A 72,089-nucleotide genomic window follows, 5' to 3' on the forward strand; every position below is an offset into this window, starting at 1 on the left:
CGGTAGAGAATTCCACAGGTTAACAACTCTCTGAGTGAAGAAGCCTCTCCTCATCTCGGTCCTAAGTGGCTTACCCCTTATCCTTAGACTGATAGTGCGCAGAGTGTGACTATCAGACCCCGATTCTGACCAGGAGCCGAGATTTATTTTTCTTGTCAGGGGGACAGTTTCAAGTCAGAGCCCGAGAGCCCATCCATCGGTGATCCCAGGACACGGAGCAATTTGATCCCCAAACCAAGAGTTTCCATCTATTATGCTGCTGCTCGCGTAGCTTCAAGGGCTACCTCACCAGTCCCTGGACAGCGGTGGCAAGTGGACCTCTTTAAGACCAGTTTAAAAGCTCACTACTGACGGGACCAATGCCCGACCACGTCTGGCAATGTTGAGCAGTGTTGCTCTAACCTAAAATGATAAAAATGGTTCAGCCTCGCACTCCAAACGCTAAACTCCAAACTGCTCCTTTGACTGAGGTCCTGTGGGAAGGAGGAAGGAAGGAGGACAGTAGGAGTATGTTTGAGTTTGTGTGTATGCATTGGCAGATGCGGCAGAGCCTGGTCTCTTGTCGTCTTGGATAACCCTTGCCACTGGATCAAGACCTTGCTCCGTCAAGCCCGTGTGGTGGCTGGTGTGCAACGGCCACCCCACGTTAAAAGCAATTCATCTACAGGCATCTTCCACCATTTGAAGTGAGTTCATCAGTCACCTGAGTACTCGCTTTTAGTGTGGAAGCAAGTCAACCTCCACCCTGAGGGACTGCCTATGATGATGCTGCTTGGAGTGGGTTTAAGGAGGAGGGAAGGGGGCAGGAGAGGGAGGGGGACGGGAGAGGATTGGGTACCAGGACTTATGGACCTAAATAAAAAGCAAAAATTTGCAAGGCTATGGCAAAAGATCAGGAGAGTGCGACCAATTGGATCGTTCGTTCAGAGAGTCAGCACAGGCATGATGGGCCAAATGGCCTCCTTCTGTGCTGTACAGTTCTATGATGTGTACACCAGTGATATACATTTGCTCACGGCCTGTTTATACATTACCCAATTATTTGGTAACATACGTTGGTCAGAAACAAAGTCACTAACTGTGACTTGAAAAGTATACGTTTTCATGTTGTTCTGGGCTTTGGGAAGCAGTTCTTCAATAAGTGCAATGTAAAATTAATTAAATAATGTCTTCACTCATTCCCCCAAAACGCATATTTACCTGCAATATTTACTCTGGTCTTCCAATCGGTTTGAAGGTTGTAGGTTTGAATCCCCCTACAGGACATGAGCACAAACATCTCGGCTGACACTCCAGTACAGTGCTGAGGGAGTGCTGCACTGTCGGAGGTGCCGTCTTTCGGATGAGACGTTAAACCGAGTCCCCATCTGCCCTCTCAGGTGGACGTGAAAGATCCCACGGCACTATTTCAAAGAAGAGCAGGGGGAGTTATCCCCGGTGTCCCGGCCAATATTTATCCCTCAATCAATGTAACTAAAGTAGATTATCTGGTCATTATCACATTACTGTTTGTGGGAGCTTGCTGTGCGCAAATTGGCTGCCGCGTTTCCTGCATTACAATAGTGACTGCACTCCAAAAATGTACTTCATTGGCTGTAAAGCGCTTTGAGACGTCCGGTGGTTGTGAAAGGCGCTATATAAATGCAAACCTTTCTTTTCTTTTTTTAATGGTGTGGATTGCCCGGGGGCTGTGGAACGCAGGAGTTCAATGGGACAGGTGATCTTTTCCCCTCCACGCCTTCTAATGGTCTACTGGGATTGTGGTGGTGTGGCCGGGAAGACTTCTGGATGAAAATCCTGCTATAATGCAATGTGGGATAATGTCCGCTGGTGGCCGTGAAAAGCGCTATATAAATATAAGTCTTTCGTTCCTTCTTTACCATATTTACCAACTGTCCCTAGTAATTAGCCGCAGTCCGATGTATAGCTAGCTGCATGTGCTTTTGTCCTTGACACACTCTTGTCTTGACCCTACCCAATCCTCTGTTGCCTTACCCAATCCCCTTCTCATACCCAGACTCCTGTGTACTATTCTTGCAACTCCTGTCTACCCGTGTAACGTACGCACCTGTGAGTCCTTGGAGATGGAGCACGCGGTGTCCACCGGTACGCTCGCGGCCTTCCGCGAGAGGTGGGCACCGGAGGGACTGGAGTGCATCATCACCCCCGGCAACCAAATTTTAATGTGATTTTTTAAAAGTTTAATTTGTTTAAGTTGTCGGTTTTAGTGCCGCTCCCCCCACCCTACACTTTTAGCCAGGGGCACTTGTATAATTTGTGCTTTAGTGCCCTCAAAAAAAAAGGGCCACTTGAAAAGTTTTTGGAGTGTGCCCCTCTCCCTCCCTTTAATAAGGGGACACTTGATTGTTGGTGTTTACAAAAATAATTGTAGAGCTGTTGCATTGTGAGTGGCTTAGCCAGTCACGTGATGTTCACAAGGCTCAATAAACCCCTAGCCAGTTGGGTCTCGGTCATCCACGATGAGGTATGCAGTTGTGAGTCAGTAGATGAACTGGTAATGTGTAGTGTGATTGTTAAACCTTTGCGAATAAACCAACTAGTTCTAAATAGCAATGTGTTGCTACGAATTCTTAAGCAAAGAACCCTTGAAGCAAATACGCTATAACCAGTAAATATTAAGATTTATTCATTTACTTTGCAGGATCCCAACCTGTGACAGCAATGTATGGAGATTATGGCAATCATCGAATTACGGATTACGATGAAAACTATTCCCAGGCCAAGTACGTCTCTGACACGAATGAGTAACTCCTCTAACGATTGCAACTTATAACAGTAACAGTGAAATATCTCAGATAAATCAGGGCAACTCAGCTGAAGTCAGCCGATTGAAATTGTCGAAACTGGAGGTATAGCTCAGAAAATACATGATGTCGCCCAGCTGCCTTATTGTTGCTCCCCTCCCCTCCACCCCTTAGCCCATAACCTATGGTCCAACCCAGTGATTGCAAGGGGAATGTAGTATAAAAGCAGAGAAGTCCTGCTACAACTGTACAGGGTATTGGTGAGGCCACACCTAGAGTACGGCGTACAGTTTTGGTCTCTAAATTTAATGAAGGATATACTTGCTTTGGAGGCTGTTCAGAGAAGGTTCACTCGGTTGATTCCGGAGGTGAGGGGGTTGACTTATGAAGATAGGTTGAACAGGTTGGGCCTCTACAGTTGGAAGAATGAGAGGTGATCTTATTGAAACTTATAAGATAATGAGAGGCCTCGACAAGGTGGATGCAGAGAGGATATTTCCACTCATAGGGGAAACTAAAACTAGGGGACATCATCTTAGAATAAGGGGCTGCCATTTAAACTTGAGATGAGGAGAAATTTCTTTGCTCAGAGGGTTGTAAATCTATGGAATTCTCTGCCTCAGAGAGCTGTGGAGGCTGGGTCATTGAATATATTTAAGGTGGAGATCGACAGATTTTTGAGTGATAAGGGAGTAAAGGGTTATGGGGAGCGGGCAGGGAAGTGGAGCTGAGTCCACGATCAGATCAGCCGTGATCTTATTGAATGGCGGAGCAGGCTCGAGGAGCCAAATGGCCTACTCCTGCTCCTATTTCTTATGTTCTTATGTTCTTATGACCCTTCACTATGCTCTATGACCTTTTAATAATGCCAATTCATGCAATTTTGACACTGGCATTCATTCATCAATGTTAATCATTGTTTTTACAAGTAAGCATTGGTTTGATAAACTTCATTTCTTTACTGAGTTTGAAATCATATAACAATAACCTGCATTTATATAGCACCTCTAACACAGCAAAACATCCCAAGGTGCTTCACAGGAATATCATTAAAAGCAAAATTGGACACCAAGCCACATAATGAGTTTTTGGGGCAGATGACCAAAGGTTTAGTCGGAGAGGTAGGTTTTAAGGAGTGACGTTAGAGGCAGAGAGGGTTTGTGGAGGGAATTCCAGTGCTTAGGGTCTTGGCAACTAAATGCACGGCCACCAATAGTGGAGCCATTAAAATTACAAGGAAAGAACTTGCAATCATATAGAATGTTTTAAATCCTCAAAGCACTTCGCAAGAAAACAATTGATTTGGATGTATCATCATTGCTATTACTTTGGCAAATGCGGATGCCATTTTTGCACATAGCATGATCCCACAAATAGAACAAAAGAATTAGGAGCAGGAATAGGCCATTCAGCCCCTCGAGCCTGCTCCGCCATTCAATAAGATCATGGCTGATCTACCTCAGCTCCACTTATCTGCACTATCCCCATATCCCTTGATTCCCTTACTATCCATTGATCTCTGTCTTGAATATCATCATCATCATCGTCATCATAAGCAGTCCCTCGGAATCGAGGAAGACTTGCTTCCACTCTTAGAATGAGTCCTTAGGTGGCTGAACAGTCCAATACGAGAACCACAGTCCCTGCCACAGGTGGGACAGACAGTCGTTGAGGGTAAGGGAGGGTGGGACAAGTTTGCCGCACGCTCTTTCCGCTGCCTGCGCTTGTTTTCTGCATGCTCTCGGCAATGAGACTCGAGGTGCTCAGCGCCCTCCCGGATGCGCTTCCTCCACTTAGGGCGGTCTTTGGCCAGGGACTCCCAGGTGTCAGTGGGGATGTTGCACTTTATCAGAGAGGCTTTGAGGGTGTCCTTGTAACGTTTCCTCTGTCCACTCTTGGCTCGTTTGCCACAAAAGAGTTCCGAGTAGAGCGCTTGCTTTGGGAGTCTCGTGTCTGGCATGCAGACAATGTGGCCTGCCCAGCGGAGCTGATCAAGTGTGGTCAGTGCTTCAATGCTGGGGATGTTGGCCTGGTCGAGGAAGCTAATGTTGGTGCGTCTGTCCTCCCAGGGGATTTGTAGGATCTTGCGGAGGCATCGTTGATGGTATTTCTCTTGAATATACTCAAAGACTGTGCCTCCACAGCCCTCTGGGGTAGAGAATTCCAAAGATTTACTACCCTCTGAGTGAAGATGTTTCTCCTCGTCTCAGTCCTGACTGGGCAACCCCTGGTTCTAGACTTCTCAGCCAGAGGAAACACCCTCACTGCATCTACCCTGTCAAACCCTGTAAGAACTGTGTGTGTTTCAATGGTATCGCCTCTCATTCTTCTAAACTCGAGAGAACATAAGCCTTGTCTACTCAGTCTGTCAATGAGATGAATACCCAGTTGTTCTCTTATGGCAGAGCAGGTTGAGGGAAGAATGTTGATTGGGCCACTGGGAGGACTCCCCTTCACACAGTGTCCAATGTGAACAGGCAGATAAGGCTTTGATGTCTCGTCCAAGTGCTGGCTTCTTCGACAATATAACCCTCGCTCGGTACTGCCCTGTCAGCCTTGATGATGTGCTCAAATCCAATGTTTGGGCTTGAACTCACAACCTTCTCATTCAGACTCAAGAGTACTTTCAACTCATCCAAGCCCAGTCCCCGTGAGGAAACGTATGACAACTCCACCAATGACGCTACAGTGCAGGAAAAGTGTAATTTGCAATTATAAGTTAATCATTTTAAATTATGAATATTAATCTTAATTTTTCCGAGCTAACTTCTCGATATAATTTTTTTTCATTCTGACTCCCTATCATATGCATTAAATAGAACTACTGACCCGATAGTAAGCACCCTATTTGTGTGTCAGCTGTGACTCAGTGGCTAGCACATTCGCCCCTGAGGTTCGAAGGCCACGGGTTCAAGTCCTCACTCCAAAGACTTGAGCACAAAATTCTAGGCCGACACTCCCAGTGCAGTGCTGAGGGAGTGCTGCACTGTCGTAGGTGCCGCTTTTAGATGCGTCATTAAAACCGAGGCTCTGTCTGCTCGACATAAAAGATCCCACGGGCACTATTTTGAAGAAGAGCAGGGGAGTTATCCCTGGTGTCCTGGGGCCAATATTTATCCTTCAATCAACATCATTAAAACAGATTATCTGGTCATTGCTGTTTGCGGGAGCTTGCTGTGCGCAAATTGGCCGCCGCGTTTCCCACATTACAACAATGACTACACTTCAAAAGAGTACTTCTTTGGCTGTAAAGCGCTTTGGGACGTCCTGAGGTCATGAAAGGTGCTACAGAAATGCAAGTCTTTCTTTTATTAAGTAAAGCTATCAATCCTATAGTTTTCTTTTCCGGTGGGAAAATGCCTGGCCTCTGCCCGGCAACAGTGGCATGACCAAAATCAGGAGCTCAGCAGGTGTGGATATCACTGCGTCCTCTCACTGTGTGGCACGGCGTGTTACCATGATCCGGAGATTGGCTCTCCGGCAAGACATTGGCTGAGATTTTGGCGGCTGGACAAAGAGCTAGTAAGCAAGACTGCTCTGAATTGACATGCTGCAGCAGTACTGGCATCAAAAGCGTCTCAATTTCCTCCCCTAATAGAGATTTCACAGAGGAAGCACTGTGTTACAGATGGAGAGACTGGCAAATGAACCACGCTGGCGGGTGCTGGCCTTGATATATTCTGAAGTAATTACAGAACAAAATGCCATTTACAAACAGATTTGATTGCTGGGCTGCTGGAGAGATGGCACCATCTCTACCCCAGTGTCAGTCCTGGATACTGAGCATTTAATTTGTAAAATAGCTGACAGATGCAAGAGCAGGCCATGGGGACAAATTTACAAGTTGGCATAGTGGACAGCTGGGAAATTTAGTTGTGAAAATTGATTTGATTGCTGGGATAATGAAGATTTGGCCGAGTTAGCCGACAGGAGATTAAGCAGGATTGAGACTTTTGAAGCGTTTGAAGCCACTGTTGTTACGTGAGAAATGCGGCAGACAATTTGCGCACAGCAAGCTCCCACAAACAGCAATATGATAATGACCAGACCATCTGTTTTAGTGATGCTGATTGAGGGCTAAATTTTTGGAAACAGTGCCGTGGGGTCTTTTACGTCCATCTGAGAGAGCAGACGGGGCCTCAGTTTAACCTCTCATCCGAAAGACGGCACCTCCGACAGTGCAGCACTCCCTCCAGTACTCCATCGCCTGCCTAAGTTTAACTTTCCAATCGGTAGCTCCTTTCACTTCATCCCATTATATTCAATTTCAACATACCGAGTGCTTTCTTTATGTTGAGAAACTGAAGTGAAAGGTTGGGGCCCATAGTACAAAACACTAGTAAAAGCAGAACATAAGAACATAAGAATTAGGAGCAGGAGTAGTCCATTCGGCCCCTTGAACCTGCTCCACCATTCAATGAGATCATGGCTGATCTTTGACCTCAACTCCACTTTCCTGCACTATCCCCATATCCCTTGATCACCTTAATATCCAATAATCTATCGATCTATCAATCAAGACAAAGTAGGTCAAGATCTAGGGGTCAGGTGACACTAAGCTTGGGGCATAAAGGCTGAAGGATGGAAACATTTCCACAGTTTTGAGGTCTTAATAAAGAGTTGGAGTGGCAGGTGATGCAGTAAGTCTTAATTGCAATACAATGAGGAAGCAGGGAAAGAAGCAAAGAAAGAAACACTTGTTCTATAATGCCTTTCACAACCTCAGAATGCCCCAATGCACTTCACAGCCAATGTTGTTTCGTATGACGGGAAAAGCAAATAATGGGATGTCTAATTTGGTTCTCCAGTTGATGTCCTTCCTGAGATGCCGAGTGGTGAAATGAGGTGCCGCCCGCCACAGATCTCAGTGGGCCGGTCAGTGTGACGTGTTTAGTGGTCTGGGACTCAGGGTTCAGTCGCACTTCGGGCCGTCCCTCACCTTCTACTGGTAGAGCAGTGGTCACATTGTCCGTGCCCCGCGCGGGTTGGGTCGAGCGCTCGCTGCCCACTGTCTCCCAGGGAGGTCGAGGCCAGCGACCTCTGCTGTGGGGTCAGTGATGAGGCGATGGTTCTTTATGTTGCCCGAGTCCCGCGATCTGGATATTGGCTGCCGTTTCCCAGAATGGTCGGTGTCACTTTAAGCACTTTCATGGTGGAGTTTTTCAAGTCTTTGTGAATTGGCAGTGTTTAGCTGCACGCCCACACTCTTTGCGTGGCGACTACTGGTCCATGAGGCAGAGCAGTATTCCAGAGTAGACTCGGCCCACTGTTACAGTGCTCCCCTTGACGTTCCAGCACCTTTCTGGACTGGGTTCACCCTGGTTTTTATGGAAGAAACTGAACATGGAGTACAGTATGACTGGAGCTTAGGAGGAAATAGAGAGGACAGTCACGAGAAGTACAGTCGTGTCAATAAAATGGAGAGTGACAAGAAAGGTTGTGATGTCGAAAGAGAGGCCAGAGGCCAGAGGTGAGAGATGGGTCACCAAGTGAAAAGCTTAGGCCGAGAAATTGGGTGCATTTACGCCTCCCGTTCGTGCACCTGGGGCGCTAACGAGGCGCAAATGCATTTGTGATCGGGCACGGCGCTGACAACGACTGCCGCCATATTGTGCGGGAGTTTAGCGGCGGCGCTACAGCGTTGCGCCCCGGTTTCCTGCGCCCGGAGATTGTGACATCATCACCGTGCGCATCGCCCCGTTAGTGCCCCGGACCCGAAATTTAATTCCGCCCCCCGCACCCAACAGTGGCAGGAGGAGCGGATTGGGCGGCCGGCTGCTACCCGGGGCGATGATTAAAGGCGAGGCGGCCGAGGTCAGTTTAAAAAAAAAACTTCCTTTGCTGCTAACACTTCCTTCTGTTTCCTTCGCGGGGTCCAGCCTGCGATCGTTCAGCCCGGCACTGTGCTTGAGCGCTGGGCTGAACGCGCAGGTTCGCCGCTCCCTGGGTGGTCCAGGTAGGTGCTTTTTTAAATTGCAGAGCCTGCAGCGATGGGCCTTCCCTTTAAGGGAGGGAAGGGCCCTTTGAACGCGGCAGCGCTGCACGATCCAGTGGAATTCTGTGGAATTCGCTGCCGCAGAGAGCTGGGTCATTGAATACATTTAAAACAGAGATAGACAGTTTCTTAACCGATAAGGTGAATAAGGGGTTTTGGGCAGGGAAGTGGCCTTGAGTCCATGATCAGATCAGCCATGATCGTATTAAATGGTGGAGCAAGCTCGAGGGGCCGTATGGCCTACTCCTGCTCCTGTTCTTACGAAGTGTGCACTCCAAGAGTGCTAGAGCTAATTAATGGAGAGCGGGGAAAGATTAGCGCCTGGCTAAATGGCACTCCTGGAGTGCGGACTGAATGGAGGTGTTCCGCGAGGCTGTCACCCAAATCTTCGTTTGGGCCTGCCCAATGTAGAGGATATCGCACCGTGAGCAGTGAACACAGTATACTAAACCTGTTCATTGTGTCTGTTTTGCTAATAGTGCTTAGCAGCATTTCACACTTTCTGCTTGGCCCAATTTGGTTGGGTTCGCCCAGCAATGAGAACTGGGTTATGGAAACATAGAAACATAGAAAATAGGTGCAGGAGTAGGCCCTTTGAGCCTGCACCTCCATTCAATATGATCATGGCTGATCATGCATTTCATTACCCCATTCCTGCTTTCTCTCCATACCCCATGATCCTTTTAGTCGTGAGGGCCACATCTAACTCCATTTTGAATATATCTAATGAACTGGCCTCAACAACTTTCTGTGGGAAAGAATTCCACATGCCCACAACTCTCTGAGTGAAGAAGTTTCTCCTCATCTCGGTCCTAAATGGCTTACCCCTTATCCTTAGACTGTATGCTTAGAAGTCCACTTGCCTTCTTCACCGCCTGCTGTACCTGCATGCCAACTTTCAATGACTGATGTACCATGACACCCAGGTCTCACTGCACCTCCCCCTTTACCAATCTGTCACCATTCAATAATAATCAGCCCTCCTGTTTTTACCACCAAAGTGGATAACCTCACATTTATCCACATTATACCGCATCTGCCATGTATTTGCCCACTCACCTAACCTGTCCAAGTCACCCTGCAGCCTCTTAGGATCCTCCTCACAGCTCACACTGCCACTCAGCTTAGTGTCATCTGCAAACTTGGAGATATTACATTCAATTCCTTCACCTGAATCATTAATGTATATTGTAAATAGCTGGCGTCCCAGCACTGAACCTTGCGGTACCCCACTAGTCACTGCCTGCCATTCTGAAAAGGACCCGTTTATCCTGACTCTCTGCTTCCTGCCTGCCAACCAGTTCTCTATCCACGGCAGTACATTACCCCCAATACCATGTGCTTTAATTTTGCACACTAATCTCTTCTGTGGGACCTTGTCAAAAGCCTTTTGAATGTCTAAATACACCACATCCACTGGCTCCTCCTTGTCCACTCTACGAGTTACATGCTCAAAAAATTCGAGAAGATTTGTCAAGCATGATTTCCCTTTCATAAATCCATGCTGACTTGGACCGATCCTGTCACTACTTTCCAAATGCGCTGCTATTACATCGTTAATAATTGATTCCAACATTTTCCCCACCACCGATGTCAAGCTGACTGGTCTATAATTCCCTGTTTTCTCTCCCTCCTTTTTTAAAAAGTGGGGTTACATTAGCTACCCTCCAGTCCATAGGAACTGATCCAGAGTGTGTAGAATGTTGGAAAATGACCACCAATACATCCACTATTTCGAGGGCCACTTCCTTAAGTACTCTGGGATGCAGACTATCAGGCCCTGGGGATTTATCGGCTTTCAATCCCATCAATTTCCCAAACAAAATTTCCTGACTAATAAGGATTTCCTTTAGTTCCTCCTTCTTGCTAGACTGCTGCTGACAGCTTAGCAAACAATCCACCAGTTACTAAAGTTCAATGTATCGGGATAATAAAATGCCATTTACAAAAGGTGGGGCCAGATGAGGGCAGTGAATCATAGCGTTGATGTAATATTCCTGTTGTTTTACTGAACCGGACAAGGTCTCTGTCTTTATATCCTGGATTCATCCACATTAAATAACAAACATTATAAAACCTTAGCTGGAAAACATTGGTTTTGTATGTTTATAAGCATTTTGTATTTTTTTTGTGTCACTAGTGGGTTTCCGCCTGAAAAATCTCCATTACAAAGGTCTCAAAGCATTTCCAGCAGACCAACTGCAAAATCCATTTATCGTAAGTGTTGGACTTTAGTTACTTGTTTGAGAGTTACCAGGATAGTTCCGCACCTTGTGCAAATAAGGTTAAAGAGCAGCCTGTTTATAGAGATCTTTCATTTATTCGTGTTTCCAAATGTTGGTAATTCATCCACGTTCGAACTGTGACATCTTTTTTTGTCCAGCCCCAGGCACCAAGTATTTCCTAATTATCCCTCCCACTTCCGAGAGTGCTGACCCTTTCTGGATATTTCTGTAATACTAATTCACGGGATGTGGGTGTCGCTGACAAGGCCGGCATTTATTGTCCATCCCTAGTTGCCCTTGAAAAGGTGGTGGTGAGCCGCCTTCGTGAACTGCAGTCTGTGTGGTGAAGGTGCTCCTACAGTGCTGTTAGGGAGGGAGTTCCACGAATTTGATCCAGCAACAATGAAGGAATGGCGATATATTTCCAAGTCGGGATGGTGTGTGACTCGAGGGGAACGTGGAGGTGATGCTTGTTCCCAGGAACCTGCTGCCCTTGCCCCTCTAGGTGGTAGAGGTCGCGGGTTTGGGAGGTGTTGCCGAAGGAGCTTTGATTACTTGTTGCAATGTCTCTTGTAGATAGTACACACTGCAGCCACGATACACTGGTGATGGAGGGAGTGGATGTTTAGGCTAGTAAATGGACTGCTGAGCAAGTGGACTGCTTTGTCCTGGTTGGTGTCAAGAATCTTGAATGCTGTGGAAATGTAGAAAACATAGAAAATAGGTGCAGGAGTAGGCGATTCGGCCCTTCGAGCCTGCACCACCATTCAATATGATCATGGCTGATCATGTAACTTCAGTACCCCACTCCTGCCTTCTCTCCATACCCCCTGATCCCTTTAGCCATAAGGGCTACATCTAACTCCCTTTTGAATATATCCAACGAACTGGACTCAACAACTTTCTGTGGTAGAGAATTCCACAGGTTCACAATTCTCTGGGTGAAGAAGTTTCTCCTCATCTCGGTCCTAAATGGCTTACCCCTTATCCTTAGACTGTGTCCCCTGGTTCTGGACTTCCCCAACATCAGGAACATTCTTCCTGCATCTAACTTGTCCAATCCCGTCAGAATTTTATATGTTTCTATGAGATCCCCTCTCATTCTTCTAAATTCCAGTGAATATAAGCCTAGTCGATCCAGTCTTTCTTCATATGTCAGTCCTGCCATCCCATTATTCCATCACATTCCTGACGTATGCCTTGTAGGTGGTAGGGAGGCTTTGCGGAGTCAGAAGGCGAGCCACTGGTAATGCAAAGTAGCATGAGCATGTCTTTGTTGTTGCTGGCTTAAAATCCTGGAACTCAGGCCCCCCCCTCTCCCCCCACAGCACTGAGGGAGAACCTTCACCACACAGACTGCAGTTCAAGAGGGTTAGTCTCTCTCTTGTTGGCGATGGTCATTGCCTGGCACTTGTGTGGCAAGAATGTTACTTGCCACGTATCAGCCCAGGCCTAGATGTTGTCAAGGTATTGCTGTGGCTGCTTCGTTATCTGAGGAATTGCGAATGGAGCTGAATACTGTGTGATCATCACTTTTGACCAGTTTTACTTGGGCTCCTTGGTGCCACACTCGATCAAATGCTGCCAGGCAGAACCCAAATTAGCATCGGTGAGCAGGTTATTGGTGAGAAAGTGCAGCGTGATAGCACTTTGCCAATGATTGGGAGTAGGCTGATGGGGTGTTAATTGGCTGGGTTGAATTTGTACTATTTTTTTTTGTGGACAGGACATACCTGGGCAATTTTCCATATGGTCAGGTAGGTTCTGGAGCAGCGTGGCTAGCTCTGGAGCACAGGTCTTCAGCACTACAGCTGGGATGTTGCTGGGGCTCGAAGCCTTTATTGTGTCTAGTACGCTCAGCTGTTTCTTGATATTACGTGGAGTGAATCGAATTGGCTGAAGACTGGTATCTCTAATGGTGGGGACCTCAGGAGGAGGCCGAGAAGGCTCATCCACTCGGCACTTCTTGCTGAAGATTGTTGCAAACGTTTCGGCCTTAACTTTTTTGCTGGGCTCCGCCATCATTGAGGAGGGGGATGTTAATGGAGCCTCTTTCTCCCATTAGTTGCCAAATTGCCCACCGCCATTTATGACTGGGTGTGGCAGGATTACAGAGCTTTGATCTTGTCCATTGGTTGTGGGATTGCTTAGTTCCATCGACAGCATGCTGCTTCTGCTGTAGAGCATGCCTGTGGCCGAGCTCTGTCGAGCCCGTGTGGCGGCTGATGTGCAACGGTCAGCACACGTTAAAAAAATTCATGCACTGGCATCTTCCACCCCCTCACTTGGAGTTCAGGACTGGAACATCGGGTCCTTCATTGAAACATCTGTGAACTCTTGTGGAAGCAAGTCATCCTCGTTCGAGGGACCGCAGATGATGATGATGAGACTTGTGTTGTAGTCCCACCAGGTTGGCCCCTCATTTTCAGGTACAACTGTTCTTGTACAATCCTCATTGAACCAGGGTTGGCCACCTGGCTTGACGGCAATGGAGGATTGTGGGGTCTGCTGGGCCATGAGGTTACAGGTTGTGGTGGTGTACAATTGCTGATGGCCCACAGCGCCTCATGGATAGTAGAGCGATTAGATGGCCACCCTTGCAGCAGCTTGCCCAAGTGGATCTGCACGTTAAATGTCAGCAGGCTATTCAATTATAAAAGGCATCACAGCCAAGCCCCAGCCGGTTCCCCCAACATTCAAACGTGCCGGGGTCAATGGATGGTGATCATCGCAAGGAACACTGGTTAATGTCTCCTCGCAGTGGGACTGATAATATGGTACTACAGTATTCCAGGTCCAGTACAATATTATAACCCAAGCATCTCTGTAGGACAGCAACTCTTTCCCAACATCCTGCCAATCTATTGCAAATGACAGTCTGTTAATCCTGTGGAGCCAATGTCACAAAGGAGTGCGACATCTCTCCATGGTTGGCAAATCTGTGGTGTGACCAGAAGTCTCCTCAAATGAGCTCGAAACCCTTGAGTGGCTTTTGATCATGGAGTGAGCAGAGAAGGTGGCCAAGCTTGCAGCCCTCCTGCTCCATGGGAGGGTTCTGTCCTCCCTGAGCTCGCCTTAGGACACCTGCATTCCGGTGTGACAGGTGTACCGCCCCAGTCAAGTTCCCACCCACCACTGTCCCCTCGGTATTCTCAACGGAATCAGGAACAGTGCATTGTCACTCTCTGATCTCGGGTAAAGGTAATGTCCCTTCAGGCCAGCATACTACTTCGTTGTTGCTGTCTTTACAATCATAGAATCAAAGACATTTACAGCACGGAAGGAGGTCATTTCGCCCCATCGTGTCCGCGCCGGCCGACAAAGAGCCACCCAGCCTAATCGGTCCGTAGCCCTGTAGCTTACGGCACTTCAAGTGCACATCCAAGTACTTTTTAAATGTGGTGAGGGTTTCTGCCTCTCTCTTTACTTGTCCTGTGTGTTGAAATTTTCTATCCCAAAGGGCTGTGGATGCTGACTCGTTAAGTATACTCAAAAAATGTATAGATTTTCGGACTCGAGGGGAATCAAGGGATCTGGGGATCGGGCGGGATAGTGGAGTTGAGGTCAATGATCAGCCATGATCTTATTGAATGGCGGAGCGGGCTCAAGGGACCGTATGGCCGACTCCTGCTCCTAATGCTTATGTTCTTATGTTCTTAATCGTCTTTGTCTCTCACTATTTAACAGAGCAAAGAAAAGCCTATGCTCAGGAACTTTGCTCCACAGATGATCTCATCCAGTATCATGTCGAGGTTTGTGCCACAGATGTTTTATTGAATTCATTTAATTTTTTCAGGGGAATCAATGGGTTGGGCTCAGCGCAATATTGCGATTTGACAGAATTGTTGTAATATTACATTAAGTGCCAGTTGTGGCTCAGTTGGTCATGAGTGAGTCAAAAGGCTGTGAGTTCATGACAGTATTATGAGATTGTGACCAGCTCACTAATATATTCAGGCGTTGCAGGCACAGTGCGATATTATAGTATCATAGGCACACTGCATCATCATAGGCAGTCCCTCGGTATCGAGGAAGACTTGCTTCCACTCAGAATGAGTCCTTAGGTGACTGAACAGTCCAATACGAGAGCCACAGTCCCTGTCACAGGTGGGACAGATAGTCGTTGAGGGTAAGGGAAGGTGAGACAGGTTTGCCGCACGCTCCTTCCACTGCATGCGCCTGGTTTCTGCACGCTCTCGGCGATGAGACTCGAGGTGCTCAGCGCCCTCCCGGATATACTTCCTCCACTGCAGTATGATGATCATGACAGGCTCACTACAATATTATTGCACTATAAGTGCAATATGATGTGATGGGCGTAATGCTGCGTTACAATATTGTATACCTGGTGCAATGTTACAGTGTGACAGATGGGGAGGGGTCCCTTCCAGACGAATGCTGACGTGAACGGGCCCTACGCAAGAGTCCAGGCCTCCCAACCACCAAGTCCCCTCCTGGAGAATCCACTCCCACCCTGTAATGTATTTGCTTCATGGGTCCTTTGCTTAAGCATCCATGGCAACACATTGCTATTAAGAATAGTTGGTTTATGAGCAAACATTTAACAATCACACTACACATTACCAGTTCATCCACCAGGCTCACAATTGCAAACCTCATTGTGGATGACCTAGACCCAACTGGCTGGGATTTTATTGAGTCTTGTGAGCATCACGGGATTGGCTAAGCCACTCACAATGCTACAGCTCTACAAACCTGTGAGCATACTCACAAATGCATACATTACACATCCCAACAGGTGGCCGAACCGATATCGCCGGCCGGAGTTGAAAGTTCCGCTGAGGGGAAGGGTCTCCGGAAACAGACACAAAAATCATTTAGAAATGAAGGGAGGTGACAATAATATGACAGGAAGCACACACAAAGGGTAGCAGAAATCTGGGATTTCCTTCTCCAAATGACTGAGGTTGCTGGGACAGTTGGAGCTTCCGAGACTGAGCTTGATAGATTAGGGTTAGGGTGTCTGGGGATATGTGCCTCACCGTAACTCACTGCCGGCTTTTAATGCTCAACATTCGCTTGGTTTTCACTACAACTCTTTTCTGAATTCTACGTGCAGCACCTGACCACTTGTGACCTTGACTCGAACAACATGACGTCGGTGGATCATTGTATCACTAAGCTTAAGCTGCTTCATGCCAAGGGGAAAATCTGGGGGCAAGACATGCTGCTACAGCTGATTGACACCTCCTTCAAAATGGTCGACATCGAGACCAAGGTAAGAATCCTGGAATGACTTTAGCTGTGTGTGTGTGTGTGTGTGTGTACATGTGTGTCATCGCAGTCAGCGGTGGGGGGCGCGAGGTGAGGGGTTGAGGAATAGAAGACCTTTCAACTTCCCACCTGGTACTCGAGGCATTACGTTCTCTTGGGGAGCGATGCAGGTAAGATTCTCAGGTGTCAGCACAGGCCGGATACAACACCTTGGATGATATCGCAGGGTACAGGGCAGATTTCAACCAGGGGGGGGGGGGGGGGCAGGGGGAGGAATTGGTGGAGGGGGGTGAGGGGGGGCCAAAGTGGATAGAGAACCGTTCGACCTCTCCCACAGACCATGAGATTTTAACTCCCGGGCCTCTATTGTAACCGGCGGGAATGAAGTCACTGCCGATGGGTGGGAGTCAAAATTGGTGGTTTAGCGAGGGGAGGGAGGTACTGGGCGGTGGGGGAGGGGCGGGGGTGGGTGGCAAGGCCTCCTCCTGGGACCCACGGTAACCATCCCCAGCAAGGTACGCAGAGCTTTTCTGGGGGAGGGGGGGAAGTCCCAAGTGCGGAATTTGGAGTGGGTGGGAAACCCAGAGTTGCTAGCCCAACGGATCCAACGGTTGAGCACTCCTGGCCCACGACAATATTTGTTAAAATGGGTTTATCTTACAGTTCCTCGATAATCTATCTGAACCTCAGCACTCCCAACACAGACCGATTCAACATGGTCTTTACTATAGAATCATAGAATGGTTACAGCACGGAAGGAGGCCATTTGGCCCGTCGATCCCATGCCAGCTCTCTGCAAGAACACCTCAGCTAGTCCTACTCCCTCGCCCTTTCCCCGTAGCCCTAAAAATTGTTTTCTTTCAGGTACTTATCTAATTCCCTTTTGAAAACAGTGATTGAGTCTGCCTTCACTGTTATGTCTTTAATACTCTTATGAATGACTCCACGAGGTCTAGTATTGTACTTGAGCTGTTGTGACCTTAGTCCCATTTATTGTAACTCCAGAGTGAGGCACAAGCATGGCGGGCAGCCTTTTATACTGGGCCCTGCACATCTATGCAGGTGACCCTCAGGTCTCCCACCGCAGTGCCCTCTGGTGGCACACCTTATGTGACAATACAGTGAGTATACATGGTCTACATACATGACATCCACCACCCTTTCAGGCAGTGCATTCCAGATCTTAACCACTCGCTGCGTTACAAAGTTTTCCCTCATGTCGCCTTTGGTTCTTTTGCCAATCACCTTAAATCTGTGCCCTCTGATTCTCGACTATTTATGGTCACATTACATCCTGTGGAAGTATCAAGCTATCTGAGGTTCCATGTAAGGTTTCGAAAGAATACGAGGCCAGGAACTGCTGTTGCCGGTATCAGCAGCTGACTGCCTAACATGTTTGTGTGGCATTCGTCCAACTGCTATCTTAACGGAGGCATTAACCCATTTAAAATGAATTGAACTCCTGCACTCAAATAGCGGGCATGGAAAATGCCATACGAATGTGTTCAAAGTCCCCCTGCTGTTCACACTAACAGTAGGTTCTTGGGTGTAGCACATATTCTGGAACATGGCACAGTAAAGAGAGGGACCCCGGTGGTATTAGTAGGAAAATAGGATGGCACAGGACCAGAAAATACAACAGTTTATCTCACTAGTCCCAAAAGCTAGACCCTTTCTCTCACCCACTCCCTTAAATATCTATTCAGATCTCCCTTGAATTTTTTGCACCTCTGCATAACATAATTAAAACTAAACTGTGCATGTACCTTCCCTCTTCTAGGCTTGAGCTTTTATTCCTGAGCCTATAGTTGGTGGCACTCTCAAACATAGTATGGTTTATTTTGGGATGTTAACAGGGCTACGGTAGCAGAGTGGTTCTGTTATTGGACCAGTAATCCAGAGACCTGCATTAATGATCCAGAGACACAAATTCAAATCCCACCACCGCAGCTGGGTATTTAAATACAATAAATAAATCTGTAATGTCTCCTCGCAGATATCCTTTAGGGAAGGAAATCTGCTGCCCTTACCCGGTCTGGCCAACCTGTGAGTCCAGACCAACAGCAATGTAGTTGACTCCGAACTGCCCTCTGAAATGTCCTAGCCAGCCACAAAGTCAGCACTGTGGGAGCACCTTCACCACACGGACTGCAGCGGTTCAAGAAGGTGGCTCAAAGGCATTTAGGGATGGGCAATAAATGCCGGCCTTGCCAATGAAGCCCACATCCTGTGAATGAATAAATTTTTTTTAAAGCATAGATTTGATTTGATATTATGGTTTAACTTCACCCCCCCTCCCCCTATTATTCAATACAAGCTAAACCCTTAAACTATGTTCTGCGCGGTACAGTTATAACCAACTGACCCAATCAAGTGCATTGCTTCACAGAACGCTTTAAGGACACGTCAATTCTGTGCCCAGGAGACTGTGGAGAGGAGAGCCGCCGAGAGGGGAAAGGGAATGCAAAATAAATCCTTGAGGTTTTTGAAATGGGATCTTGTGGATTGTCTTGGATAAGGAGGCTAGCTGGGGCAGAATAAATCAACACGTTTTTCTCATACTTACAGGGGCTGGATTGACAGATAAAAATTCTTCTTCATAATCAGCAAGCCAACGAGTTGAGGTAGAATCATAGAATCATATACGGACTGAGATGAGGAGAAATTTCTTCACTCAGAGGGTGGTGAATCTTTGCAATTCTCTATCCCAGAGGGCTGTGGATGCTGAATCGTTGGGTGTATTCAAGGCAGACAACGATAGATTTTTGGATACCAAGAGATATGGAGATCGGGCAGGAAAAAGAAGTTGAGGCAGAAGATCAGCCATGATCTTATTGAATGGCGGAGCAAGTTTGAGGGGCCGAATGGCCGACTCCTGCACCTAATTCTTATGTTCTTATACAGCATAGAAGGAGGCATTCGGACCATCATGTGCCGGCTCTTTGGTAGAGCGATCCAATTAATCTCATTCCCCTGCACTTTCCCCTTGACACTGGAATATATTCCCCTTCAAGTATTTATCCAATTCTCTTTTGAATGTTACTATTGAATCTGCTTCCATGCCACCCTCTCAGGCAGTGCGTTGCAGATCACAACTACTCGCTGTGGGGAAAAAAAAAATGTTTCCCCATGTCGTCTCTGGTGGCGGAATGTGAGCGAATGTCGTTTTGACAATCGTGCTTCTGAAAAGAGTGAAAAGGGGAACATTTTTTAAGTAACTGCGTTGAAAGGTCTTGTCAGTCTTCTCAGATCAAGAGGAAGACACTAGCGTGAAGCTGTTTACACTGATGCTCTTGTTATTTCTCCAGGACGATTTGGAGTTATTTCCCATTGATGCTATTCAGGACAGCCAGGCGATATTAAACAGCTGCATCTGCAACTCGCTGCTGGCTCTCACCATCAGGGACAAGAACAAGAGGAAGACCAGCGTCTACATGTTCCAGTGTGAGGAGGTCTCAGTGAGTATGCATTGTAAGAAAGCTGCAGCCGTTGAGGGAGCCAGGTTAGATCATCATCATGATCAGAAGCAGTCCCTCGAAATCGAGGAAGACTTGCTTCCACTCTAGAAATGAGTCCTTAGGTGGCTGAACAGTCCAATACGAGAGCCACAGTCCCTGTCACAGGTGGGACAGATAGTCGTTGAGGGAGAGGGTGGGTGGGACAGGTTTGCCGCATGCTCTTTCCGCTGCCTGCGCTTGTTTTCTGCATGCTCTTGGCGAAGAATCTCGAGGTGCTCAGCGCCCTCCCGGATGCACTTCCTCCACTTAGAGCGATCTTTGGCCAGGGACTCCCAGGTTTTAGTGGGGAGGTTCCACCTTACAAAGAGGCTTTGAGGGTGTCCTTGAAACGTTTCCTCTGCCCACCTTTGGCTCGTTTCCCCGTGTAGGAGTTGCGAGTAGAGCGCTTGCTTTGGGAGTCTCGTGTCTGGCATGCGGACAATGTGGCCTGCCCAGCGGAGCTGATCAAGTGTGGTCAGTGCTTCGATGCTGGGGATGTTGGCCTGGTCAAGGACGCTAACGTTAGATACTCCAGCAACCACTGGCCAAATATGGGCAAGGGCACAGAAAAGGCTCAAATATCAGCCGTGGCCCAGTGGGTTGCACCCTTGCCTCTGAGTCAGAAAGTTGTGGGTTCAAGTCTCACTCCAGGAACTTGGGCATATCATCACCATCATAGGCAGTCCCTCGAAATTCAGGAAGACTTGCTTCCACTCTAAAAGTGAGTTCTCAGGTGACTGTACAGTCCAATACAGGAATTACAGTCTCTGTCGCAGGTGAGGCAGACAGTGATTGAAGGAAAGGGTGGGTGGGGAGTCTGGTTTGCTGCACGCTCCTTCCGCTGCCTGCGCTTGATTTCTGCATGCTCTCGGCAACGAGACTCAAGGTGCTCAGCGCCCTCCCGGATGCTCTTACTCCACTGAGTCATGGTGTCCGAGTGGTTAACGTTTTGGACTCAAAATCCAATGGGGTCTCCCCGCACAGGTTGGGCACATAAATCTAGGCTGACACTCCAATGCAGTGCTGAGGGAGTGCCGCACTGTCAGAGGTGCTGTCTTTCGGATGAGATTTTAAACCGAGGCCCCGTCTGCTCTCTCAAGTGGACGTAAAAGATCCCATGGCACTGTTTCGAAGAAGAGCAGGGGGAAGTGTCCTAGAAAATATTTATCCCTCAATCAACATAACAAAACACAGCTTATCTGGTCATTATCACATTGCTGTTTGTGGGAGCTTACTGTGCGCAAATTGGCTGCCGCGTTTCCCACATTACAAGAGTGACTGCACTCCAAAACTACTTCATTAGCTGTAAAGCGCTTTGAGACATCCAGTGGTCGTGAAAGGCGCTATATAAATGCAAGTCTTTCTTTCTTAATCAGCCAAGTTGTTGGTGGATCCAAGCGCGAATCTTCATGTACCTTGCACCCTCTGTAATCTTGAACTGATCCAAAACTCTGCTGCCTGTATCCTAACTCACACAAAGTCCCGTTCACCCATCGCCCCCTGTGCTCTCTGACTTGCACTGTTACCCTGTACATAGGAGCAGATAAGAAAGATTTTATATAGCACCTTTCACAACCTCAGGATGTCCCAAAGCGCTTCACAGCCAATGAAGTACCTTTTGGAGTGTCGTTACTGTTGTAATGTGGGAAATGCAGCTACCAATTTGCGCACAGCAAGCTCCCACAAACAGCATTGTGATAATGACCAGATAATTTGTTTTAGTGATGTTGATTGAGGGATAAATATTGGCCAGGACACCGGGGATAACTCCTCTACTCTTCTTCGAAATAGTGCCATGGGATTTTTTACGTCCACCTGAGAGAACAGACGGGGCCTTAGTTTAATGTCTCACCCGAAAGACATAAGAACATAAGAAATAGGAGCAGGAATAGGCCATACGGCCCCTCGAGTCTGCTCCGTCATTTAATAGGATCATAACTGATCTGATCACGGACTCAGCTCCACTTCCCTGCCCGCTCCCCAAAACCCCTTATCCCCTTATCATTTAAGAAACTGTCTATCTCTGTCTTAAATTTATTCAATGTCCCAGCTTCCACAGCTCTCTGAGGCAACAAATTCTACAGATTTACAACCCTCTGAGAGAAGAAATTTCTCCTCAACTCTGTTTTAAATGGACGACCCCTTATTCTAAGATCATGCCCCCTAGTTCTAATCTCCCCATCAGTGGAAACATCCTCTCTGCAACCACCTTGTCAAGCCCCCTCATAATCTTAGACGTTTCAATAAGATCACCTCTCATTCTTCTGAATTCCAATGAGTAGAGGCCCAACCTACTCAGCCTTTCCTCATAAGTCAACCTCCTCATCTCCGGAATCAACCTAGTGAACCTTCTCTGAACTGCCTCCAAAGCAAATATATCCTTTCGTAAATATAGAAACCAAAACTGCATGCAGTATTCCAGGAGTGGCCTCATCAATACCTTGTAAGACTTATAGTAAGACTTTCCTGCTTTTATACTCCATCCCCTTTGCAATAAAGGCCAAGATACTTCCGACAGTGCAGCAGAGCTTAGGACCTCGGTAGCTGTTGGCAGAACTGATGTTTTGCAGCAAGGAGTCGCATCCGTCGGTGAGGAAGGGTGAAAATCGGCAGAAAAAGTATGAGGGAGAGAGGAATAAACTCATTACGATGCACGTTAGCAAAGGCAACAACAAGAACTTTTATTTATAGAGCGCCTTTAATGTAGTAAAACGTCCCAAGGCGCTTCACAGCGGTGTTATGACAAAACGTGGAGGCCCCGGCCTGCGTGAGAACACCAGCAGCAGGTCGGGGCCATAAAAGGAGCGATGTGGGGGCCCCGGGAGACTACCTCGGGGAGCAGTGCACGCTGGTGCAGGAGAGTGACGTCAGCAAGGTCCAGGTCGGTGATTGGAGCGTGGGCGGGTACAGCAGGAGTGGCGAGATTTGGGGAGAAGGAGCGGCGAGAGACTGTAGAGGGATGTGATTGGGGCCCAGGAGAGGCGTGAGTTCGGGGCCAGGGGCCCAGGGGCAGCACGGGCCCAGCCCACACTGCGATATGTGCGCGCACTCGGTCCGTGCAGCAGAGCTGGTCTCCGGTCACCTTGGTTAACCCTTGCCACTGGGCCAAGACCTCGCTCTGTCAAGCCCGTGTGGTGGCTGGTGTGCAACGGTCACCAAACGTTAAAAAAATCCACGCACAGGCATCTTCCACCCCCTTCAGGATGTAGTTTGGGTCCTTCATTGAAACACCTGTGAACTCATCCTTTTTTGGCGTGGAAGCAAGTCATCCTCGCTTCGAGGGACTGCCTATGATGATGATGAAGACAAAACAGCTAAATTTGACAGACAGGTAGAGGAGGAAAAATGAGATGATGACACTTGTAACTCACTGCGCCTGTACCCTCTCACTGTTAGCGCTACGTCCCAATCTCCAGTTCGCTCCCCGTACCCTCTTAAAATTTTCATTTTCAAATATTAATCCACTTTAAAAGCTATTACGGCTTCGATTCTGATGCAGGCATCAACCCACTCACTGTGCTAACTGATGCCAAAAGCACTGAATGAGGAAAATGCTATTCAGTCCATTGAGTCTTCTACTCTCGACAGGCAATTTATCAAGAACTCCCCCGCCCGCCCCCAGCAAAATCAGCAGGAGGCGAGCGGCCAGGGAAAGAAAATTGACATTTCTCCTTGATCCCAAGGGCAATTGAGTCAAAGTTTCAGGATATGAATGTAACGTTCACACTCTATATTGCTCATGCCTTCAGTATGGACATCTCTGTGGTTCTCAACAATATGGGTTAGAAATTCAGAGGGGCAACCCCCCTTGCTAAAGGGTTTGCGCCACTCGGCAAATTCAGTATGCCGGTACCGGTGGCGCTGAGGGGTGTCGCCCGGGAGCACCGTGCCGGTGTGTAATGCCCCCCCGGTATCGACACGGATACAACATTTGGTTTGCGCTGCACCTGTAGCGCTCCCTAGTGACCCCGCCAGGGAAAGCGGGCGTGCAGAGCTGTCCCGGGACGCTACAGGAAGGAATGACTGCATGAGGTAAAGGTGATTTTAGTATTTTTGGGGGCGTTTTTTTACGATTTAACTTTATTTGGGGCGAGTAATGTATCGGGAATGTTTTTTGTGCTTTTGATTCCGATGTTTTGTTTTCCCCCAGAGGGAGGCCTCTCTCGGGCCGCTACGAAGCCGGCTCTTTAGCACGGGATATTCGGTTGCTCACCCGACCTAGCGCCCTGAGAGAGGTGTGGAATGCCTCCCTTAGTGCTCCGCCCCACTCACAGGGCGCAAACACTGTATTTTCTTGGGCTGCCATCGCAAACCATTTCCTGACGCTAAATTTAGCACCCACCCGACATTACCGCCTTAAAAACCTTCAACTGAATTTCCAGTCCTATTTGTCCTTGGTCAATTTGGTGTGTTGCAGGACGTCACCCCTTCATTCTGGAACTACCTCCTAGGTTCTGTCGGTGGACATCCTAATACTCCAAAATTGGACACACTGCGACCTCCCCAATGACATCATATTGGGCTTTCCATTTCTTAAAACTGGCATCTGGGCATGCACATCAGATGTTGCAATGACCCAAGTTCTCATCAATAAAAATAATTACATTTATGTAACACCCTTAATGATGTTCCAAAGCACTTTACAGCCAACGTGGATGACACAGCAAGGTCCCACAAACCGCAATGTGATAACGATCAGATAATCTGTTTTTTGTGAGGTTGGTCGATGGATTAAAATTTGGCCAGGACACTGGGTAGAAGAGCTCTGCTCCTCTTCGAAATAGTGCCGTGGGATCTTTTACATCCGCGTGGGAGGACAGACAGGACCTCGAGTTAACATCTCATCCAAAAAGATGGCATCTCCAACAGTGCAGCACTCGCTCAGCACTGCACTGGAGTGTCAGACCGGATTTTGTGTTCAAATCTCTGCAGTGGGACTCAAACCCAAACCCACAGACTTGTGACGCAGAAGACAAGCGTGCTACCCACTAAGCCACGATAAGGTTTCAGCTTGCAAATGAAAAACTCAACCAAGTGAAGCCGTGCATCTGGAATGACGGACTCTCATACTCTAGTCTTCCCGGGCCTGGTGGGCCAGAGATACAAGGCCAGTCTGCCTTCAAAAAACCCAAGTGTTAGGGCATGTTTATGGAGTATATTCATTACTGTATCTCTATGTTCATTTGAATAGGCTGATCTAATACAGACCGATATTGAGAAAATGATCAGAGGAACGAAAGTCGAACTGGGGAAACAGGATATGCTGAGGTATGTAGTTCTTAAAAACATAAGAAGTAAGAGCAGGCCGTATGGCCTCCTCGAGCCTGGTCCACCATGCAATAAATCGTGACTGATCTTCAACCTGAACTCCACTTTCCTGTCCTATTCCCATATCCCTTAATTCCCGTAGAGTCCAAAAATCTATCGATCTCTGTCTTGAATACACTCAACGATTGAGCTTCCACATCTATACAGAGGTAGAGAATTCCAAAGATTCCAAATACTTCACCCTCTGAGTGAAGTAATGCCTCCTCATCTCAGTCCTAAATGGTCGATCCCTTATCCGGAGACCATGCCCCCGAGTTCTGGGCACTCGAGCCAGTGGAAACAACCTCTTAGCAAGTACCCAGTCAAGCCCTCTAAACATTTCACTCATTTAAATCAGATCACCTCTCGTTCTTCTAAACTCCAGAGAATTTAGGCAAATTCTACTCAATCTCTCATCACAGGAACCAGTCTGGTGAACCTTTGTTGCACTCCCTCTATGGCAAGTATATCCTTCCTTAGTTCAGGAGACCAAAACTGTGCACAACACTCCTGGAGGCCGATTTTCATCAAGGCCTCCGCCTGCCCAAAGTGCCGCCGATGGCCGCTGGACGGTACTTTGAGTGGAATATTTGTGGCCAAGGTCCCTCGAAGGTCGGCGGGCGGCAAATGGACGACGTACACCGCCAATCTGGGTGGCAGGTCTCATTCTCGGCGGCAGAGGCGCTTGCCGCCCAAGTGCCGTTGAGGATGGAGTCGGGCCCACGGAGGGTCGAAGACCTGAAAAAACCAATCGCGAATAAAAAAATAAAGAAACTATTGGAAGACCTCCAGGGGACCCCGCACAGGTAAGTGGCTGTGGGAAAAAAATTAAAAATGTCCACTTACCCTTTTTTCAGGTTCTTTGTACTCACCGTCGGGGACAGACCGGCCTCCAGCCAGCGGCCCGCCCCCCCCCCTTCTGCCGCCGAGTCCCGCCGACTCCCGCCCGCAGGAATCTGGGAGCTCGGCGGGCGGGAGCTCAGTTGCCCCACTTGGCCGCCCGCTGACGTCAGCGGTACGCTTCCCGGCAGCTCTCCCCTCCCACCCACTCCAGCCTACTTCCATAGTGGCAGTGGGCGGACCTTCAGGAGGAATGTCGGAGGCAGTGGGCGGTGGGGTGATGAATCTCGGCCCTCAGGTGTGGTCTCACTGAAGCCCTATATAATTGCAGCAAGGCTTCCTTACTCTTATACTCCACAGGAGAGGTCCTTATTGGATTGTGCCGTGAAACTTGTTCCATACTGTAGCCTAGAACACAAAATGTCGGCAGGGATAGGTCTTTTACGGATAATTAATGGATAATTACGAACTGGATTTTAAACGGCCATTTGAAATGACGACTCTTTCAGATTCTTCCACACCGAACTCCTGCGGAAAGTACACCAAAGACATGAGGATTACAACAAATATTAGATTGATAATATATAATAATAACAAAATCGCAATAACGCAGAGTGTTGTTATGATCTGGAATAGGGATAAGAACATAAGAAATAGGAGCAGGAGTCGGCCATACGGCCCCTCGAGCCTGCTCCGCCATTCAATAAGATCAAGGCTGGTCATCGACCTCAACTCCACTTCCCTGCCCGATCTCCGTATCCCTTGATTCAAAAAGTTCAAAAATCTATCGATCTCAGCCTTGAATATATTCAGAGACCCAGCATCCACAGCCCTCTGGGGCAGAGAATTCCGAAGATTCACAGCCCTCTGAGTGAAGAAATTCTTTCACATCTCTGTGTTAAATGGCTGTCCCCTTAATCTGAGAATGTGCCCCCTAGTTCTATACTCTCCATCCAGGGAAACGACCTCTCAGCATCAGCCCTTCAATCCCCTTCAGAACCTTGAAGGCGCTGCCTGAAAAGGCGGTGAAAGCAGATTCAATAGAAACTTTTAAAAAGAGAATTGGACAAATACTTGAAAAAGGAAAGATTTACTGGGCTATGGGGAAAGGACGGGGGATTGCTTCAAAGTTGGAATGCTCTAAAGAGCCAGCACAGGCACGATGGGCTGAATGGCCTCTTTCCGTGCTGTATCATTCTATGATTCTATGTATACATAAATAATAAGCGATGGGATCTATTAATAGATTCAATGAATAAAATAGTACTTAGATTGTGTATCACATTACTGAGTCTGATAATAGCCATTTGGTAAAGTCACACTGTGCTCTCAGCAGATCTGATGACAGACGTTGCTACAGGTATTATCAAATCCACTAACAGGTTTTGGGGCAGATAATGCTGAGGCCTGAAGGTACTCGGACTGCTCACTACAGACCACAGGATTCAGTCGCTGTGCCTGCTGTTAAACACCGGTTGTTTGTCTCTCCTAAACCATTTCAGAAACAACCTGGAGAGCATGCTTCCTCAGCACTCCCGGCCGCCTTACGGCAAGTCCGCCATGACGCCCCCGCCAGAGCGATGGATATCGCCAGACTACGACAAGCCCCCAAACCCTGCAATGTCGGAGCACGGAAGCTGGGCAGAGCAACAGTCCAGGACACCATCTGAATACGGTACAGCTGCAACCCAATCCATTGCCGCTTCCTGCGTTTTGCCTCGTCCCGAGATCTTTAACCTGATATCTGTATTGTTTCATTACAAACCCTTCCAATAGGTACAAAGATCAGCAATGACGATGCGTTGATGGCACAAAGAAATACAGTGAGTAGACACTTACTCCAAAATGATTATTTTTTTTTTGCTGGGGATTTTCCCAACATCTTTTCTTTACACAAATGGCTTGATAACTGTAATGTATTTGCTTCAAGGGTTCTTTTGCTTAAGAATTCATAGCAACACATTGCTATTAAGAACTAGTTGGTTTATTAGCAAAAGGTTTAACAATCACACTAAACATTACCAATTCATCCACCAGGCTCACAACCATCTGCCTCATCGTGGATCCCCCGAACCCAACTGGCTGGGGTTTTATTGAGTCTTGTGAACATCACGTGACTGGCTAAGCCACTCCCACTCAACAGCTCTACAAACCTGTGAGCATCCTCGCAGGCGCATACATTACACTAACCATTCCCATAAGCAGATTTGTTTCCGACAAACTGAATCCTATGTCTTCATTCTGTTCTGCCTATGCTCACTGACCTACATTGGCTCCTGGTCCAACACCTTGATTCTAACATTCTCATCCTCGTGTTTGTCCCTCCATGGCCTCACACCCCATCCCTCTCTCTATAACCTCCTCCAGCTCTTACAACTCTTTGAGATCTCTGCGTTCCTCCTACTTTGGCCTCTTGTGCATCCCCCCACTTCCTTCTCCCCACCATTGGCGGCCCTATGCTCTGGAATTCCCTCCCTAAACCTCCACGTTTCTCTCTCCTCCTTCAAGACATTTCTTCAAACCTTTGTTTTGTGTTGTTGCTCTCCCAAATCCTTTCCCTCCTCTCTCAAAGGTGCTGACTCACATTGACGTACACTTGTGACCACTCTTCTTGTGTGAGTCCAGACAATGAGCTTCACAGCTTATTCGGGGTACCTGATTCTGTCCTCACACACTATCCTCACCAAGTCTTTTTCTATTACGATACAGTGAGCGGGAACTCTGGTTAGTTATTTTCTCCTACCCTGGCCCAGGACTTTAGGAACAGGAGTAGGTCATTCAGCCCCTCGAGCCTGCTCCACCATTCAATTAGATCATGGCTGATCTGTAACTCAACTCCACTTACTCGCCATAGCTCCATATCCCTCGATACCCTTACCTAACAGAAATATATCGATCTCAGTCTTGATGGCTCCAATTGTTCCATCATCCACCGCCTATTGGGAAGAGAATTCCAGATTTCTACTGCCCTTTGTATGTGAAAGGTGATTCCTGATTTCCTTCCTGAGTGGCTTATCACTAATTTTATTGAAGAAAGAAAGACTTGGTGCGGGACTTTAGACTTTTCTGTTTTCGGGGCGGTAATGGTGGGCGGGAAAGTTGGCGGCCGGGAACAGTTTGCGCCTCAGTGGGTAAGCTTGGGCAGCTGGGCCCTGCATCAGGGAACGCAGCGCTAAGGGAGGCGTTGTACACCTCTCGTGGCACAAGGATGGGACACTCCCGAGCTAAAGAGCCGGGCCGGGAGCGCTCCGAGAGAGGCCTGGCGGCGGTGGGGGGAAACCTAAAAAAAAAACCCCCACAAAAACATTCCCAAAACATTGCCCACACCACCGCAACACAAATCACTCAAAGAATTAAAAGAACAAACGCTCGCACTTACCTTCGGAGTACGTTACTTTCCCTCCGCCGTCAGCTGTGCTAGACCGCGCTGATTTCCCAGGGGTCTTTGCGGGCCCACTTCCGGGCAGACGGATCGGGCAAGAGTCAGAACTCCTGCCAGTGTCACAACCAGGGGCGTTGCACACCCGGCGCAGATCTTCCCAGCGGTGTTGCTTAGCGCCGTCGCAAAACCCGACCGAAGGATCGTGGCGACCTCAACGTCGCCTTTCACGTCGAAAAATCCAGCCCTTGCATTTATATAGCGCCTTTCACGACCACCGGATGTCACAAAGCGCTTTGCAGCCCAATGAAGTACTTTTGGAGTGTAGTCACTGTTGTAATATGGGAAACGCGGCAGCCAGTTTGCGCACAGCAAGCTCCCACCCACAGCAATGTGATAATGATCGGATAATCCGTTTTTGTTACGTTGATTGAGGGATAAAAATTGGCTAGCACACAGGGCCCTTCTTCAAAATAGTGCCATGGGATCTTTTACAACCACCTGAGAGAGCAGACGGGGCCTCGGTTTAACGTCTCATCTGAAAGACGGCACCTCCGACAGAGCAGCACTCCCTCTGTACTGCACTGGGAGAGTCAACCTAGATTTTTTGTGCTCTATTATGTCACCTTGTTCTTGATTTCCCCTCCAGAGGAAATTGCTTCTCTCTGTCTGCACATTCCTAATCCTTTTAACATTTAAAACACCTTGATCAGATCGCTCCCTCAATCTTCTATGCTCAAGGGAATGCAAGCCACGTGACACATTGAGCCTAATTATATCCACTCTACAAGTGGCCTGGCTAAAAGCAGTCAACATAGCATGGACCAGAGCATGAACCTGGGACCATCCTGGATTGTATGGTTTAGCCAATGCACTGACAAACCAAGCCGCTGGGAGAACTGCTCTGACAGTTATGGTGCTCGATCAAAGTTCTGATTCACCGTAAGTGAAAGTTGGACACATAATTTGCCAGTTTCAGCTGTGGTTCAGTGGGTAGCACCCTTGCTTCTGTGTCAGAAGGTTGTGGGTTCATAGTCCCACTCCAGCGACTTGAGCTGACACTCCAGTGTAGTGCCAAGGGAGCGCTGCATTGTCAGAGGTGCCGCCTTTCCGTTAAGATGTTAAACCGAGTCCCTGTCTGCCCTCTCAAGTGGATGTAAAAGATCCCATGGCACTATTTTGAAGAAGGGCCTGGTGTGCTAGCCAATATTTATCCCTCAATCAACACCACTACAACAGATTATCTGGTCGTTATCGTTATGTATGCAACACTATGTAACCAGCATTCTACCACCATCAGAGGGCGCATCTGTCGGAGTCCCAAGGCATCCCAGCATCCCTTGGCAGCACTGTATATAAGCAGGCCTCCCATGCTGTATGAGCACTCTGGAGTTAGAATAAAGAGACTAAGGTCACACTTACTCATGTCTACAGAACTCAGTTACATTGCTTTATTCGAGACATAACAGTTATCACATGGCTGTTTGTGGGAGCTTGCTGTGCGCAAATTGGCTACCAGGTTTCCTACATTACAGCAGTGACTACACTCCAAAAGTACTTCATTGGTTGTAAAGCTCTTTAGGATGCCTGGTGGTTGTGAAAGACGCTATAGAAATGCAAGTCTTTCTTCATTTTACACTAGAGGCAATAGAACTGTCTTCACCTGACCATAACTCCTGGCACTGAAGTCATTGCTGGTGTAACTGAAAGAAGCTCAAGTGGCAAAAACAACTCCAGTCAAAGCCCTTCTACGTTGTAACTGTGATATATTCACAGAGCACAAGCACATGGCAGGCAGCTCTCTCGGAAGCTTGCGGAACATGCCTGGTTCTGTTTAATTATTAACTCTGTAGTTGCAGTACACAATATGTCCACATCCACAGTGTGGAGCTACAAACATTACAAGCTTACAGACATTACAGTAACCTATGTTGTCTTCCTCATTCTTTCTCCACAACCCATCGAGCTTTGAAGAATTCTTAACAAATGCATCTAAGGGGTTCGGATGAAATCTCGAATGGTACATGGGGATGCAAGTGGTTATGTTACTGGATTAGTAATCCAGTGGCCTGGATTTATAATCCATAGACATGAGTTCAAATCCCATCACGGCAGCTTAAATTAATTTGGAATTAAAAAGCTACCATCAATAATGGTGACCATGAAACTATTGCTTTGTGGAAAAACCCCGACCGGTTCACTAATGTCCTTTAGGGTCGGAAATCTCATCATCATTAGGCGGTCCCTCGAATGAGGATGACTTGCTTCCACAAGAGTTCACAGATGTTTCAATGAAGGACCCGATGTTCCAGTCCTGAACTCCAATTAAAGGGTGGAAGATGCCTGTGCGTGGATTTTTTTAACGTGTGGTGACCGTTGCACACCAGCCATCACACGGGCTTGACAGAGCTAGGCTTTTATCCAGTGGCAAGGGTTGAACCAGGGATGATTGGAGACTTGCCCTGCTGCACGGACCCAGTGCGCACACATATCGCAGTGTGGGCTGGGCCCGTGCTGCCCCTGGGCCCGCGGCTCTTCTGGGCCCCGTACCCCCATTCGCCGCACCTTCGCCCACGACGTACCAGATCCCGGCGCTCCAGCTCTATTTATAGCCCCGACCTGTGTGAGAAATCTGGTCGGAAATCTGGCCAATATGTGACTCCAGACCCAAAGCAATGTGGTTGACTCTGAACTGCCCTCTGAGATGGCCCAGCGAGACACTGAGTTGTACCAAACTGCCAATACAAGGACTGCACTGGTTCAAGAAGGCAACGAGGGATGGGCAATAAATGCCGACCTTGCCAGCGGCACCCACATCCCATGAACGAATACATTTTTAAAAAGCTTCACTGAATTTTGGGTTCAAAGGGTGGTTGGAGGACGGACCTCTGTTGATTCATTGGCTGTAGGACCAGGGGAGGTGGGGGGCTGGGTAAAACAGCCTCACACTGCTGTTGATAAAAGCTGTTTGGGTTGATATTGTGCTGTGTAATGTTAGTGCATTGCAACATAGGAATGTACAGGGCTGGGAAATATTGCAGTCCCTATGTTAATGTGGTTATATGGAAATTTCATTTGTCTGCTACTTTGACTCGTCTATTTTAAACTGGTTAATGTCTTTGAATGTCAGCCGTGGCTCAGTAGCAGTCTCACTTCCTAGCCAGACAATCGTGGATTCAAGCCTCACTCCAGAGACTTGAGCACATAATCCAGGCTGACACTTCAGTGCACTGTCTTTCGGATGAGACGTTAGATCAATGTTGCCCTTTCAGGTGGATGTAAAAGGGTAGGAGTGTCCTGGCCAATATTTATCCCTCAAACAACATCACAAAAATAGATTACCCGATCATTATCACATTGGTGTTTGTGGGAGCTTGCTGTGTGCAGATTGGCTACCGTGGTTCCTCCATTACAACAGTGACTACACTCCAAAAGTACTTGTGGGAATCGGGCGGGAAGGTGAGTTGAGGTCGAAGATCAGCCATGATTCTATTGAATGGTGGATCAGGCTTGAAGAGCCATATGGCCTACTCCTGCTCCTAATTCTTATGTTCTTATGTTCATTGGCTGTAAAGCACTTTGGGATGTTCTGAGGGGGAGAAATTCGGGTCATTCGCGCCTCCCATTAACGCCCCCGGCGACGCTAATGGGGCGCAAACGACTTTGCGTACGGGCGCGACGCCGCTAATGACTCCTGCTAATTTCGGCGGGAGTTTAGTGACGGCGGTAACACGTAGCGCCCCGCTCTTCTGCGCCCAGGACCCTAAATTGGGTATCGCCTCCTGAAACTGCACTGGGCGATGACAGCAACAGCTTCGGGCGGGTGGCCGCTAGCGGGGTGAAATCTTTCCCGATTTTTGCTCACGTTGAGTGACTGCTGACAAGCTTTCTGTCTGATCTGTGGTCTCTTTCCTTCCTGACAGGAAATCCTCAATCACGTCTTAGACGACCTTGAGAAGTTCAACGATAAAATTACTGAAGCCATTGGCTCCAAAGAGCAGAAGAAGAAGAAGAAGAAGAAGAAGAAATCAAAAAAGAATAAAGGTAATGGTACATGAGGTAGGGCCCCTTGGGTTCCTGATTTAGTTAGTTCACTGTTCCAATGAAGGTCAACGTAAGCTCAAGAATCAGCACCTCATCTCTCGTTTAGACACTTTACAGTCTTCTGGACTCAACATCGAGTTCAACAATTTGAGAACATAACCTCTACCCATTTTTGACTCCCTTCCAACCCCCTCACTGGCCTTCCTACACCGCCCCCACCCCCACCGCCCCCCCCGATCTTATGTTTTTTTTTCGCTTTGTCTCCAATGGCAGCTGGTCATTACTCTGCCATTCACACCCTATCTAGACTAACCTTTTTCCAATTTCTGTCATTACCATTTCAATTCGGCCCATCATCCCTTTTGTCTCTCTAATCTCTCCTGCCTTCCACCCTATCACAGACCTTCCCTTTTGTTCTTTCCTCCCCTCCCCCTTTCAGCGCTCCTTAAGAATCTGTTCTTTTCGAATATTCGCCAGTTCTGACGAAGCGTCATCGACCCGAAACATTTACTCTGTTTTTCTCTCCACAGATGCTGCCTGACCCGCTGGGATTTCCAGCATTTTCTGTTTTTATTTCAAATTCCAGCATCCGCAGTATTTTGCTTTTGTATTAGTTATAATGGAGATGGCTTTCATGTGTCCTGGGTATATCCTAGTTATGAAAACAGCAGCTGTATCCTGGCTCTATTGTTGATGCTTTCTGCCATCCTGCAGAGCCTAGATAATGCTGAAGCCAAAGATTTATCTTTTAACACTAGAAATGTATCTCAAATTTTGTCCAGTCACTCCTCATTCCAGTGAGAATTTTAGTTTTAACAACACCTGCCACACTTTGAGGTATGTTTACAGCACCTCCAAAACCTGTGACCTCTACCGCCTAGAAGGACAATGGCAGCAGGCGCTTGGGAGCACCACCATCTCCACGTTCCCTTCCAAGTCACATACCATCTGGACTTGGAAATATCTAGGCTGTTTCTTCATCGCTGCTGGATCAAAGTCTTGGAACGCCCTCTCAAACAGCACTGTGGGAGCACCTTCACCGCACGAACTGCAGTGGTTCAAGATGGCGGCTCATCACCACCTTCTCAAGGGCAATTAGGGATGGGTAATAAATGCCGGCCTTGCCAGCAACGGCCACATCCCATGACTGAAAAAAAAGATTTGCCGTTGTTTTGGGGAGCGAGCTTTTAAAATGCTCGAGCCAAATTCGCACCTCTGTTATTTTAATGCAGACATTAACCCAGCTAAAATAATCGGTGGTGTTTGTGCCAAAACAATGCCGATGGAAAATGAACCAAAAGGGTCCGAAACGTCCTTCATTAATATGGAAACACGCTTCCTACACCAACTATTTCACTCAACAAACAGAAGACAATAAAGCTCACCGAAGCTTTAGTCTGATGATTACCGGAAGGGACTGGAGTACAACATCACCCCCCTGGGAACACATTTTATTTGATTTATTAAGTTTCATTTTTATAAAAATGTTTAATGAACAACTTGTTGGTTATGCCCCTTTAAGAAGGGAACACTTGTTACCTCTTTATTGATGATGACACCAGTCATCAGTTACTGCAATTAACCAAACAGAGGTTGCTGAGTGGCTTTGGCAATGGACTAGTGACCCAGAGGTTGTGAAAGTGAATTCAGTAAATCTGGTCCTGTTTTTGAGCTGGCACCTGAAATAATGATGTTGAAAGCTGCGAGGTTGTCATTTAAAAACCGAACTGGTTCACTAATGTTCTTCGGGGAATGGAGCCGGTCACCTCTGCCTTCAGTCCCCACACTATGTGGTCGACTTTTTGTGCCCTTGGGCAACTAGGGAAGGGTACTGAATAATGTCTCGTCAGTGTCACTTACAGTCCACAATTAAGTGGGAAAAAAAATCAGAATGCTCTACCAAGGAGCCGGCACAGGCACGATGGACCGAATGGCCTCCTGCACTGTATCATTCTGTGAGTCGATGAGAGCTTTGTGCTCAGTGCTATATATTGGGCTTGGAAGGTGGAGAGGTGTTTTTAGAAATGTATCATACTTAGTACTGGGCAGCTGCCTTTACCCTGTAACAGAGTCTCCAACTACTCTTAATAGAATTATACAGCACAGAAGGAGGCCTTTCAGTCCATCGTGCCTGTGCCGGCTCTTTGAAAGAGCGATCCAATTAGTCCCACTCCCCTGCTCTTTGCCCCGAGCCCTGCAAATGTCCCCTTTTCAAGTCTAATAGTTCTGTTTTCTTTTTTTAACGTTTCTTTGCCTGCTTTTCTTTGTCGCCACTTCTCTTGAGATTTTTTTGATCAATTAGTTTGGAGAGTAGCAAAAAAATATTATGCTGCAAATGATAGAAGGTCAGTCAGCATCTGAAACAGAAACACAGGTTGGTGGAGCTCCTTTCCTTTCAGCAACGCTGGCATTCTCATGGTTTTATTATACTAACGAACCTGAGGTCATGTCCCCCAATCAGCGCCCTCCCACCTCCACCTCCCCACTCCCCCCCCCCCCCCCCCCCCCACACTTTGGGGCAGCACTCGCGGTTCGAGCAAGCTCAGGTGAGCAATGTGAATACATCCAACATAGGTCCAAAGAGAATCAGTAAACTAACCCAAAAGGGTACAACCTGCTGCTCGGTCCAATCGAGGCCCTCCGCCAATCCAAACTGGCGGTCGCCACACAAACACAGAGTGACTGCTGCCAACGATGCCGGAAGCTGCGTGAAAGCGTACTGCGCACTCCAACGACCGCAAGCACGATGTTTAAAAAAAATAAAAAACGATCACTAGAATGAGCCTGCTTCCTTCCCCGGCTTTTATTTTTTTTAACGAACTCGCTCCGGTGACGAATCAAAAACACGCATGCGCAGAACGCTTCCGCTTCGTTGGCAGCAGTCGCTTCCTTTAAAATATTGCGATTGGTCTTGTTTCCCGTGAGCTAGCAATGCAAAGTTGCTGCCCTCTGTGATTGAAAGGCTGCATCAGAGGGAGCAGCGTGCGGCGGCATATCACTGCAGCAGGGCGATGGCTGCGAAGCCAGGTCGCTGAGTGCAGTGCGGGCAGGCACAGCAGGAGCGGCGAGGTCGGGGAGAAGGAGCAGCAAGCGTTTGTAGAAGAAAGTGACCAGGGCCCAGGAGAGGTGTGCATTCAGGGCCCAGAAGAGGCGAGGGCCCAGGGGTAGCACGGGTCAGCCCACACTGCGATATGTGTGAGCACTAGGTCGGTGCAGCAGAGCTGGTCTCCAGTCGTCCTGGTTAACCCTTGCCACTGGACCAAGACCTAGCTCTGTCAAGCCCGTGTGGTGACTGGTGTGCAACGGTCACCACACGTTAAAAAATCCACGCACAGACCTGTAGTTTGAGACCTGGAATATTAGATCCTTCATTGAAACACCCGTGAACGCATTCCTTTTTAGCGTGGAAGCAAGTCATCCTCCTTTCGAGGTACTGCCTATGATGATGATGATGTTGCTGCCCTCGTAAACGGGCAGCTAAGTGCTGCCATCCTGTGACCCTTCACTAACCGGGTTTTCTATGTATCTTTCTCTGCAGAATTACTACCTCCTAAGGAAGAGTTTGAGGACTGTCTGCAGAAGATAAAATATGCCTTTAATTTGCTAGTAAGTACTAGAGTGGAGAAATACAACAGGATCTTACCATTACTACGACAAAGGGGGAAAACAATCACTCCAACATACAAGTTTATACACTGCAGACTAACTTTTGGAAATCATTTACTGGGATGATACCAGACTGAGAGGCTATACTGATCAGGAAAGATTGAACAGGCTGGGGGTTCTTTCTCTAGAAAAGAGAAGGCTGAGGGACAATCTGATAGAGGTCTTTAAGATTCTGAAAGTGTTTGATAGGGTAGACGTAGAGATGTTGCTTCCACATGTGGGGGAGAACAAAACTATGGGCCATAAATATAATGAATAGAATAGGCAATTCAGGAGAAACTTCTTGACCCAGAGAGTGGTTAGAATGTGGAACTCACTGCCGCAAGGAGTAGTTGAGGCGAATCGCGTAGATGCATTTAAGGGGAAGCTAGGTAAACACAAGAGGGAGAAAGGAATAGAAGGTGATGTTGATAGGGTGAGATGAAGAGGGCTGGGAGGAGGCTCGTGTGGAGCATAAACACCGGCACGAACCAGTTGGGCTGAATGGCCTGTTTCTGGGCTGTACATTCTATATAATTGTGAGTTTGCACCTGTGTTTAAGCCACCAACCTGTGGCTGCTCTGCGTGAGAGTTCCAACTTTGTACCAAACTGGAAGGAATCTCATGGAACTGGGCTAAGACTTCTCCAAAGACACTTCATATAGGCTCCTTTCGATCAATAGACAGAGGAGATTTTCATCCTGTCAGCTGGGCTGGACTGGAAACCAGATCCAATGGCAATTGGTTAACTCACTCCACCAGATCCCAGAACCAGTGGGATTACTCACTCCAGCAGATCCCAGAACCAATGGGATAACTCATTCTGCCAGATCCCAGAGGCAATCAGGATAGACATAATAGACATATGACTGTGACAAGTAGCTGGTGTTAGTCCTGAACGGACAAATGGCTGGTGGCACGAATAGCTCTTCTCTGAAAAGCTCTTTAGATATCTCTTTTATTCTCTTTTTAGGGGTGGGCCTGACGTAAAATAATGGACAGAACCATTTAACCTATGGTATGTTGAGTTCTTTGTCTCAACTCTTAGGTGAAATCCTTCTTTTCATATATCGTTCCTGTTTATACTTTCTGAAGGCCTCCCATGGTTTGAATCAGACAGGCCATTCTTGGATTTCAGATGCTTATCAGTAAGGAAGTGATGCTAAACTTGTATCGAGCCTTGATTAATCCACACTTAGAGTACTCTATACAGTTTTGGTCGCCATATTTTAAAAAGGATATAGAGGCACTGGAGAGGGTGCAGAGAAGATTTACAAGGACGATATCAGAACTGTGAGGGTACACATATCAGTAAAGGATGAGCAGGCTTGGTCCTTTTTAGGAAGGCTGAGGAGTAATAGAGGTCTTTCAAATTATAAAAGGTTTTGATAGAGTGGATACAGAAGAATGTTTCCACTTGTGGGGAAGAGCACAACTAGAGGCCATCGATATAAGTTAGTCACCAAGAAATCCAATAGGGAATTCAGAATAAACTTCTTCACCCAGAGAGTGTGAGAATGTGGAATTCGCCACCACGTGGTTGAAGCGAATAATATAAGATGTATTTAAGGGGAGGCTAGACAAGGATATGAGGGAGAAGGGAATAGAGGGCTATGCTGATAGATTTAGATGAGGAAAGACGGGAGGAGGCTCGAGTGGAGCTTAAACGCCGGCATGGACTGGTTGGGCCGAATGGCCTGTTTCTGTGCCGTATAGCCGATGTAATATATGTTCACACTTTAGCTTTAGCTATTGTACCATGGAATGAATAATTAAATGTTGTAACATGTGCAGGAAATTAAAAACATAAGCAAATTCTAAACATCTATCCAATTATTCTAACACCAGTCTGAAGAGACTTTTATGTCTCAAGTTATTTCTTCCAATCCACGATTTCTTAGACCCTGCAATTTTTTTTCCTTCTGGTACACATCCAATTCCCTTTTGGAAGCTTTGGATTTTTCTTTCATCCATTTTCTGGCAGCAGTCAAATGCAAACTATACTGTTAATTACCACATTTCTAAAGGTGACAATGAATTCTGTTTTCTCTTTTTAGAGCAATTTGCAGGACCATCTTGATACACCGAGTGCTGCAGACCTGGTTCACGTGTTGTTCCAGATTCTTGAATTTGTAAGTAGATGATCCCTAGAGCCATGTATTTGCTTCATGGGTTCTTTGCTTAAGAATTCATAGCAACACATTGCTATTAAGAACTAGTTGGTTTATTAGCAAAGGTTTAACAATCACACGACACGTTACCAGTTCATCCACCAGGTTCACAACCACCTGCCTCATCGTGGATCCCCCGAACCCAACTAGCTGGGGTTTTATTGAGTCTTGTGAACATCATGTGACAAGCTAAGCCACTCACAACTCAACAATCTACAACTATTTTAAAAATAACTTCAAATCAAGTGCCCCCATTTGGTAAGGGCACTAGAACCCTCAAACTTACAAATTAACTGGGAACTTTGCCAAATTAAATTAGGGGTGCTGTAGCACTCCAGTCTCTCCAGTGCCCACATCTTGGGGAAGGCCGCGAGCGTACCGGTAGACACTTCGTGCTCCATTTCTCTAAATTCAGTCGATCCTCCGCCACGTGGTGCACCCGACAAGATTTTCTGTCAGTGTGCCCTCTGAAGAATGAGTGCGGTCCGGCAGTGTGACGGCCAGCATGTTAACATTTTTGCCAGCCGACTCAGGCACCAACGTAACCGCGGAAGAGAGGCAGGCAGTCGGGCTGAACGACCCCCTCGACCGCCCGCTGCCTGGACTGGTCAATGGCCACCTTGGCCAGGCGCAGGGGCAGTCCGACGAGGAGGCCTTCCGACCTGCCCGCTCCCCTCCGCACCGGGTGTCCAAAGATCAGGAGCGTGGGACTGAAGTATAGCCAAAAGCTGAGGAGCAGCCCCCTTCAAATAATGGAAGCGGAGCTGCAACTTCACGCACTGTGTATACACATGGAACACGGACCCCTCAACAGCTCTACAACTATTTTAAGTTGAAACAATAACCAAATACCCCCTGATTAAAGGGGGACACTAAAACCGACACATTAAACAAATTAAACTTTTGACATTAAACTTAAATCAAATTAGAATTTGGTTGCCAGGGGTGATGATGGACTCCAGTCCCTCCGGCTCCTGCGCCTCTCGCGGAAGGCCGCGAGCATTCCTGTGGACACGGCGTGCTCCATCGCCAGTGACACCCTGGCACAAACGTAACCGCGGAAGAGAGGCAGGCAGTCGGGCTGAACGACTCCCTCGACCGCCCGCTGCCTGGACTGGTCAATGGCCACCTTCGCCAGGCCTCCAGGAGACCTACAAGAAGCCCCTCTGACCTGCCCGCTCCCCTCCGCACAGGGTGCTCAAAGATCAGGAGTGTGGGACCGAAGTGCAGCCAAAAATCGAGAAGCAGCCCCCTTCAAATAACGGAAGAGGGGCTGCAACCTCACGCACTGTATATACACATGGAACATGGACTCCTCAAGTGCACACATTGCACATAGCTCACCATTCCCTTTTTAAATGGTCCCCGACTCTGCTGCACTCAGATAAGCAGTGTGGCAGTAAATTCTCCAGCACACACCGAAATGGGCGCTCACAGTACACTAATTACGGTGTGAGGATAGATATCAAATGGTATGGGGAAAGAGCAAAGAAAGGAATGGGAACGATGTACAGCGATGGAGGAACGATGGGCCGAATGGACTCCTTCTGCATTGAAATCTCCCTGATTAGTAAGACCCATTCAGTTCTGTGACATCATCTCATTTGTTGAGGTTTCTCTGCACACCCACATCACACATCCACCGGGAGAGTCAGCCTGCTACATGGCGTCTGACATAGCTGTTCCATTCCTGGCTTCTAGGAAGCAGATTAAATCAACCTGGTCCCCTGTTTCTCTTCTCAGTAGTTTTGCTTGCAGGGGTTGCATAGCCTTGTGGTGCTCATGCATCTCTGTGATCCCCAACGAGATTTTTGGGATAGATATATATCCTTCTGTTTGCTGATAGTCGAATGAGAAGGAAAAGCCAAGTTCCTGAAGGTAGTGTATTCACTAAATATTCCGAATCAATGTGACTTGTGTATGAACCTCCCTTGTTGGTATAGTGGTTATCCATCTTAAGATGTTAAACCGAGGCCCCCGTTTGCCCTCTCAGGTGGACGTAAAAGATACCACGGTACTATTTCAAAGAAGAGCAGGGGAGTTCTCCCGGGTGTCCTGGCCCGATATTTATCCTTCAATCAGCATCACTAAAAACAAATTATCTGGTCATTATCACATTGCTGTCTGTGGGATCTTACTGTGCGCAAATTGGCTGCCGCGTTTCCTACATTACAACAGTGACTACACTCCAAAAGTTTTTCATTGGCTGTAAAGTGCTTTGGGACGTCCTGAGGTCGTGAAAGGCGCTATAGAAATGCAAGTCTTTTTCTTTTCTTTTTTAAATATACCATGAAACTCTCAGTAATGATCCCTGATTAGGGCACTGAGTTTTTCTGATTACAGCCTTTTGTGCATCCCTTCACTCTCGCCTCAGAATTGGTGGCCATGCCTTTAGCTGTCTAAGTCTATGCCTCAGTGGGTAGCTCTCTCACCTCTGAGTCAGCAGGTTGTGGGTTCAGTATCCCACTCCAGAGACTTGAGCACATAATCCAGGCTGACACTTCAGTGTTGCATTGAGGGAGTGCTGCACTGTCAGAGGTGCCGTCTTCTGGATGAGACGTTAAACCAAGGCCCCGTCTGCTCCCTCAGGTGGTCATAAAAGATCCCATGGCACTATTTCGAAGAAGAGCAGGGGGGTTCTCCCCGGTGTTCTGGGCCAATATTTATCCATCAACCAACACCTCTAAAACAGATTATCTGGTCCTTATCACATTGCTGTTTGTGGGAGCTTGCTGTGCGCAAAGCGGTTGCCGTGTTTCCTACATTACAACAGTACTTTTAAAGTACTTCATTGGCTGTGAAGTGTTTTGGGACGCCCTGAGATCGTAAAATTCACCACATAAATTCAAGTCTTTTTTTCTTTATCTTCTCCTTTAAGATCCTCCTTAAAACCTACATCTTTTACTAGATTTTTGGTCACCTCTCCTAATATTTCCTTCTTCAGCTCCGTCGGCCTTTGATCCCATCATAAGTGTCAGGACCATTTTGAAATAGATCCACAGGATAGCACTGGAGTGTTGAAGTAAGAAGGAAGCAATGCCACAGGTGGTAGAACGTCACAGTGGAGAACAAAGCCATTCGGCCCATTGTGTCCATACTGACTCTTTGCTAGAGCAATACAAAACACTTTCACCCCGTAGTTCTCTATTGTCCTCAACAAAGATTTACCCAATTTTCCCCTAAGATTCAATGGTCTCAGCCTTAACTACTCCCTAATCTAGGCTGACACTCCCAGTGCAGTGCTGAGGGAGTGCTGCACTGTCTGAGGTGCCGTCTTGCAGCTGAGACATTAAACCGAGGCCCCGCCTGCTCTCTCAGGTGGACATAAAAGATCCCATGGCACTATTTCGAAGAAGAGCAGGGGAGTTATGCCCGGTGTCCTGAGGTCAATATTTATCCCTCAATCAACATAACAAAAACAGATGATCTGGTCATTATCACATTGCTGTTTGTGGGAGCTTGCTGTGCGCAAGTTGGTTGCCGCATTTCTCACATTACAACAATGACTACACCAAAAGTACTTCATTGGCTCTATAGCGCTTTGAGACGTCCAGTGGTCCTGAAAAGCGCTAGTCTTTCTTTCTGTGTTAAATCATTCCATACACCAACAACCTAACCTCCCTCCTCACTCTCCTAGTGCCGATTTAAAATTGATGATGTCTCATCGATGACTCTTTGCCTTTTTTTATAATTCGTTCACGGGATGTGGGCGTCGCCGGCAAGGCCGGGATTTATTGCCCATCCCTAATTGCCCCTGAGAAGGTGGTGGTGAGCCGCCTTTCTTGAATACAACTGTGGCCATTTCAGAGGGCAGTTAAGAGTCAACCACATTGCTGTGGGTCTGGAGTCACATATAGGCCAGACCGGGTAAGGCGGGAAGATTTCCTTCCCTAAATGGTGAACCAAATGGGTTTTTACGACAATCCCCTAGTTTCATGGTCACCATTACTGACACTAGCATTTTAATTCCAGATTTATTTAATTAACGGAATTTAAATTCCACAACTGCCGTGGTGGGATCATTGGTCTCTGGATCAATAATGCAGGTCTCTGGATTACTGGTCCAGATCATAACCACTATGCTACCGTCCCCAATATATGGCATATTTTACCCATCAGAACCCTTCACTAAAGTAACCGATCTAAGACCACGATTCCTCCATCACTTGAAATCTTCATATGTCAAAGGCCCATTTAGCATTCCTTGTTGAAAAATGCCTCTTTCTTCTCAGATCCTGAGCTACATCCCAAGTCTAGATCTGGCACAGAATCTGATCACGCCTTTCCTGATCCCGCCTGCCATAGAATTCCTTGCTTCAAACACGACTGCAGAAGAGAAGGAAATCTGGACGTCTCTGGGAGATGCATGGAACGTTTCAAGGTTGGTCAGTCAAGCAACGTCCAGCTGTATATTTCCTGTAATTATTAAGAACATAAGAAATAGGCATAGGAGTCGGCCATTTGGCCCCTCGAGCCTGCTCCGTCATTCAATGAGATCATGGCTGATCTTCTACCTCAACTTCAATTTCCTGCACTGTCCCCATATCCCTTGATGCCCTTAATATCCAAAAATCTATTGATCTCTGTCTTGAATATACTCAAAGACCGAGCCTCCACAGCCCTCTGGGGTAGAGAATTCCTCCCTCTGAGTGAAGAAGTTTCTCCTCATCTCAGTCCTAAATGGCCGACCACTTATTCTGAGACTGTGATCCCTGGTTCTAGACTCCCAGCCAGAGGAAACATCCTCCCTGCATCTACCCTGTCAAGCCCTGTAATAATTTTTTATTATTAATCATTAAAGGGCAGTATTACTGTGAGAGGGAGAGAACTTTGAATCGTGGATGGTGCAATGTATTTGCTTCATGTGTTCTTTGCTTAAGAATTCATACAACACATTGGTATTAAGAACGAGTTGGTTTATTAGCAAAGGTTTAACAATCACACCACACATTACCAGTTCATCCACTAGGCTCACACCCACCTGCCTCATCGTGGATCCCCGAACCCAACTGGCTGGGGTTTTATTGAATGTCTTGTGAACGTCACATGTCTGGCTAAGCCACTCCCAACTCAACAGCTCTACAACTATTTTAAGTTGAACGTAAAATCAAGTGCCCCTTTTTGGCAAGGGCACTAGAACCCACAAATTTCTAAATAAACCTTTAACAGAAACTTAAATCAAATTAAAATTTGGTTGCTGGGTGATGATGCACTCCAGTCCATCTGGTGCCCATCTCTCGCGGAAGGCCGCGAGCGTACCGGTGGACACCGTGTGCTCCATCTCCAGGGACACCCTGGTGCGAACGTAAACACGGAAGAGAGGCAGGCAGTCGGGCTGAACGACCCCCTCGACCGCCCGCTGCCTGGACCGGTTAATGGCCACATTGAACAGTTCCAGGAGCAGTCCTACAAGGGAAGCCCTCCGACCTGCCCGCTCCCCTCCGCACAGGATGCCCAAAGATCAGGAGCGTGGGATTGAAGTGCTACCAGAATTTGAGGAGCAGCTCCTTCAAATATTGGAAGAGGGGCTGCAACCTCGCACATTCAACTTACACATGGAACACGGACTCCTCCAGACCGCAAAAATTACAGGCGGCCTGGGAGTCCGTGAACCGACTTAAAAACTTATTGCACGGGACTGCTCCCTGCAACACCCTCCAGGCCACGTCCCCAATAAATAGAGGGAGGACTCCCGCGTAGAGAGCTCCCCACTGGGGACCCCCTCCTCCTCCGGACGGCAATCAACAGCTCTACAACTATTTTGTTGCCTGTGAGCAGGTGCATACATTACAGGAGATGAGGAGGGAAGGGACAGAGCCCTCCTCAGTGATGTGACTGCTCTAAGTGCATAGTTTGGCTTGTCAGGACTTGGGAGCCCATGGCCACCAGCAAGTGCCTCACTGGAGAGGGACGATTAACTTGTGCGAACTATGATTGGACAGCAATTGTGTGCAAGGACACTGAGAAGCAACTTTACCCTGGTGGCTTGCTGGAGGCCTTGGTCTGGTTCACGTGAACAAGTAACTCCAGATTACTTCTTGCTATTGTCCTGTGCTCCCCTCCCCCACCCCGCCCCGAGGTCAGTCTGATGAACTGATCCCAACATGCTTTCAGACCAAAATCAGACCACTTGGAGAGACCCATGCTGACACAGCTTCCAAGGCTGCTTTTAAGGAACCCATGCACTGGTGAACTGACGAAAGGTCATCAACCCGAAACGTTAACACCCTTTCTCTCTCCGCAGATGCTGCCTGACCCGCTGAATGTTTCCAGCATTTTCTGTTTTTATTCCAAAGTTGTTATCGTTTTCTTAAACTGCAGATCGGATTGGCCGAATGGTGATAGTTTTCCGAAATACATTCCGACTTTTTACGATGGTTGGGAACCACCTGCCCTGCAGCCACTGAGAGCTCCGACACCCAATCAGTCCCAGAGCCTTGAGAGAGGGCATCCGAGAGAGCAGGTACCGATTGGACAGGAAGCTCATTGACTTTTATTCACTCCCTCGCTGCAGAGCAAAGGGCTGAATATTCGGCTGCCTGACGCCTCAGTTAGCGGCCAGAGGGGGCGTTAACGGGAACGCGAGAGGTTACCGACCGGGAGCGTAGCGTTTAGCGCCCCGACTGAAAATTCATTAGCGGCTCACCGGGGGCGCAAACCAGTAGCGCCCGGCCGCTGACGATCGCTCCGATCCTGACGTATTCCTGGTGCAATGCCCATGCTCGCGCCCCGGTTGGTAAATTTGTTGTGCCCGCCTCATTGAGCGCCCACCAAGAACAACGTCTGGAAAAACAGTGGGTCCAGGCTTGCAGAGTCGTTAACTCTGGCTGCTTAAAGGGATGTGGAAGCACTTCCCTGGGAGGTCACAGTCAGTGCAACGTTTACACACAGCACGGTGCGTGAGCCTCCCATTTTGCAGCAGCAGACAGACATAACAATGCGGCTTGTAAACAAGTGATTTTGAAAACTTTAATTGGTGCATTACTACACCGCTCCTTTAAGACTCGGCTTTTCCCGGGATCTGAATTGGAGTTCAGCGCATGCGCAATGTTACGGTTAAATTTAGCGTCAGAATTTTCATTAGCGCGCCCCCCCCCCCTCCACCCCCGCAGTTCTGGTGTGCAACGGCTAATTTAGCGCCCCTGTCAGCTCTTCGACCGATTCTGACGAATTTCTGGGCGGGAGGCCCAAACGTTTTCGAGGCGCTAAAAGTCCCGCTCCGCCTGGAATAACGCCGCAACAGAGGCATGGCCGAATTTCTCTCCCAATGAGTCCTGCTAACATCGTGTCTACCCCAAATCAGCAGCAACTAAGGAACCAGTATGATCGGTTCTGGGCTTGTGTCCGCAGTTGCCCACACGGGCAGATTTGCTTCTGAGTCAGAAGGTTGTGGGTTCCAGTCCCACTCCAGAGACTTGAGCACACAATCCAGGCTGACACTGCCAGTGCAGTGCTGAGGGAGAGCCGCACTGTCGGAGGCGCCGTCTTTCAGACGGACATGACAGATCCCACTGCGCTATTTCGAAGAAGAGCACAGGCGTTCTCCCTGGCTAATATTTACCCCCTCCAACCAACATCGCTAAAAAACAGATTAGCCCAAAATTTGCTGTGGCAGAGCAACGAACAGCACTTGCTATTAGTTAGACTTCGTGCTAAACACTTCTTTCTTCCCCCGACACCATCTCCCACCCACCTCCCCCTCCCCATCCCCACCACTATCCCCTCATACCAATGTTCCCCCTAATTTTCTTTTAGCTACGTGGTCCATTCAAATTTCTGCACATGCGTGGTTTTGTTCCATTTAAAGGAGGGTGAGCCAGCTGCATGGGAGCTGTAGAGTGCTGCGTAACCGCGTAGCCTAACGGGAGCATTGTCTCATACCCACTTTCGCAGCATTGTAGTGTCCTGGGCGAGAAAAAAACATCGGGCCAATAAGGGATAAAAAGTGCTTCAAGTTGTACAGTGAGTGGGAGGATGATGGGCAGCTCAGTGTGTCCTTACTATTATTCAAACTCTAAAATAAAGGGAGGAAGGGGAAAGCTTTATGTTCGAGTTTAAATAATAGGAAGGACAGACTTTATTTTTCATATAAAATTTTCACAATACGTTGGAAAACAGTTCAGTACCTTGCGGTCAGCAATTCCATACAATTCGTTTGGATGCTGACAGCAGTTCCATACAATGCACCCGCGTACATTTCATTTCAAGATATAGTTTAGTACAATCCATAAATCACAATACATGTAGTACTGTGCAAATAAGGGTATTACATGGAGCAGATGTTGAACAGGTTTACATTACATTCCAGGATACATTTCAATAGCGATCACAAATCACGTTACACGTAGCACTATGCAGATGAAAGCAGTACAGGGAACGGGTGAGAATACATTTACATTTCTTTACAAGTTGCTAAACAGTGCAGAGACTTTCATTATACATGGCACAACACCGGTGTTTTTCAGACAGACTGAGCTGCTCAGTGTTACATATGGTGGGTCTGCTCGCACACGACATGACCACAGATACGCAGGCCTCCTGGTGTTGGCGGCACTCCTAAATATGAAGGATGGAGACTCGGCAGAAGCTGGGAAATGTTCACGAGGGGTCTTGCCCTATGCAGGGTCCTGTTTCTTTTTAATTTCATCTGTTACAGTGTTGAGGATGGAGCGTTGTAAGTGAGGAATACTATTGAGCTGTCCTCTTGTGGCATTTCTGGTGAACTGCACAGTCCGGTGCACAATACCAACAATTTGCACTTACACAGCAACTTTAAGGTGGTAAAACGCCACAGGAGTGCAACCAAACAAAATTTGACACCGAGCCACATGAGGAGATCTTAGGACAAAGAGGTAGGTTTTAAGGAGGATCTTTAAGGAGGAGAGAGGGGTGGAGAGGTTTAGAGAGGGGTTTCCAGAGCTTAGTGCCCAGGCAGCTGAAGGCACAGCCGCCGATGGTGGAGCGATTATAATCGAGCATGTGCAAGAGGCCAGAATTGGAGGAGCGCAGAGATCTTGGAGGGTTGTGGGGCAGGAGGAGGTTACAGAGATGGGGAGCCCAGCGAATGTGGGTGCCCAACCTTCCCGAGACGCTTAATGGACACCTTGGGCTTTGACAGTCGAACTCATATCCGATCCCATGGAATCGCAATGGAATGGCCATTGCGAGCATCATAATTAGGAGATTGACTAACGTGAACAGGGCGAACTTGACATATGGACCGGGACCACAGAACGGATACATGCGTGCATTACAGGAGGATTGGCAATAATCCAGCTAAGATTTAAAGTGGTTTGACATTACCTACATTCAGCTTATCACAGCAACATATTAATTAGGACAAGCATGTGACTGTAATCAAAAGGGTTAAAATAGCCCCAATTTAACTGAAAAAGAATTCGTGTCACAAATATTCTTTCATCTCATCGGATTCTGTCTTTTGTTCCCTTGGCAGATGGAAGACCCCCGCGGTGCACCCTTTGAGAGGTGAGTACAATATCACAAGGTGAATACAGATGAGGAAAGCCATTCGGCCCATTTTGCTCATCTATCTCGAAACAATAACTTTCCCACCCGCCCATCACAGCATCCTACTGTGCCTTGGATCACTCCCAAGTTTTTTCCTTCCAGGCTTCAGAGGGGGCTGCTGAGGACATTTACCGGAATGGTACTGAGGGTGAGGGCCTTCAGTGATGAGGAGAGCCTGCGCAAAACATAAAAACAGATAGTAAAAGCTTTTACCGATATATAAAAAGGAAAAGAGTGACTAAAGTAAATGTTGGTCCCTTAGAAGATGAGCAGGGGGATTTAATAATGGGAAATGTGGAAATGGCTGAGATCTTAAACAATTATTTTGCTTCGGTCTTCACAGTGGAAGACACAAAAACCATGCCAAAAATTGCTGGTCACAGGAATGTGGGAAGGGAGGACCTGGAGACAATTACTATCACTAGGGGGGTAGTGCTGGACAGGCTAATGGGACTCAAGGTAGACAAGTCCCCTGGTCCTGATGAAATGCATCCCAGGGTATTAAAAGAGATGGCGGAAGTTATAGCAGGTGCATTCATTATAATCTACCAAAATTCTCTGGACTCTGGGGAGGTGCCAGCGGATTGGAAAGCAGCTAATGTAACGCCTCTGTTTAAAAAAGCAGACAAAAGGCAGGGAACTATAGGCCGGTTAGTTTAACATCTGTAGTGTGGAAAATGCTTGAAGCTATCATTAAGGAAGAAATAGCGGGACATCTAGATAGGAATAGTGCAATCAAGCAGACGCAAAATGGATGCATGAAGGGGAAATCATGTTTAACTAATTTACTGGAATTCTTTGAGGATATAACGAGCATGGTGGATAGAGGTGTACCGATGGATGTGGTGTATTTAGATTTCCAAAAGGCAATCGATTAGGTGCCACACAAAAGGTTACTGCAGAAGATAAAGGTAAGTGGAGTCAGAGGAAATGTATTAGCATGGATAGAGAATTGGCTGGCTAACAAAAAACAGAGAGTCGGGATAAATGGGTCCTTTTTGGGTTGGAAATCGGTGGTTAGTGGTGTGCCACAGGGATCGGTGCTGGGACCACAACTGTTTACAATATACATAGATGACCTGGAAGAGGGGACAGAGTGTAGTGTAACAAAATTTGCAGATGACACAAAGATTAGTGGGAAAGCGGGTTGTGTAGAGGACACAGAGAGGCTGCAAAGAGATTTAGATAGGTTAAGCGAATGGGCTAAGGTTTGGCAGATGGAATACAATGTTGGAAAGTGTGAGGTCATCCACCTTGGAAAAAAAAACAGTAAAAGGGAATATTATTTGAATGGGGAGAAATTACAACATGCTGCGGTGCAGAGGGACCTGGAGGTCCTTGTGCATGAATCCCAAAAAGTTAGTTTGCAGGTGCAGCAGGTAATCAGGAAGGCGAATGGAATGTTGGCCTTCATTGCGAGAGGGATGGAGTACAAAAGCAGGGAGGTCCTGCTGCAACTGTATAGGGTATTGGTGAGGCCGCACCTGGAGTGCTGCATGCAGTTTTGGTCACGTTACTTAAGGAAGGATATACTAGCTTTGGAGGGGGTACAGAGACAATTCACTAGGCTGATTCCGGAGATGAGGGGGTTACCTTATGATGATAGATTGAGCAGACTGGGTCTTCACTTGTTGGAGTTCAGAAGGATGAGGGGTGATCTTATAGAAACATTTAAGATAATGAAAGGGATAGACAAGATAGAGGCAGAGAGGTTGTTTCCATTGGTGGGGAAGACTAGAACTAGGGGGCACAGCCTCAAAATACGGGGGAGCCAATTTAAAACCGAGTTGAGAGGGAATTTTTTCTCCCATAGGGTTGTGAATCTGTGGAATTTTCTGCCCAAGGAAGCAGTTGAGGCTAGCTCATTGAATGTATTCAAGTCACAGATAGATAGATTTTTAACCAATAAGGGAATTAAGGGTTATGGAGAGCGGGCGGGTAAGTGGAGCTGAGTCCACGGCCAGATCAGCCATGATCTTGTTGAATGGCGGAGCAGGCTCGAGGGGTTAGATGGCCTACTCCTGTTCCTAATTCTTATGTTCTTATGTTCTTAGAAGCTGGGGTTAAGGGAAGATTTCATAGAGGTATTCAAAATGATGAGGGGTTTCGATAAATAAGGAGAAACGATTTCCAGTGGCAGGAGGGTCGGTAACCAGAGGACACTGAATATATTTAAGAGGGAGACAGATAGATTTCTAGAGACAAAAGGCATCAAGGGGTATGGGGAAAAAAAGCAGGAATATGGTGTTGAGATAGAGGATCAGCCATGATCATATTGAATGGCTGTGCAGAAGAAGGGCCGAATGGCCTACTACTGCTCCTATTTTCTATGTTTCTATGACACAGACTTAAGATCATTGGCAAAGGGACCAGAGGGGAGATGAGGAAACATTTTTTTTTAACAAAGGAAGGCTTTTAGAACAGAAGAACATGCCAGGGTCGAATTATTAATTGGTCACTGCTTGGTCCCGACAGGTCACAGAAGGATCCTCAGTTTGCCAGGGCAATGTACGATTTTGTGAAAAGAAATACCAGAGAACTCTCGGTGATGAAAGGAGATTTTCTAGAGGTAGGTAATGGTACAGTGCACAGTTCTGGCATACCACTTCAAGGTACAGTGCGTGCTGGTGCAGGAGAGTGATGGCTGTGAAGAGGGAGACTGGATTGGACGACACCATAACCCAGGTCGGTGATTGGAGCGTGGGCAGGTACAGCAGGAGCGGTGAGTGATCGTGGAGTGACGTGATCGGGGCCTAGGAGAGGTGAGAGTTCGAGGCCCAGAAAAGGCGAGGGCCCAGGGGCAGCACGGGCCCATCCCACACTGCGATAGTGCGCGCTAAGTCCGTGCAGCAGAGCTGGTCTCCAGTCGTCTTGGTTAACCCTTGCCACTGGACCAAGACCTAGCTCTGTCAAGCCCGTGTGGTGGCTGGTGTGCACACCAGCCACCACATATTAAAAGAATCCACGCACAGGTATCTTCGGGATCTGGAATATTAGGTCCTTCATTGAAGGACCTGTGAACTCATTCCTTTTTGGCAAGGAAGCAAGTCATCCTCGATACGAGGGACCCGCCTATGATGGTCTTAAAATTGATCAAATGGATATGGAGGCATTGGAGGAGGCACTACAAAGATTTACAAGGATGACATCAGAAACTGAGAGGTTATACCTCTCGGGAATGACTGAACAGGCTGTGGGCTCCTTTCTCTGGAAAAGAGAAGGTTGAGGAGTGATCTGGGAGAGATCCTTAAGATTATGAAAGGGTTTGATAGGGTAGACGTAGAGAAAATGTTCCCACTTGTGGAGAAGTTCAAAACTAGAGGCCATCAATATAAGATAGTCTCCAAGAAATCCAATAGGGAATTCAGAAGAAACTTCTTTGCCCAGAGAGTGGTGAGAATGTATAACTCGCTACAACAGGGAGTGGTTGAGACCAGTAGTATCGATGCATTTAAGGGAAAGCTAGATAAGCATATGCGGGAGAAAGGGATAGAGGGATATGCTGACGGGGTGAGATGAATTGGAACTTTGAGGCTCCCCTGGCTCAGCATTTTTTGCCCATTCCTGAGAAGGTGGTGATGAACCGCCTTCTTGAACCGCTGCAGTCCGTGTTGTGAAGGTGCTCCCACAGTGCTGCTGGGGACAGGATTTTGACCCAGCGACGATGAAGGAACGGCCGATATATTTCAAAGTCGGGATGGTGTGTGACTGGGAGGGGAGCTTGGAGGTGATGGTGCTCTTGGCCTTCAAGGCGGTGGCGGCCACCGGTTTGGGAGGTGCTGCCGAAGAAAACGGGTTACTACCGGGCCGAGGCTGTCGATCTCAGTGACTCATCGAGATGTCCAGTTCTGCTGAGCTTTGCTGACTCATTGTGCGCTGTGGTCCCGGCAATCCCCACCCATCCACTCCGACCTCTCGTGTGTTTCAGGTGTTGGAGGCTACTAAGCAGTGGTGGAAAGTTCGGAACTCAAGCAGTCACGTTGGTTACGTACCATCCAACATCATGCAACTAGTGAATCGGGAGGAACCCCGTCCTTCGGTAAGAAAACCTTTCACCCTTGTAAAAAATAAAATGCTGATAAAACACTAGTTAGGCCACAGCTGGAGTACTGCGTGCAGTTCTGGTCACCACATTACAGGAAAGATGTGACTGCACTTGAGAGGGTACAGAGGAGATTTACGAGGATGTTGCCTGGACTGGAGAATTTTAGCTATGAGGAAAGATTGGATAGGCTGGAGTTGTTTTCTTTGGAACAGAGGAGGCTGAGGGGAGACCTTATTGAGGTTTATAACATTATGAGGGACCTCAATACAGTGGCTAGGACGAATCTATTTCCCTTAGCAGAAGGGTCAACAACCAGGGGGCATAGAGTTAAAGTAATTGGTAGGGGGTTTAGAGGAGAGTTGAGGGGATATTCTTTCATCTAGAGGGTGGTGGGGGTCTGGAACTCACTGCCTAAAAGGGTGGTAGAGGCAGAATCCCTCATCACATTTAAAAAGTAGTTGGATATGCACTTGAAGTGCTGTAACCTACAGGGCTATGGACCAAGAGCTGGAAAGTGGGATTAGGCTGGATAGCTCTTTGTCGGCCGGCGTGGACACGATGGGCCAAAATGGCCTCCTTCCGTGCCACAAACATCTATGATTCTAGTTACTGATTTATGAGTTGGCAGTTCTCCAAATCACTTCAGTACAGTTAAGGAACATCTCCCCCAACCCTGCCTCTCCCCTCCCCCTCCCCCTCCCCCCAGTCCATATGCCACTGATTTTGCTGTGGGGCACCATATCGGCCTATTCTTTCTATATATCATGTTCTTCCAAATCGCATTGTATAGCTGTGTGCTGATACTAAAGTGCTCTGGAGAATATTCTAGGACATTTGATACTCGGGTTCCAATTTTAACTCCCCGCCTACCCCGCTCCCGCCCCCCTCACCTCAATCCCCCGGATTGTGCTGGGGTCGGAGGGCAGTTAAAATGATCCCGTTCCCTTTCCAGCCATATCCAGATACTGACCCTTTGACAAGGTGTGGGGTACACCCACAGTGGGTCCTTCTTTAAATAGACAAATTGAGGCCTGGCCTCCCATTTTAGATGGAGGCTTGAGGGGGAGGGACAGTGATGGCTTCCCCCCTTCCCGATCCCCCCCCCTCTCTCCCCCTCTCTCCCCCCCGATCCCTCCCTCTCTCCCCCCCCCTGATCTCCCCCCTCACGATCATCTCCCTCTCTCCCTCCTCTCTCCCACCCTCCCAATCCCCCCTCTCTCCCCCCCAGTTCACAGATTTGCTTTGTCTCCTGTTATGACCTTTAATGTGACTTCTGATTTTACATAGCACGTCAATAACCCGCGTGGTCTCCCATATTCCCCCTACGCTGACGCTTGTGACCTGACAGTACACTCCACACCCAGGGAGGTGACAACTTGGCTCCAGATGAAAGATTTTTCAAGACTGTAAGTAAAGGTTATGCTGCACTCACCCGGTTTGTAAATAGGCGCGTCAAACACAGATATTTCAAAATCACCAATTGTTCTTCGGAACAGGCCTCTTAAAAGCCCCATCTCTGTCGACTGTGAGCGTCCTACGTGAAATAGTGCGTAGAACTGCCTCTAATTCAGCTTTAATTGACACTGTTGGCACTTAAGGAGGCCAACGGGTGAGTGATGTGGGAAATGATACTTCAGCGATGTGTTTCTGGAGCTTGGGCTGAACCACAACATTAGTCTACAAACAGAGAGTTATGTCTGTAACTCGTCCTTCTACACCTGACAGAGGAGCACGTGATGCCGACCCTTAATTTATGAAATGGGGATCGATCCATTCCCCAGGACTAATATTCTTTTTCTCGGTGAGCCACAAATTGACCAAAACTCTGGATTGTAAAATCACTTACAGCGCATCTTCATTCAATAATGGACTGACGACTAAAAGAACCATTATTCCACTGAATTACATGTAGCGCATTTTGTTATTTTGTTACGGGTCCGTGCTGGTGTTTATGCTCCACAGGAACCTCCTCCCACCCCTCTTCATCTCACCCCATCACCATATCCTTCTATTCCTTTCTCCCTCTTGTGTTTATCCAGCTTCCCCTTAAATGCATCCCTGCTATTAGCCTCAACCACTCCCTGTGGCAGCGAGTTCCACATTCTCACCACTCTCAGGGTAAAGAAGTTCCTCCTGAGTTCCCTATTGCATTTATTAGTGGCTGTCTTATATTTAAAGGCCCCTAGTTTTAGGCTCCCCCACAAGTGGAAACATTTTCTGTATGTTTAGCCATTCATAATCATAGCCCGCAGCCATCTCTTTGCTACAGAGAAGAGACCCATTTTATATTGTCAGTACACACCATCCTTGTCGTGCTCAAAGGGCTAATTTCAGTAAAAATGGTGCCCCACAAAGACGGGGTGTAAATTCTGCAATGTGAGGCTCTTGGCACGTACTCTCGATCGACGGCAGCACGGATCAGACATTCAGACTTGACGCCCGATTGGCGGAGCTCACAATTCTTTGGGCCATTAATTCCACTCAGAATGGAGCCTCACAAATATTACCCTGCCATCCATTTTATTTGATAAGAGAGCTAAGGAGAAAAGCGGTTGGACTTTATCAGTAGCAGGCTTCTGCTCCACTTGGATCACTCGATAACTCACTGTGGTGTATTTTTTTTGTTGCTCTGTGAGCTATGCTCCTTGTACACTTCCCCTCTTTGCTCCTTGTCTGGTCCGCTCCTCAGTGGCATCAATTCATCACTTCTCGCGTATCCTTCTTCACACTTGTGAGCTGCAGTGTCAGCTGTGGCTCAGGGGGTAGCACTCTCGCTTCTGAGTCAGAAGGTTGTGGGTTCAAGTCTCTGCTCCAGGGACTTGAGCACAAAAAATTCTAGGCTGACGCTCCCAGTGCAGAGCTGAGGGAGTGCTGCACTGTCAGAGGTGTGGTCTTTCAGATGAGACGTTAAACCAAGGCCCTGACTGTGCTCTCAAAGATCCCATGGGACTATTTTGAAGAAGAGCAGGGGGAGTTAGCCCCCTGTCCTGGCCAATACTTATCCCTCAATCAAAAAAGCAGATTATCTGGTCATTATCCTATTGCTATTTGTGGGAGCTTGCTGTGCGCAAATTGACTGCCACGTTTCCCACATTACAACAGTGACTACACTCCAAAAGTACTTCATTGGCTGTAAAACGCTTTGAGACGTCCGGTGATCGTGAAAGGCGCTATATAAATCCTTTCTTTTATTTTTTCCTCATCTGTCTTTATTCTTGACTCATTGTGATGTACACACCATAGATGCCTCTGTTCTCCATTCCTGTATCCCTCGCGCCCGTTGAGAGGTGCTTTCTTCATTAATATGACCTTACTATACAGTACAAATGCACACGAGACCCATACTAGAGAGAAGGTCACTCTGTGACCAGTCACCTTTATTCCAGCACTGAAGTGAAGAAGATGGGTGGAGCTTCCCCTTTTATACCTGAAAGTCCAGGTTAGGAGTGTCTCCCACAAGTTCACCACCTAGTGGTCAGTGTTCTCACGGTGTACAACTTAGGTCAGTTTATACATGGATTACAGTGACAGTTGAATACATGACATTCATGGTTCTGATCTTCGCTCCAAGGTTTTCCTCTCACCTGTCTCTATTCTTCATTCTATGCCAGGTACATTCCCCACTCAGCTCTAATCTTCTGCCCTTGTGTGTTCTGCTCCTCACACGTCTCTTGTTCCCTTCCTTTAGCACTGTGAAGTCTCTGGGGGTTCTCTCTGGCCCTCAGTTACTGAGTCTAACTAAGGAAGAGATGAAGATGATCAGTGGAAACGAAGGAGACTTTGTCTACAATGAGATTCACAGGGGGTAAGAAGAGAACATGCAGCCTTTTCCCAAAATGTTATATTTGTTTAAACTGGTTATGATATTGGATGAGATATTAAACCCAGGTCCGCCCTCTCAGGTGGACGTAAAAGATCCCATGGCCACTATTGGAAGAAGAGCAAGAGAATCCTTCCTGGTGTCTTGGGTTATTATTTATTCCTCAACCAACACCTAAATCAGATGGGGGCCAAAGGTGCCCCTCCCGATAAGGCCTTTGGCTGCCTGAAAGCCACGGCCAAGCTTCAGGAGTGAAATTAAGAAACACTTCTACACACAATGGGTGGTAGAAATTTGGAACTCTCTTCCACAAATGTCAGTTGACGCTAGATCAATTGTTAACTTTAAATCTGAGGTTGATAGATGCTTGTTAACCAAAGGTATTAAGGGATATGGGGCAAAGGCGGGTAAATGAAGTTAGGTCGCGGATCAGCCGTGATCTCATTGAATGGCAGAACAGGCTCAAGGGGCTAAACGGCCTCCTCCTGTTCCAATGTTCCTAAGATTGAAGGGGGTAAGGAGTTCCACAGTTTTTTGAGTTTCTGGAGAAGAATACGATTTTATTACTTGAGAAGTGTATCTGTTTTTGGAGCCACAGGAAAGCACAGGCCCCTCCTCGTGCTGTGCAATGGGCAACCCTGCAACAATGTAGGCAGGACCCGTACCACCCACCCACAGTCAAACCCCAGGGTCTGTGTTTAAATGATCCCAAACAGCACACTATTCCCAAACTCTGCACCGTGTAATGACAGTCCCAGTGCATTCCCCTGTAAGTAACTGTAATGAATGTACTTGTGAGTATGCTCACAGGTTTGTAGAGCTGTTGAGTCTGGAGGAGTCCGTGTTCCATGTTTTTATGGAATATGTGAGGTTGCAGCCCCTATTCCACTATTTAAAGGGGCTGCTCTTCAAATTCTGGTTGCACTTCAGTCCCACGCTCCTGATCTTTGGGCACCCTGTGCGGAGGGGAGCGGGTAGGTCCGAAGGCCTCCTCGTAGGATTGCTGCTGGGCACGGCCAAGGGTGCCATCAGCCGGTCCAGGCAGCTGGCGGTCGAGGGGGTCGTTCAGCCCGACTGCCTGCCTCTCTTCCGCGCTTACATCCGAGCCAGGATGTCCCTGGAGATGGAGCACGCGGTGTCCACCGGTACGCTCACGGTCTTCCGCGAGAGGTGGGCGCCGGAGGGACTGGAGTGCATCATCACCCCAGGCAACCAAATTTTAATTTTGTTTTACATGTTTTAAAGTTTAATTTGTTTTTTATTGCCGGTTTTAGTGTCCCCCGAGTCAGGGGGCACTTGTATAATTTGCCTCTCGGTGCCCTAAAAAAAAACACAAAAAAAAACCCCCACAAAAAAAAACAAAAAAAAAGGGAAAAAAACAATAAAAAGGGCACTTGAAAAATGTTTGGAATGTCCTCCCCCTTTAATCAGGGGGGTACTTGATTTAATTGCTTAATTTGATTACAACCAAAAGAGTTGTAGAGCTGTTGAGTCTGGAGGAGTCCGTGTTCCATGTACATAAAAACATAAGAAATAGGAGCAGGAGTAGGCCATTTGGCCCCTCGAGCCTGCTCCACCATTCAGTAAGATCATGGCTGATCTGATCATGGCCTCAACTCCAATTTCCTGCCCGCTCCCCATAACCCTTGACTCCCTTATCATTCAAAAATCTGTCTATCTCCACCTTAAATACATTCAATGACCCAGCCTCCACAGCTCTCTGGGGTAGAGAATTCCAAAGATTCACGAATCTCAGAGAAGAAATTCCTCCTCATTTCCGTTTTAAATGGGCGGCCCCTTATTCTGAAACTATGCCCCCTAGTTCTAGATTCCCCCACGAGGGGATACATCCTCTCTGCATCTACCCTGTCAAGCCCCCTCCGAATTTTATACGTTTCAATAAGATCACCTCTCATTCTTCTAATCTCCAATGAGTATAGGCCCACCTGCTCAATCTTTCTTTATAAGACAACCTCTTCATCCCAGGAATCAACCCCCAGATCCCTCCGTACCACAGCGTTTTGTAATCTCTCGCCATTTAAATAATAATTCCCTTTTTTATTGTTCCTACCAAAGTGGATAACCTCACATTTTCCCATATTATACCCCATCTGCCAAATTCTTGCCCACTCACTTAGCCTATCTATATCCCTTTGCAGATTCTTTCCGTCCTCCACACAACTTGCTTTCCCACCTATATTTGTATCATCAGCAAATTTGGTTATGTTACACTTGGTCCCTTCTTGTAAATACATTGTAAATAGTTGAGGCCCCAGCACTGATCCCTGTGGCACCCCACTGTTTGGTTGCTCAACTTGGGGTCAAATAGGATGCTAAAGATGTGAACAGCCTGGTTCACCTTAAACAATGTAATCAGTGGCAAGGGTGATCATTTATCTTATTACTGTTTGTGTGTCCTTGCTGTGCATAAATTGCACGCCACGTTTCCCTGCAATATAACAGCAAGGTCCCACAAACAGCAATGAGATAAATGACTTTTTAATCTCATATGTTGAATGTGTGAGGTTGCAGCCCCTAACCCATTATTTAAAGGGACTGCTCCTCAAATTCTGGTTGTACTTCAGTCCCACACTCCTGATCTTTGGGCACCCTGTGCGGAGGGGAGCGGGCAGGTCGGAAGGCCTCCTCGTAGGACTGCTCCTGGGCCTGCCCAAGGTGGCCTTTAACCGGTCCAGGCAGCGGGCGGTCGAGGGGGTCATTCAGCCCGACTGCCTGCCTCTCTTCCACGGGTACATCTGGGCCAGGGTGTCCCTGGAGATGGAGCACGCGGTGTGCACCGGTACGCTCGCGGCCTTCTGCGAGAGGTGGGCGCTGGAGGGACTGGAGTGCATCATCACTCCCGGCAACCAAATTTTAATTTGATTTAAGTTACTGGCAAAAGTTTAATTTGATTAATGTGTTGGTTTTAGTGCCCTCCCCCCCCCCCTCCCCCCCCCACCGCCGTATTAAAGTTTGCAGCAAAATAGTTGTAAAGCTGTTGAGTTGGGAGTGGCTTAGCCAGTCACGAGATGTTCACAAGACCCAGCCAGTTGGGTTCGGGGGATCCACGATGGGGCAGGTGGTTGTGAGCCTGGTGGATGAACTGGTAATGTGTAATGTGATTGTTAAACCTTTGTTAATAAACCAACTAGTTCTTAATAGCAATGTGTTGCTATGAATTCTTCAGCAAAGAACCCTTGAAGCAAATACAATACAGTAACAAGTGCTCAAACTGTACTGGTGACTTCAGAAAATATGTGTCTGCTCTAACTGAGGGAAATAAGAGGCACGGTAATAAACAAAAAGTTTCATTTTAAGTGCTTAGACGAGAAAAACAGTTACTCCCCAATACACTCAATTTTAATGAGGAAATATAAAAACGTAATCTCTATCTTTTCTCTTCAGGTAGTAAGCGGCCCAGCTAGTCAACACCTCACTCACGGAAGAAGTTAAGCTACCGGAGGAATGACAGACTGCACAAAGAAAACCTAATTTAAACGCAGTGTCATGGATCGAGCTACAGGGTCGGCTTGGTTTAGATTTATATCAGTATTTAATTATAAACAAGTTTTAAAAATAAAAACGAAATCAGTAGATTAACCACACGTTATTTCCAATCGTTAAGCATGGGCAGGCGTGGATACCTGGGTTTCTGCTTGAAGTGTCCGCTCCAACACTCCACATCTCCAGCTTTACAAAAGTGTTTGATGTTGAAAGTGTTTAATGTTCCGTGTGCTCGCTGACACAAATGGGCCCAAACACAAAGGATTCTTGATTTTTACTGGCAAGTAGGTGACTCTTAAATTGACGAGTGGGCGAGAATTCCTCTGCTAATATTGTAGTGAAACCGTATGCGTGAGTATAAGCTGATGGGGTTTGGGTGAAGAGGGGTTTGGGTTTGGGTGAGGAAGGGGTTGGAGTTTGGGTGAAGAAGGGATTAGGGAGGAGGCTCGTGTGGAGCATAAACGCCGGCACGGACCTGTTGGGCCGAATGGCCTGCTTCTATGCTCTAGACTCTATGGGCCAGAAATTCGTCTTGGGCGTGGCGCAAAACAGGCGGTATCGATTGGTTACCCGTTACACGCAGCGCGTAATATTCAAAATGGAACGGAGTATCAGACGCTGTGTATAACGGGCGGGCGATCCGATAACGCCCATTCTGTGCCGCCGGCTGAAACTCATTTCTGGCCCTAACTAATTCTATATAAAAAGCAACAAGTTCATGGTTTCAGAGCAAATAGTGAACTCAGCAAATCCTCCCATTTGTCACCACGAATGAACGGTTGTAAGTAGTGTTATAAGGAGCACTACCACAAGAAAACCACTTCTTTATTTTGAAATGTTTAAGATGTGACATTACGCAACTTTGCCCTCCTGTGATGGTTTTAAATAAAAATTGAAATCAATCAGCTTCTCTGATAGATTAGCGATCGATACCTCGCCTGGTCTACCTCGTTCTTTCAGAGAGCCGGCACAGGCACGATGGGCCGAATGGCCTCCTGCTGTGCTGTGAGATGCTATGGTGTAGGACTGGACCATACAGTCCTGCAAGGTCACGGGCTCAATGCCCGGCCTGTGCTGTTAGCTGATTCTAGCCAGGGCTGAGCATTTCTGGGTTATGGAAGGGGGGTTGGTGGGGTTTGGAGGGAAAGGGTACACCAGGATTCCTGCTCTTAATCACTATCTAATGGCCCCCTTCTGGAAAATGCTTGTTGTGCTGGATGAAGGTGAGCTTGAAGCGTTTCCTCTGCCCTCCTTGAAAAAGGGCAACATCCCCATCGACACCTGAGAATCCCTGGCCCAAGACCACGCAAAACGGAGGAAAAGCAACCGGGATGGCGCGGAACACCTCGAGTCTCTTCGCCGGAAGCGGAGGCAGCGCACGGAAACCCAGGCACCCCAAACTCCCGTTCCTCCAACCACTGTCTGCCCCACCTCTAACAGAGACTGTCGGTCCCTGCATTGGACTCTTCAGTCATCTGAGAACTCATTTTTCGTGTGGAAGCAAGTCATCCTCGACTCAGAGTCACTGCCTAAGAAGAAGAAGAAGGTGAGTTGCAGGCTCTGCCTTGATGGGTCTCACCTCTTCCCCACCCACCTCCACCCCCACCCCCCCGTAAACCCAACACCCCTCAACCGTCAAGATTTATTATCCTGCCCACACTTCTTGCTTGGTGCCACATATGAATAATGCCCACCTGTCTGAGGGGATTGTCCTATGAGGAGAGATTGAGTAGATAAGGCCAGTATTCTCTCGCGTTTAGAAGAAGGAGAGGCGATCTCATTGAAACATATAAAATTCTTCGAAGACTTGACAGGATAGATGCTGGGAGGGTGTTTCCCCGGCTGGGGAGTCCCGAACCAGGGGTCACAGTCTTAGGATAAGGGGTTGGACATTTAGGACAGAGATGAGGAAAAATATCTTCACTCAGTGGGTTGTGAATCTTTGAAAATCTCTACCCCAGAGGGGTGTGGATATTGAGTTTATTTAAGACTGAACTTGATAGATTTTTGGATATTAAGGGAATCAAGAGATATCGGGTTCGGGCAGGAAAGTGGAGTTGAGGTAGAAGATCAGCCATGATCTCATTGAATGGTGGAGCAGGCTCGAGGGGCCGAATGGCCTACTCCTGCTCCTATTGGTTATGTACCTGGGGGCTGCTGTGGAATATACTTCAGGAGGAGTCAGCACCTTCTGGAGAGGAGGGCAGAACAGTGATCTAAAAACAATCACGTTTTGGAAGGCAAAATAGAAGGCCTTTGGATTCATTAACGATAAGCTTGGGAGTAGGTGCCTTGACCATGTTGTTCATTAAAGAATCAATCAACGATATTAATTCCATTTTCTTTTAGTTGGTCATAAGATTTACTTAATCCCCTCACTTTTCGACATACACTCCAACCTTCTTGACCTTTCCCCTGAGGAGAAAGGGGGCAGGTGGGTGGGAGTGGCAACAGGTCCAGACTGACCAACTGGAGGGGTTAGTGTGACAGGGCATCATGGGCGACACCCATTGTATCTCCACTGCTTCCAAGTGGTGGAAGGAGACAGCTGATGAGTCTCTTGTCCTGATGGGCTGACCACCAGACTCTGCAGACAGTGGTTATAGCCAGGGATGAAAGGTGTGGGGATATTTCAGTGTTACAGTGAGGGATATGGGGGTATTTCAGAGAGGTATTGTAAAAAGTGTGGGGTACTTCAGAGAATGCGAGCTGTGGGGTATTATAGGATTACAGGATAAATACTTGGAAGGACAAAAAAAATTGCAGGGATATGGGGAAAGAGCAGGGGAGTGTGAGTAACTGGATTGCTCTTCGAAAGAGCAGACTCCATGGGCCGAATAGCCTCCTTCTGTGCTGTGTTATTCTGTCATTCTGTCATATATGTACACGTGCACACAGGTGAGGGTATTTCAGAAATGAGGGTTATAGCAGTGAAGGTTGTAGGGTAAATCAGTGAGAAGTATAACAGTTACAATATTTCCTAGAGGTTGGGAACCATAGATCTAGATTCCATTAAAAGATGTATATTCTATGTATATGTATATTAATGCAGTAAAATGGTGAATACAAAACTAGTTGGCCATGGTATATTAGGTCCACAGGATGGGACTAAATGGACTCAATGAATTGAAGACTCACCCTTATACAATAGATGACAACACCAAGGGTACAGATTTGGTCGAATAACTGCATGACCATGTGGCAGGTCTAGATTTAATTAAATACAGGCAATTATCCGCACATGGATCCAACGGGAAACCATTGTAACGGGATTTGTTTTAAAGTTTAATTTGTTTTAATTGCCGGTTTTAGTGTCCCCCTCCCCTTTTATAGGGGCACTTGTAAAATATATCATTTTAATGCCCCAAAAAAATCACAAAATAAAAACAAAAAAAAAAAACCAAATTTTTTTTTAAAAGAGGGCAGTTAAAAGTGTCTGGAGTGTCCCCCAGATCGGGGGGGCACTTGATCTAATGTTTATTTTGTCCCCCCCCCCCTAAAAGAGTTGTAACAGGATTTAAAATTTCGGCCTGGGAAGGCATCGGGCCGCTGACATCAGAGTCCTTTCGGCCGGGAAGGCATCAGGTTTTAACTTTATGATGTCAATCGCTCTAACGGAGAAATCGTTTACCCGGTATAGTCCAATCCCCGAGGGACCCGGATAATCGAGAGTTGCCTGTAGCTGATTTTAAAAAATGTTAACGCCCTTAGATTAATTTACTATAATGAATAGTGAATGGCTGGAGTTAACTAGAATAACTCAACTAGATGGTCTCCCACTGCAGACCAGAGCTGTCAAACTCATTTTAGACGGTGGGTTTGATCCAATATCTTGGCACTTGGTGTGAGCTATATTCAGCAAAAGTTATTAAAATAGAAATAGATAAATGATAAACCATATTATGTCCTACACGATAATCCTTAATTAATTCATTTGTTCCAGTCACCTTCAATTATTCCACTCTTTTTCTATTTTACAGATGTAACCCTTTTGAGCGTTTTTAATATATTTTTTCCCCAAATTCTTCCCCTTATATCATTTGGGTTCCGTCCATACATTTTCATCTCTCTGTTCTTCCATTGTGCAGTCGGCTTGTATTCCTTTACATGTATTTCCTTTCAATATGGAACTCACTCCCTTCTTGTATGGAGATCCGTGTTTCCACAATCACTGTGGCATAATTCCCCCCCCCCCACCTCATACATGTACTTCAGATTCTAGAAAAAATATTATTCAAGCTTCTAGAATTCAGGTAAAGGCAGTGAATCATGTTTGTTATTTTTTGTCTTAGTTTTATTTTCTGCCTTAAGGTTATTCACTCTAATGCACTTAATTTATTGTGTAATTGCTATTTCCAATTTTGTGTTTATGCTTTTTCAGTTATTGTCTGATTCCCATTTCCTTTAACATCGCATTAAAAAAAAGTTTTAACTTCAACCTGCGTTATTAATATTATTTCTGAGGGGGGAAATAAATCTTAATGTAACTAATAAATAATTATGATGCTGCTGGTTGAACTTAATAACTAACTTCATGAGTTGCTGACTAGGTCTATTAGGCGATTAACATACCGATTTTGCACTGGTAGCTATTTACAGCACTGACTGATTTGTAAACAAATTGCTGAGCGGACTGTACCAGGGTGAACTTGGAGATGGGTGGTGGCCAGTGTTCCCTGTAAGCTTAGCTTTGTTCCCGCGCGGCTAATTTCCGCGCATACGCGGTGTTTACAATGAAGAAACCGTTGAGCGGCCCGCATGGGACCCCTCCCATTACTGCGTGGTCGCGCAGCTTAGAGGGAGCCATTGGTTGTGGCCTGAAACAGATGGAATCACGTTTGCCGCCCGCTATAGGACAGGCCCTGTTGAAGTTAGTGGAACCGAATAGATGGGGCGATAAATGCAGTTCAGAGAAGCTTCACGAGGTTGATTCCTGAGATGAAGGGGTTGTCTTATGAAGAAAGGATGGGCCTATCCTTATTGAGAGTTTAGAAGACTGAGAGGTGATCTTATTGAAACGTGTAAGATTCTGAGGGGGCTGGACAGGGTAGCTGCTGAGAGAATGTTTCCCCTCTTGGGGGAATCTAGAACTAGTGGGCATAGTTTCAGAATAAGGGGCCGCCTATTTAAAACAGAGATGAGGAGGAATTTCTTCCCTCTCAGGGGGTTGTGAATCTGTCGAATTCTCTGCCCCAGAGAGCTGTGGTGGCTGGGTCATTGAATATATTCAAGGTGGAGACAGATTTTTGAACGATGAGGGAGTTAACGTTATGGGGAGCGGGCAGGGAAGTGGAGTTGAGGCCAGAATCAGTTCAGCCATGATCTTATTGAATGGCGGAGCAGGCTCAAGGGGCCAAATGGCCGACTTCTGCTCCTATTTCTTATGTTCTTTATGTCCCATTACTGCACGGCCGCACAGCTTAGAGGGAGCATTTGTGGCATGAAACAGGTGAAATCACATTTGCTGCCCGTTATAGGACACACCCTATTGAAGTTAGTGGAAATGAATATCGGGAGGAGCGTAGATGTGTGCTTTGGGTCTCTGCCCACCTCCCAATTTCACCCCCTATGAATTCAAGGAATGTCTTTTTGAAGTGCATTATACATCGATGAAGACTTGGAAAGACGAGTAAAGACTTAGTGATAATTGGCCGGTTTTCATTAATTAGCTGTGTTTTTATCGACCTATGACCTTCTGTCCTCGGCCTTCCGATCCCCATCCATTGTTCTGCCCTGTTGCTGCTGCTGGTCTCGACTAACTACTGCTGGCTGCTGAACTCCGAATACACTTCCCGGGTACGCCTAACTCTTAAATCCATAGGAGGTCTGCGGGCTGGATGACACTGTTACTGGACCATTCTGGCTCAGATCAAAGGCTCATGTTTACGCCGCGCCCAAACAAGCAGAGATCGCGACCCAAGAATAACCAGGTCTTCGGACTTCTGAATATTCTGACCAGGCTCATCCATTTCTTTATGGACTGTCTTGTAGCATAGTAATTACAATCACAATAAATTCTTATCGTAGATCGTCTTTGTGCCTGGAGTGTCTTTACTTTCACTCAAATCAATCTTTTTTAAAAAATTTGTTCACAGGATGTGGGCATCGCTGGCAAGGCCAGCATTTATTTCCCATCCTCTATTTTCCATCCACTAATTACCCTCGAGAAGGTGGTGGTGAGCCACTTTCTAGGCCATTTCAGAGGGCAGTTAAGAGTCAACCACATTGCTGTGGTTCTGGAGTCACATATAGGCCAGACCGGGTAAGGGTGGCAGATTTTGTTGCCTAAAGGACATTAGTGAACCAGATAAGAAAGTCTTGCATTTATATAGCGCCTTTCACAACCACCGGACATCTCAAAGCACTTCACAGCCAATTCACTACTTTTGGAGTGTAGTCACTGTTATAATGTGGGAAACGCAGCAGCCAATTTGCGCACAGCAAGCTCCCACAAACAGCAATGAGGTAATGACCAGATAATGTGTTTTGCTTTTCCAACAATCCGATAGTTTCATGGTCACCATTACAGATACTAACTTTTTAATTCCAGATTTATTTAATTAATTGAATTTAAATTCCCCAGCTGCCTTGGTGGGGTGTAAACTCGTGTTTCTGGGTCCAGGCCTCTGGATTACTGGTCCAGTAACAGTACTGTCCTCCCTGTGAGGACAGATGCACCAACGTCAGTGTTCTCGATCAGGCCAACATCCCCAGCATTGAAGCACTGACCACACTCGACCAGCTCCGTTGGTCGGGCCACATTGTCCGCATGCCCGACACAGGACTCCCAAAGCAAACGCTCTACTCGGAACTCCTACACGGCACGCGAGCCCCAGGTGGGCAGAGGAAACATTTCAAGGACACCCTCAAAACCTCCGTGATAAAGTGCAACATCCCCACTGACACCTGGGAGTCCCTGGCCAAAGACCACCCGAAGTGAAGGAAGAGCATCCGGGAGGGCGCTGGACACCTCGAGTCTTGTCGTTGAGAGCATGCAGAACGCAAGCGCAGGCAGCAGAAGGAGCTTGCGGCAAACCAGACTCCCTACCCACCCTTTCCTTCAACGACTGTCTGGTCCCACCTGTGACAGAGACTGTAATTCCCCTATTGGACTGTACAGCCACTTTTCGAGTGGAAGCAAGTCTCCCTCGATTTCGAGGGACTGCCTATGATGATGCATGCTCCCATACACCTAATTAGTTGCTGTGATTCAGTGCAAAAATGGAGATGTTTTTATCCAGCTTCAGAGTCAAGCAACAAGCAAATTGGCCAGAAAATACAAACTGAAGTGGACTTCCTGGAACAGCCTCGAGATAACGGATACCCCCATTTGGAGATGACAGGATTTCCCACTTGTCCCATGACCCAATTTAATGGAGCTGACTTTCTCTGGGCTTCAATGAGCTTAATGGAGTGGCGGGAGGAGGTGAAGGAATGACAAAATCTAAAAATCCAATGTTGGCTGTGGCTCAGTAGGTCGCACTTTCGCCTCTGAGTCAGAAAGTTGTGGGTTCAAGTCCCACTCCAGAGACTTAAGCACATAAATCTAGGCTGACACTCCCGGTGCAGTGCTGCACTGTCGGAGGCCCCGTCTGCTCTCTCAATTGGATGTAAAAGATCCCATGGTACTATTTTGAAGAAGTAGGGGAGTTATCCCTGGTGTCCTGAGCCAATATTTATCTCTCAATCAACATAACAAAAAACAGATGATCTGGTCATTATCACGTTGCTGTTTGTGGGAGCTTGCTGTGCGCAAATTGGCTGTTGCGTTTCCCACATTACAACGGTGACTACACTCCAAAAGTACTCCATTGGCTGTAAAGCACTTTAAGACGTCTGGTGGTCGTGAAAGGCGCTATATAAATGCAAGTCAAGGAGATGGCTTGGACTGCTATCTTGTTCTTTCTCATCTCGTTACTTTACACATACACACTCAGTTGTAGCAATGCAGGAGGATCAAGTCGTTATTGAAACCCCAGACTCCGGTGTGAGAGCCGAGATGTCGCACTCCCCGATTCCAGTGTGAACCGCTAAACAGTCCACTCACATCTCTGATACCAAGTTTCACCTTCGATCACTGCATACCACCAACAAATCACCATACATCACAGATACATACAAATGCCAACGGAATAATAACGTAAACCCCAAAAAACATGCACTTCCATAAACACAAGTGACCTAATTGCTGTCATAAAGTCTTCCCATTCCCCATATACACAAGTGACCAAGCTGACATATTCCAGACCATTACACACTCTGCTATTTAACTTTCCTGTGAAGATGTCCATGTTTTTAGGCCTGTTTACACAATTTACAACACGTGCTGGACAGAAAGCTATTTAACTCATCGGGGCTGATTGAACAGACTACACAGAAAGAAAATTTGAGGTGCTCAGGTAATACGGACTTTCGCTCCCACAGAGGGCAATTGATTAAAGAGGCACAAATGAGGTTGCCTGTAAAGGAGACTGAATAGCGAGAAAAGAAAAGCAAGGATGCAGAACTAGTAAAAATTAAACTGTGAATGGTGAAAAGATAGATCTTGCCTTTATATAAGGGGATTTGGAGCAATGGCGGCTAAGTGGAGTTGAGGTACAGATCAGCCTTGATCAAATAGAATGACAGAACAGGTTCCAGGGGCTGAATGGACAAAGCCTATTCCTGCATTCCTTTCATGGCTTCAGGATGACACAAAGTGTCAAATTTACGTCAAATATCATTATATCGACAAATGTTTACATTGACAAATGTCATACATGTCTACAAATGTTATGCAGATAAGTTTCTATTTCTAATGTGTCAGGCAATATGCACACACAGCAAGCACCACAAACAGCAATGACCGGCCAATCAGATTTTTGTTATGTTGATTGAGGGATAAATATTGGCCAGGACACCAGGGAGAACCCTCCAGCTCTTCTTCGAAATAGTGCCATGGGATCTTTTACATGCAGCTGAGAGAGCAGAGGGAGTCTCGGTTTAACATCTCATCTGAAAGACAGCACCTCCGACAGTGCAGCAATCCTTAATACTACACTGGATTGTCAGTTTAGATTATGTGCTCAAACCTCTGGAGTGGGACTTGAACCTGCAGCCTTCTGACTCACAGGTGAGAGTGCTATCCACTGAGCCACACAAACCTTCAAAAACCTAAAATGTTAAAAAAAATCCCCCAAAAGTCTTATTGATATCAATGGATGAATGTTAACAGCTTCCTATGACTTCCCTCTGTCCAGCATTCTAATTGAAATAATGTCTGCCAGTTCCTGCATTAAATCAGCAGACAAAAGGACGTCACACAAACATTGTAAATGTGGGGTCAGCCATTGATCGAACACCATCAGACAGGGTGTTGTTTGTGACTTTGATTAGGGCCATTTCAGTGCTGTGGCAGGGGTGGAAACCCGATTGGAAGGATGGGTTTGGATTTGGGAAGCGATGACACGTTCAAGGACCCTAGGGAAGTTGGAGATGGGATGATAGCTTGCAAGGACAGTGGGATTGAGGCTGGGTTATTTGAGGGTGAGGTGGGGTGATGGTGGATGGTGATTTTGAAAGGGAGGGGAGATTACCTGAACAGATGGAAACATTTACAATAAGCTTCCAGATATTGATGTGAAGTTTGTTCCAAGCATGCATTATTAATTTGAACGAGCTGTATATTTTTTTTAATTAGTATTACCCTCCTTCTGATGTGGGGGGGGTAAGGAATAAGAACATAAGAATTAGGAGCAGGAGTAGGCCATTCGGCCCCTCAAGCCTGCTTCACCATTCAGTAAGATCATGGCTGATCTTTGACCTCAGCTCCACTTTACTGCCTTATATCCATATCCCTTGATTCCCCTAGACTCCAAAAATCTATCGATCTCAGCCTTGAATATACTCAATAACTCAGCATCTACAGCCCTTTGGGGTAGAGAATTCCAAAGATTCCCAACCCTTTAAGTGAAGAAATTCCTCCTCATCTCAGTCTTAAATGGCCGACACCTGATCCTGAGACTGTGCCCCCTGGTTCTAGATTCTCCAGCCAGGGGGAAACAATCTCTCAGCATCTACCCTGTCAATCCCCCTCAGAATCTTGTATGTTTCAATGACATCACCTCTCATTGTTCTAATCTCCTGACAGTATAACGCCAATCTACTCAATAAACAACAGTGGGCACGCGGTTAGTGCGGGTTTACAGTTCTAGTGAGGTTATGTTTACTGTACACGAGCCAGAGCCTGTACCTGTTGGTAATTAACTCCATAGCTTGGATGTTAGTGTAGCAGCATCAGGGGAGTGAATCGGGGTTATTTAAAAAAAAAGTGAATTCCATTTAAACGAAAATCACATATAAAACAATAACGGAGAGGGTTGATGAGGGTAGTTTGGTTGATGGCCTTTCAAAAGGCGTTTGACAAAGTACCACATAATGGAGTTGTTAGCAAAGTTAAATCCCATGGGATTAAAGCAACAGTGGCAGCAAAATTGGCTAAGGGACAGAGAGCAGAGAGTTGTGGTGAATGCTTGTTTTTCCGACTAGAGAGGAGTAGAGCGTGGAATTCCTCAGGGGTCAGTATTATTGTCATGTATGTAACCAGCATACTACTGTAACCCTTATATAATTGTAACCCTCATGTAACCACTACATACTGTACATACTTACTAGAAATGCACACCTTGACCACAGGGGTGTACTTGTGGGAGACACTCCTTACCTGGAGATTCAGGTATATAAGGGAGGTCCCTCGCTGGGCCAGCACTCCTTGGTCCAGGTAATAAAGGTGAAGGTCACAGAGTGACTGTGTCTACAGTACGTGCCTCGTGTGATTATGTTTAAGAGTTAAGGACTCAACACCTGGCGACGGGAAATGGGAATCACTGAACCCAAGAGGATGGCCACCGGTAGCTCAGAGAAACGTTACTGTGTGGGTGAAGACTGGGACGATTTTGTGGAGAGACTCCAGCAGACCTTTGTCACGAAGGACTGGCTGGGGGAGGATGCGGCTGACAAGCGGAGGGCGCATCTACTGACCAGCTGCGGGACAAAAACGTATGCGCTGATGAAGGACCTGCTCACACCCCACAAACTGGCCGACAAGTCTTTTGAAGAGCTCAGCCAGCTGATCAGCGAACACTTAAAACCGGCGAGCAGCATAAACATGGCCCGGCACCGGTTCGACGCACACCGACGTCGGGAAGGGCAAAACATCTCGGACTTCGTGGCAGGCTTGCAGCGCTTGGCCAGACTCTGTAAGTTCTCAGACACCTGCAGGGGGCAGATGTTAAGGGATTTTTTTCATTGAGGGCATTAACCATGCCGGGATCTTCAGGAAGCTCATTGTCATGTATCTCATGTATATAACTGTATCTTACCATGCTATACATGACTGTAACTAGATATGACCTGTAACCACAAGCATGCTTTACCACCAGGAGACACTGCATACCTGTTCCACACAGGGTATATAAAGGCAGGTCTCAGGCAAGTGTGGCACTCGAGAGCTGTGAAATAAAGGTGCAGGTCCAGAGTGACCTTGCCTCGTGTAAGTCTGTACTGCAGGGTCAGGACTTTGCAGTGGCGACAAGTTACGGGATCACAGAATCCACAGAATGGCGACCAACGGCTCAGATGAGAAATACAATACTGGAGACAATTGGGAGGACTTTATAGAAAGGCTCCAGCAAAGCTTTGTAACCAAAGACTGGTTGGGCGATGATAAGGCAGACAAGAGAAGAGCCCATCTCTTGACCAGCTGTGGCTCGAAAACATACGCCTTTAATGAAGGACCTGCTGGCACCTGAGAAACCAGCAAGCAAGTCATTTGAGGAGTTGAGCACACTGGTGCGAGACCACCTGAAGCCAGCGAGCAGCCTACACATGGCCAGACACAGTTCTACCTACAGACGCTGTGTGGGCCAGAGCATACCCGACTTCGTGGCGGAACTTCGGAGGCTGGCTAGTTTATGTGAGTTCTCCGATGAACTAAGGAGAGAAGTACTGAGAGACTTTTTTTATTGAAGGAATAGGCCACGCAGGCATATTCCGAAAGCTTATAGAGACCAAGAACTTGACCCTAGAGGCAGCAACACTGGTCGCACAGA

The 72,089-nt window shown here is 47.2% G+C and overlaps 1 protein-coding gene across 1 annotated transcript; it reads left to right on the plus strand.

The window, feature by feature from the left end:
• The first annotated feature begins 2,682 nt into the window (after positions 1-2,682).
• eps8l3b (EPS8 signaling adaptor L3b) lies at positions 2,683-56,485 on the plus strand. Its single transcript, XM_070859187.1, has 18 exons — positions 2,683-2,744; positions 10,901-10,977; positions 14,673-14,737; positions 16,066-16,224; positions 19,529-19,678; positions 24,909-24,985; positions 27,367-27,539; positions 27,641-27,687; positions 33,167-33,287; positions 36,826-36,893; positions 38,990-39,064; positions 43,336-43,484; positions 45,425-45,566; positions 48,558-48,589; positions 51,107-51,200; positions 52,560-52,670; positions 53,964-54,082; positions 56,365-56,485. The coding sequence occupies exons 1-18, from the start codon at positions 2,683-2,685 to the stop codon at positions 56,483-56,485; spliced, it is 1,842 nt and encodes a 613-aa protein (XP_070715288.1).
• The last annotated feature ends 15,604 nt before the right edge of the window (positions 56,486-72,089 follow it).

Source organism: Pristiophorus japonicus, chromosome 17 (assembly GCF_044704955.1).
Source record: "Pristiophorus japonicus isolate sPriJap1 chromosome 17, sPriJap1.hap1, whole genome shotgun sequence".
Lineage (NCBI taxonomy): Eukaryota > Metazoa > Chordata > Chondrichthyes > Pristiophoridae > Pristiophorus > Pristiophorus japonicus.

Excerpts from the sequence above, each read along its gene's own strand:
- eps8l3b (XM_070859187.1), top strand. The coding sequence starts at position 2,683 with ATGTATGGAGATTATGGCAATCATCGAATTACGGATTACGATGAAAAC. Across the intron at positions 16,225-19,528 it reads TGGTCGACATCGAGACCAAG|GACGATTTGGAGTTATTTCC; the intron begins GTAAGAATCCTG and ends TTATTTCTCCAG. Across the intron at positions 52,671-53,963 it reads GGGAGGAACCCCGTCCTTCG|CACGTCAATAACCCGCGTGG; the intron begins GTAAGAAAACCT and ends GATTTTACATAG.